General features: G+C 45.8%; 1 long non-coding RNA gene across 1 annotated transcript; it reads left to right on the top strand.

The window, feature by feature from the left end:
- Positions 1-22,870: 22,870 nt before the first annotated feature.
- On the top strand, positions 22,871-49,003 carry LOC146350676 (uncharacterized). The gene is made up of 3 exons (XR_014788870.1): positions 22,871-23,106; positions 47,347-47,475; positions 48,776-49,003. It is a non-coding gene; the product is annotated as an uncharacterized LOC146350676 (long non-coding RNA).
- Positions 49,004-72,089: the final 23,086 nt, after the last annotated feature.

The raw sequence follows: 72,089 nt of genomic DNA, 5'->3' as shown, positions 1-72,089 counted from the left end.
AGCTTCATGCAGCACACATTGTCCCCATGGGGGCATTGCATGAAAGGGTTTAGCCAGGCCTGAGAACTGGAGATAGGAGTGGGAATTCTTCCAGGGGGGAGGCCAAGTCAAGGAGGAACCCAAGGAGGCTCTGCAGGCCTGATGCACAACCTCTGGCCCACAGTGAGATTCTTCATCCCATCTTACCCTCATGCCATGTCCTGTAAAACGTGACACATTTGAGAGCATTGTGAAAGGGAAAGACAACAGTACCAATGTGGTTTTATCTTTATCTAACTAGGAAATAGCAAATTAACATGCACCAATTACTAATTAATTGGGTCTTCATAGGTACCTTTAATCACTGAATGGAATGACATTCCCATTGTATGTAACTTAGGGATGTAAGAGAAATCCGCTACGGATTCAAATGAGGCCTGTTTCTTTGGAATCCGGCCTCAGGGACCACTTACCTCCGCTCCAGGAGGACTGGAGGTGGAACGGCACTCGGCTGCTTCTTGCCAGCCAGAGCCGTTTGCCTCCTCCCTGTCCCTGCCGATTGCCATGTCTTAAGAAAAAAAAAAAGGCGATTGGCAGGATGTGCCCATAGACTTAGATGCAAATAAAGTCATGAATCTTGTGTCTAAGTCTATGTGTCCATAGGCTTATACTAAAGATTCATGGGTCTATTTTGCATATGTCTATGGGCACATCCTGCCAAATGCCGGCCGGCTGGGGAGGATTCCGGGGGGAGGGACGGATCCCCAGTGGACCCCGGAGAGGACTGGTAAGTGGGGTTTGTACATCCCTAGCAAAAGGTGCCTGACAATCCGCAAAACAAAATCTGTACAACCCTATTGACATTGCCCAGCAACAGTTAGCACCTGAACAGCAGATTGAGCAGGCACACAGGCTACCTGGTCAAAGTCTTCCCCACTATGGTGAGCTGAACTGTATTTCTAGTTGAATTATAATAATTATTTCTGACTTTTCATCTATACATCTAAATTGTGCAACTGTTATGCAAAGCTGTGTCCTCTTTTATCCCCTTTATGCAATGCATTATACATGGGGCTGCTTTTGAAAATGGTCCGGAAACTTCAGCCAGTCCAATATAGGGCAACAAGATTGCTAACAGGGACTGGTCAATGAGATCACATTACACCAGTACCGTTCCAGATGCACTGGCTGTCAGTCCATTTCTGGGCCCAATTCAAAGTGTTGGTATTAGGGTTCAGAGGAGGGCAACAAAGATGATCCACTGGACTGGAAACAAAGCCCTATGAGGAGAGACTGAAAGAACTGGGCATGTTTAGCCTTGAGAAGAGAAGACTGAGGGGTGATATGATAGCACTCTTCAAGTACCTGAAAGGTTGTCACAGAGAGGAAGGCCAGGATCTCTTCTCGATCATCCCAGAGTACAGGACAAACTGAGCTTTGAAAGGGACTTGACATTCACATTATCTGAGTGCTCATAAGTCCCATCACTGAAAGTATGCTGATCCCTTGATACTTGATGCAAGGAAAAAATATAACAAACAAATAACAAATTTGGCTTTCTGCTAAACCTTGTAGTCCAGATATAAAAAGATGTGATTTACCTATTGTCAGAATAGGTACGCATCTCGCTTAGCAACTAAAAGGATGCAATTGAGATCAGTCTTCCTACCCACAGGGATCACAATTTCCTTCACTTGGAAGATATAAGGAGGACTGGAATCAGGGGACTGAAAACAAAGCCCTGTGAAGAGAGACTGAAAGAACTGGGCATGTTTAGTCTTGAGAAGAGAAGACTGAGGGGAGATATGATAGTGCTCTTCAGGGACTTGAAAGGTTGTCACAGAGAGGAAGGCCAGCATTTCTTCTCGATCATCCCAGAGTGTAGGACACGGAATAATGGGCTCAAGTTCCAGGAAGCCAGATTCTGGCTGAACATCAGGAAAAACTTCCTGACTGTTAGAGCAATACGACAATGGAACCAATGACCTAGGGAGGTGGTGGGCTCTCCCACACTGGAGGCATTCAAGATGAGGCTGGAGAGCCACCTGTCAGGGATGCTCTGACTTAGCATCGAGCAGGGAGTTGAACTCAATGGTCTTATAGGCCCCTTCCAACCCTACTATTCTATGATTCTATGATCCTCAGTGGTCTTCCTCCATGACCCCCTGCCACAGGATGTGAGGCAGGTGGCTACCAGGAAGAGGGCCTTTTCTGCTGTGGCAACATGGCTGTAGAATGAGCTCCCTAGAGAGGTTCGCCTGGCAGCTACATTGCACGCCTTTCAGTGCCAGCTGAAGACCTTGTTGTTTTCCCAGCATTTTAGCACTCTAGTCTTTTAGCTCTGCTGCTTTAAATCTAGGGTTGGCGGAGAATTTCTCCCTGAAACTTCGGGGGGCCGAGCACCAATGTGTTCGGCCCCCCGAAGAAGTTTCGGGGAGAAATTCTCCGCACCCCCCCTAACCCCGCACACACCCCCGGGACGGGACTTACCTTTGCCGAATGTCCCTCCCGGCGGCGGGTCCCGGCGGTGGTTCGTCGGGTCTTCGTCAGGGGTGGGGGCGGCAGCCGATCTTTCGACCGCCTGCCTCCGCTGCCATTCCAATAAAACTAAAACAAACAAAAAAACGCCCCTGTGATAGGCTACGTGACAATTAACGTAGCCTATCACGGCTAGATTTGCAAAGTCAGCCATGATAGGCTACGTAAATCGTCACGTAGCCTATCACGGGTGACTTAAAAAAAAAAGCGTACGGCTAATGGCCGTACTAAAAAGTGCGTACGGCTAATGGCCTATTTGCGTTGCCCTTATTTTCGCCGTAGTCTACATAAAGATTTATGTAGACTACAGCGACCAAATAAGGAATGCAAGTGGCGGCTCCCTATGGGGGCCGCCATTTGCGTACGCACTTTTTTTTTTTTTAAGTCACCCGTGATAGGCTACGTGATGATTTACGTAGCCTATCACGGCTGACTTTGCAGATCTAGCCGTGATAGGCTACGTTAATCGTCACATAGCCTATCACGGGGGCGTGTGTTTTTTTAAAACTTCTTATTTCGCGGCCGGGCGAGGCGAGGCGCCTCCTCCCCGGCCTGAATTTCGGCCGGGCAAGGTGGGAAGCCTCCCCCCAGGCCTGAATTTCGGCCGGGCGAGGTGGGAAGCCTCCCCCCCCGGCCTGAACTTCACAGGGAGAGCAGCGAAGTGCCTCCCCCCCACCGCGAAAGCTGCGAGACCAGGTAAGTTACTTTCGTGCACCCCTATTTAAATCTGTATTTTATGTCCCTGCATTGCTGCTAGGTTGTATTCTGGTTGTGTGCTGTTATATTGTGGTGTTAAGCTTTCATATTTTATATTGCTTTATGCTGTGCTTTGTGGTTTTAATTTTTGTGAATCACCCAGAGAGCTTTGGCTATTGCGCACTAGAGAAATGAAGTGAAATAATAATTAAATTAAATTAAATTAAATTTATTGTTGATTTACTTATGTCCTCTTTTTATCAGTGTCATCTAAGAGGCTGTCCTGTCTTCAAGGCCAGTGGCTAGAGCCTGGGGCTTAAAGTGGAGGAACTACAGCCAGTACTACTTTGTTGACCAGGAAAGGGCCAAAGTTCAGGCTTCTGGTAGTTATACCAGTCCTGGCCAATCCAGAGGTTTTACACTACTGCCCAATAGCAGGGCCAGTGTCATACACACCCCTGTTACATCCTGCACATCATGAAGAGGGCTTTGAAGCACTAGCTCACTAGGGTACACCCTCGCCTGAGAATCCTGACTAAAGCAGCAGAACTGGCTCATTCCACTGCATCTGTTTGTGACCAAAATATGCCAATTCCTCTGCTGGCTTGAATCACAGCACAAAACCAAGACCAGATCCTACCTCGCAGTTGCCACAAAGATGCCATCAAAGCTCAAGTCTCCAGGGACAGTGATCTTCATGAGGCCCATCGTTTTCCACAGCTCTGCAGTCATGACTCAATTCCCCTTTCTGCTTCTAAGCATCTGGACTGAGACACGGGGGACTCACAACACAGCTGAGCTCTATGAAGTAAATTCTTCCAAACGTGGTGGGCCAGGCAGGAATAACTTGCCATGGGGGAGGAAGCATATTGGGTAACATCCCCACCATGAATGTCATATGTGCTCTTCCTCTCAGTGAGAACCAGCATGAAGGCTAGACGTGCTAATCTCATTCTCTTCCCAGCATCCGAAAAGCAGGGGCACAGGATGATTTGGAGGGGAGAACTGATGAGCAGGGGAGAGATCTTAACACTTGCCCTCTGCAATTCTTTTCTTCCAGCTCTGCAAAACCTGGCTAGGAGTGCTTAGAAGATGGGGGTGTATTGGAAGAATTAAGACACTCTCCCCTTCCTTCTCCCTTCTAAATCAACACCTTTCCCCATCATGTTTTAGATGTTTGGTCTGCTCTCTGCTGCCAAATGACTACTTTGGCCCTCAGTATGTGCATAAGTATTTAATTAGAAGACTTAGCACTTTTCACTCTTCACATAGCTTTTGAGTAAAAACAGGTGAGTAGAAAACTTTATTGTAACAAGCCTAAGGGCAACAACAACAACAAAAAAACCACTTTGGAATCACATACTTAAAAAAAAAAAGTTATCATTTCAGTTAAGGTGTGAAGCCTATAGAAGAAAGGTTTGGAGTGATATTAATGAGCTTGAAGGCATTTGGATCAAAACACGGGCTGGATAATTATTTTTTAGCAAACAATTATAATTGCTGGATTTTCCTAGCAATTTCACCCCAGTGAGTTTTACTTAATTAAGAGGCAAGGAAGAAAGAAAATCATTTATTGCTATTGATGATATTTTGTGGAGGAAAAGTTTAGGAATGCACATGTGTGACTCATTGTGTAGGAATGTACCATGTATGACTCATTACATTAGGTACCACTGCATCCCACTGGAAAACAAAATGATATGACATTGTAACCTTTATTAACTTAATAATAATAAAGGTTTAATGGGAGCTGACCTGCCATAAATATGACATGTTAAATTGAATGTGAGCGTTGACCTTCCTTTAATACACGCATTTCTTCAGAAATTATGCTTATGTCATTAAACCAAGGCCAGTGTTAAGTAAGCAGATTAATTGCTACAACTCATCCAGCTGGAATTGTTTTGATGGAGCCATAGTTCTAGATTGTTGGGAGGCAGCAACTGCAATTTTTATTATCAGATTTATAGAATGGAGTGGCACCTTGAAGGGGAAATTCCCCCCATGGAAATTGCACATGTCATTCACTGCATAAAATAAGCATGCGCTTCATAACCAATCAAAACCAGTTACCACAAAAGTAATTTTGTGAGAAGTTTTTGTTATTGACATAATTTGGGGAGAGAATGGGTCATCCTTATTAACTTCCCAGGAGCCATTGTTGCCCAAAGTTTTGTCACCTGCTAAAAGTGGGTTATTGCTAGGAGAGAGTGATGCAGGTATCTTTAAGGGATTTGATCTTTACAAATTCCGTTATGAACTGATCGGATCCATACCACCCAATGGGAACATAATTACCCATTCAATTTCCTTCTTCCTGAGTATTCTGATGCAGTGGTCTCCTCAAAAATGAAAACAGAATATATTTTAAACGTGTATTTTGAGAGAAAATGCATTTAGAAATGTATACTTTGAGAGAAAATACATTATCAATACTGCACGTGAATGCAGAAACAAGATGGAGTGGACTTGTTCATGAATGCATGGGGAAGTCTCATGGACAAGAAACAGAGTGATTCATATTATGCTTTCATTGTGCACATTGCAGTTTCAAATGTTTGGTGGATAGGGTACAATCCCCCCTTTGTTACAGAGGCGTGAATCATGTGCACAGCTTCATACTCACATACACATTACATTACAGTGGAATGATAATGGAGGATTTAGAAAATGTAGGGTGGGGGAGCCAACATATCCCATGACCAGCACAATGGACTGTGAAGTGAACTGACAGAGGTGGAATCAGGAGAAAAAGGAGGCTAATAAAGTCCTCTCCATGCAAGTCAAACTGACACTTTAAATGCACATTGAAGACTTACGTTCAGTGAACTCAGGCCATGACTGTGGACCGTTAGCTCTGCATACAAGCTAATTATGTCATCTGTTTTCTAGATTAATGGCGCAAAGGAAAGAGAAAGCAAGAAATGCCTTTGCTTAGATGGCTTTGTGCAGAACGCATTGAACACATTGGCTGTGTTAGGGATGTACGAAAGTGACTTACCTTTTGCGGATTATTTGGATGGTGGGGGGGGAGGCGTTCCGTCCATCTCCCCGGAATCCTGGACAGGGGGGAGGTGCTCCGTTCCTCCCCCCAGAATCCTTGAATGGCCGGCTGTGCTCCGCGGCAGCTCCACGGAGCAGCTGGCCAGGCCTGGCCCGGCCAGACCAGAGCCGTCTGCAGCCAGATTTCTGGTCGCGGAGGGCTCTGGGTAAAAAACAAAAACAAAAACATTTGCGTTCCTTCTTTTTGGCCATCTTAATCTACGTAAATATTTACGTAGACTATGATGGCGAAAATAAAGGGGAATGCAAATAATGTAGTGGGCACTATTTGCATCCCTTTTTCATTCACCATTTTAGCCTACGTAAATCTTTACGTAGGCTAAAACGGCGAATTTATTTTTGCCAACATAGTCTACATAAATATTTATGTAGATTAAGATGGTAAAAAGAAGGAACGCAAATGGTGGCTGCCATAGCCACCGCCATTTGTGTACGTGGGTTTGGTTTTTTTTAAACCCATCAACCATGATAGATACCTAAAGATTTACGTAGCCTATCACGTCTTTTTTTCTTTTTTTTTTAACCTATCCATGATAGGCTACATAAATCTTTCCGTAGCCTATCACATCTTTTTTTCTTTTTTTTTAAACCTAGCCATGATAGGCTACATAAATCTTTACATAGCCTATCATGTCTTTTTTTTTTTTACACAAGCCTGCCTGGAAATGGCGGCGGTGGCAGCCGGTCAGAAGACCGGCCACTGCTGCTGCCGCCCGGAAGATCTGCCCCAGGTGAGTCTCGTCCCGGGGGGATCTGTGGGGGGGTGGCAGGCCGTTCCTCCATGGAGTTCGGGGGGCCGACTGCACTGGCATTCAGCCTCACCGAGATCCGTGGCGGAATTCTCTGACATCCCTAGCTGTGCTGAATTTCAACAAACAAACACAATGTGAAATTAGTCAGAAGATCTGTTTAGAGTTTAAATCTGTCAGGTAGCTGATCCAAGCTGGTAGTTGATCCTGGAAGTGGAAAAGTAAGCAAGGACAGGCTGTCTGAGGACCCCAGCTTCATCTTGTGCCTAAGTGATGAGTTTGCTGAGAAAGAGGTGCCAGACCAGAATCAGGAACTGTGTATGGCCAAGTGTTACCTGGTGGGCACTTGAGCCAGCTGAGTTGCTAACTGTGGTGCCATCCTCTGGCCAACCTCAGTGGTGGCAGTGAAATGCAGAATACAGCAGGCCAGCAGCTGTTTCATCTAGCAAGCTAACACGGGGGCACAGACAAGACAGCCCCTGGATCCAAGGCTCAAAACCCCTGGAGCCTCATGAAATCAGATAAAAATAGTAGCGCTGAGCCAAACATTCTCTAAAAAGAACTTTCATCTTGAGAACTGGAATGGGGTGGGAGAAAGCTCACTTCTGTTGTTGGTGACAAAACTGGGGTGGGAAAGAGAACTTTGGAATAGGGATGGACGAAAGGGACTTACCTGGTCCCGCAGCTTGCTTCGCGATGGGGGGGGAGGTGCTTTGGTTCTCCCCCCGAAGTTCAGGCAAGGGGGGGAGGCACCCCACCTCGCCTGGCCGAAATTCAGGCCAGGGGGGGAGGCACCCCATCCCTCGCCACCGAAATTCAGGCCGGGGAGGAGCGCCCCGTCTACCCGGCCGCGAAAAAAAAAGGAAAGTAAAAAAACAACAACACACACCCGTGATAGGCTACGTAACGATTTACGTAGCCTATCACGGCTAGATTTCCAAAGTCAGCCATGATAGGCTATGTAAATCATCACGTAGCCTATCACGGGTGACTTTGAAAAAAAAAAGAGCGTACGCAAATGGCAGCATCTATGGGGCGCCGCCATTTGCGTTCCTTAGTTTGGCATGTCTAATCTCTGTAAAGATTTACGTAGACTACGGCGAAAATAAGGGAATGCTATTTGCGTTGCCCTTATTTTCGCCGTAGTCTACGTAAATCTTTACGTTGACTACCTGTGCCGAAATAAGGAACGCAAATGGCAGCACCCCATGGGCGCCGCCATTTGCGTACGTGCTTTTTTTTTTCAAAGTCACCCGTGATAGGCTACGTGACGATTTACGTAGCCTATCACGGCTCACTTTGAAAATCTAGCCGTGATAGGCTACGTAAATCGTCACGTAGCCTATCACGGGTGTTTTTTTTTTTTTACTTTCCTTTTTTATTTTGTAATGGCGGCGGCGGCAGCCGGTCAGAAGACCAGCCGCCACCGCCGCCACCGCCGAAATGCCACCGGGACCCGCCGCCGAGAGGGACATTTGCACGAGGTAAGTCCCATCCCGGGGGGGGGGGCGGGGGGCCGGCAGAGAATTTCACCACCAATTTCGGGGGGCCGAATGCGTTGGCATTTGGCCTCCCGGGGATTTGTGAAGAAATTCTCTGCCATCCCTACTTTGGAGCCAGGAAGTAGCTGATCAGCTCCCTTCCAAGCCACTGACATTCAACTAGGGTCCTCTAGACTCCTGCCCAGCCCCTGCCCCTGCTCACCGGTCCCCGGACTGCACTCAGACCCCTCCCATTCTCAGCAAGCAGCCTGAAGTCACCCTGGTGGACTCGTCGAGCTCCTCAGTCACCATTTCTAAAAAAATTAACAGGTGATCACAAAAATGCACGTTTTTATGCACAAAAAATGCACATTTTTGTGAATGCACATATTCTCATGTGTGAAATGTGCAATTTTGCGAAGGCACACATTATTGTGTATACAAAAACGTGCATTTTTCATAAAATATGCATTTTGGTGCATACACAAATATGCACATTTGCAAAATGAACATTTTCGTATGTGCGCAAATTTGCACATTTTTGCAATCGCCATTATATTTCTCAGAAAATGGTGACTACGAAGCTTGACAAGGCTGCCAGTGTGAGTGCAGGCTATTTGCCAAGTGCGGACAGGGGGTGAGCAGGGGCAGGGGCTCAGCGAGTAAACTCAAAGACTTATATGAATAAAGCTTTGCTGAAAGTCTCAGAAGAACCAACCAACCACTCTACTGTTCCATTTATTTATATCAAAAGACTGATTTGCCTCCCAGTTTCTGAAAAACATCTAGCTGAAAGCAGTATGATGATGGAGAGCCATGATATACTAAAGCTGGGTCAATGTGCAACAGTTGAAAGATGACAGAGCTTTAATGAGTACTGCACGCTAATTCCTATGTCTGGAGTGTTATCACACTGACAGCATTTGGACATAACGATTGACCAAGCCTAGCTTCCCCTGGGCCTGTGTGCTCTCTTCCTCTGGAGCAGACACAAGGAGGAAATTGGAAGCCTCCACTTCTGCTTTTGATTAACTGCAGCATGATGTCCAAACCTTAAACTGTAGTTTATCTTAATAGTAAGTGAAAACAAACCAGCTCCATAAACTGTACTTTGAAGCTGGCTTGTTTCCATATTTAAGATCAGCCACAGTTTGTGTGAGCTTGGAACTGGATGACAAGGCAAACTGCAGTTAATACACAAATGTAAGTGAAGGCTTCTGAATTCCTCCTTATAGTTGTGTGGGAGGAGGAAGTAATATGCATGCCTGTGGAGAGGCTAGCCTCATCCTCAGAATGCTAAACTATGGTTTAGCAGCATGTCCCAGCCAGCCCAGTCTTGCTCTACTGTGCACTCAGATTGGTATAACGAATGACTAGCTCAGTGATTGTTCTTGGTTTGAAACAACAAACTTGGCCTTGGTAAATCACAGATATGCAACCCCTAGAGTCTACTGTTGCAATTCTTAAAACTGGGAATAACACTTCACTCTTTGACAAAATGAGTGATTCAAAAAGCAGCAGCACATATGCTCAAAAAAATAGAATCAAAGAACTTGAAGAAGCCAAATGATAATCTAATCCAGCCTCATGCCACAGTGCAGAACCATCCATTCTGTCTTCAGGTTCTACAGTGCCTAAAGTAGCTTTAAAAAAAAGTTACCCAACAAGCCTAGATTGCACCCACCCACATACTCACCCACCCTTCTTCCAAAATAATCAGCCCAAGAGAGTTACCGTATGACAGTAAGACAGACCAGAGGATAAGTCTGTGAACTGGATATGTTTTTGTGAACCGCTTTGAGCACAAATGTATTTATGGTAAACGTGGGGGTGTTGGAAGAATCTGTTGGAGGGGTGAAATTCACTCAACTAGGCCCCCCAGACTTCAGCACACATACTGCGAGCTACCCCAACCCGTTGCAGATAGAGTTGGGCCAGCTCACTGATTTTCGGGTTTAGGGTTCCCCCCCCTCAAATGGCCATTTGCTCAAGTTGCAGCCACAGCTAGCATAATTTGCTATTATTACATATTTACATATTTCAGATGTAATTTCCTTAATTTGTGTGAACCCCACCCACAATTTGTGCAAATCTCCTCTATGATTTGCTCAAATCAAGCCAATTACTGCCACAATTTGCACAAATTACACCAACTGAGGTTGCAATGTATGTGAATGACAATTTAAGCATTGGAGGAACCTGAGGAAATAACCCCAGATTTCTGGGGGAAGCTCGCAGCTTGGCTCGCAAATTCAAGCTGAGCCAGGGGGTCTGGAGAAATCCGATGAGCCTAAGAAGGGCCAGATTTCCCTATGACAGCCATCCTTAGGAAAATCTAGTACAGAAATACAAAGTGTAGACTATACCTATGCCTATGTATAAGTAGGCCAGATGCAGGTTGCAGGTTTTATGCTACAGATTTCAGCTACAGAATTGAACTACAGAATTCAAACCAGTGGGCCCAAACAGAACAGCTCAGATGACTCAAGCAAATGTGTCAAGTTAAGCCATATTCTACAATGGAGAAAAAACCCACCTGATATCAATAGCTATGCTGACCAAGGGAACGTTCCTTCACAACCCAAAAGTAGCAGAGGAGGCCCCTTCTAACCGTACTATACTGTTCTATGAGTTAGACTCTGAAGGCTGATTCATAGATGTATGTCCCTTACTTGATGACTGTAACGTCAAGTGACAATGTACATTTGTTAGTAGGCCATTACAGAAAGAACTTAGACAACATCTCCATCATTGTAAACATAGTTAGTTCACACTTTCAGTTACCCAGTCGTCAAGTGTAAAGTAATCCCTTTTTTTTTTAATCAGTGAGCAACTTCTAGGGACGTGTGATGCTGGAAAGTTCATTCAGTTTAAGTGTTTCCATGCCAATAAGCAGTGGTGGAGTGCAGCGGATTCCCCCCCCTTTTCTGGAAATGGTAGTAATTTTTGGTGCACATTAAATAGATGCTTTTTTTTCTGGGTCCCATGATTTGCAAAGAACTTGATTTGCACAAATAGGATCCTTTTTTCAGTCTTTAAATTTGCCCAAGTGGGCTTGTATTCATTCATATATATATATATATATATATATATATATTAAATTTGCCCAAGTGGGCTTGTATTCATTCATATATATATATATATATATATATATATATATATACACATACACACATACACACACACACACCATCTTGCACACAAGCACATGATCGCAAGTCCACCTGTCCATTATGTAGCCTCACAAAGGCATATTCCACTTGTTAATAATATCCTTGTCAGAATCCACTAACTTCCTGCTGCACTAGCAGTGGGTCCCACTAGTACGCAGGCACTGTTGGATACTGCCCACTCTCAAAACACCACAAGACACCAGTGGTCTCTCCTCACAAAATACTGAAAGCTGCCCCTCAAACTACCAACCACTGAGGAGGCCTGACCATTCTAAACCACGCTTGCTCCCCTGTTTTTACAATAAAAATGAATAGATGATGAGAGATACCAGGTACTTGCGGCCCATGTTGAAGAATAAAAATATGTTAGCGTAATACTATCCCCCCCACTGTTTTCCAAATAATTAAAAGGTGCTCTTCCTGCCATCCATTTGGCCCGCAATTTTTCCCCCCTAGAGAAAGAAGATTGCAAAGAGCAAAAGAGGTGGCAGAAGAAAGATACTTCCTCCTGCTGTCTGAAATGGGAAATGGCTTCCTGCTGCAGGGGGAGAGAGGTGTGCTGCTGTACTAGGTAACCTTGGGTGAAGGGCAGGAGGCTGCAGAATCAATGGACACCATCTATGGCAGCCTGCCAATGATTCAGAAATGAACAATAATGTAAGATGGATGCTCTGTGTAAACCCTCATCACCTACAGGAGCCTGTTCCTAGGCACAGATAAGATACTCGATGAATTAATGCCGGCAACCCTTCTGTATCTAGCCTTTCCAACAAGGCTATTGAAAAATGAAACACTGATTGACTGGCATAGGGTTGGGGGAGGCAGGACAATTGTTCCGCTACTCGTACCCATCGAAAGCAACATTTTGTATACAGCTGATGGGAGTTTTCATTCACGTTCAAGAATGAGGCATACTGAACTTCAAAGTGGATCCCATTGACCTCGAGCCTCACTGATTTTCCCATCCCCACTTTACACATATGCTTGTCTTGGTGTTCTACAGAATTCTTGTGTACATGCTTTATTGTCCCTCCAAAGCATCACAGGACATGTAAGATGTGGAAGGTACTTATTAGTAGTAGCCAAATATGAATAGGCATATTTGTGTTAAATCAGAATTAGGGATGGCAGAGAATTCTGCCATGGACTCCGGGGGGGGGGGCGGATTCTTAGAATCCACCCCCCTGGAGTCCATGGCAGAACGAACCACCCCACCCCGCCACCCTGCAAAGTCCGACTCGGCCGGCTCCTACCTGGCACTGCCGGGTCTGGGTCCAGCTGGGTCCATCCGCGGCCAGTCTTCAGACACAAATGACATCCTGCCTAGTGGATGCCATTTGCATCCCTTCCCCTTACTGTGATAGGCTATATAAATCTTTACGTAGCCTATCATGGTAAGGGGAAGGGACGCAAATGTAGGGATGGCAGAGAATTCTGCCACGGATCACGGTGAGGCCGAATGCCAGTGCATTCGGCCCCACTAAATCTGTGGCAGAATGGCCTGCCCCCCCGCCCCCCTGCGGATCCCCCCTGGGGTGAGACTTACCTGGGGTGGATCTTCCAGGTGGCGGCGGCTCCGGCGGTGGTTCCGGCGGCGGCCGCTGGTCTTGGTCTTCCGACTGGCTGCCGCCGCCATTTACAGTTTTTTTTTTTTACAGAGACGTAATAGGCTACATAAGTTTTTACGTAGCCTAAAACGTCTGGGTGAAAAAAAAAAAAGGCGTATGCAAATGGCGTAGGGATGAACGAAAGTCACTTACCTTTCGCAGATTATGTTGATGGTGGGGGGGAGGCGTTACGCTATTTGCGTTCCCCTTATTCTGCTACACTATTTGCATTCCCCTTATTTTCACCGTCTTAGTCTACGTAAATGTTTACGTAGATTAAGACGGCAAAAATAAGGAACGCAAATGGTGGCGGCCGTAGCCGCCACCATTTGCATACATGCGTTGTTGTTGTTTTTTTCCCCAGAGCCTTCCGGAGCTGGAAATCCGGCTGCGGACGGCTCTGGCCTGGCTGGGCCTGGCTGGCTGCTCCGCGGAGCTGCCGTGGAGCACAGCTGGCCATGGAGGATTCCGGGGGGGGAGGAATGGAGCACCTCTCCCCCCATCGAGGATTCTGGGGGAAGGGACGGAACGCCTCCCCCCCACCATCAACATAATCCACAAAAGGTAAGTGACTTTTGTACATCCCTATGCAAATGGCATCCTCTAGGCAGGACGCCATTTGCGTCTGAAGACCGGCTGTGGCCGGAAGTCCGGCTGTGGCCGGCCCTGGCCGGTGGCTCCGCAGATTTGCCATGGAGTGGAGCCGGCCAAGAAGGATTCTGGGGGGGGGGAGAACTGGATCACCTCCCCCCCCCCACAGACCCCCCAGTGGACTCCCGGTAAGGGGGTTTCGTACACCCCTAATCAGAATTACCAAATTGGTCAAACAGTTTCATTATGCTTTCTGGGCTTGGTTAAATAGCCACACATTACAACGCCCCCCCCCCATTTTTTTGGTATGTGTTTCCAATTAATGGATGTGCTTTAGCATTTATGCCATCATCAGAATTTCCTCCATTATGCTCAAATGAGCTAGTCACATGGACGAAAGCACTTGGCTCTCCCACACTGGAGACATTCAAGATGAAGCTAGACAGCCATCTGTCAAGGATGCTCTGTCTTGGATTCCTGCATTGAGCAGTGGGTTGGACTCGATGGTCTTATAGGCCCCTTCCAACCCTACTATTCTATGATACAATGGATCATAGACACATTGGCTCATATCCTCGAAAAGGGCTGTTTTCCAAAGGAAGATGTTGATTGTAGTGATTTGGAAATGGCTCAGAAGTTCAAGTATGTTCTAAAAAGGACATCTGTGTGGGAGAAGCAATCAGACTTGACAGCATTAACAAAGCTACACCACATAATGTAGCTGCTGAAAATTACATTCTGGTAACAATACACACAAATCAGCCATACCTTAGCTATTGCTAAAGCCTAAAGGTTCAGCTAGGGAAAGAAATGAGACCAGGAGATGAATATAATGCCACATTTAAATAATGGGACTGAATCAAATTAGCTAGATATAAAGGGGGGGAAAGGCAATTTCTTTTCAGTGGCTGAAGTGCTAAGTGCTAGATCTGTTACTAAACGATGTTTGTAAAATAACAGCCAAGACTTTTCTGGCACAGAGACAACACAAGCAAGCCAGAGTCACATCTACCCATTCCAGCAGTTTATTTTAGAAATGAAATCCATAATTTTTCAGAACACTTGTGCAGGATTTAGCCACACACATCCATGAAAAGCAAATAAGTGGGGAAATTATCTGGCTCAAAAACTTGCTATGGAGTTTGTTTGTTTGCGGAAAAGTCTTTGCATTATTCATCCAAGAGAGCATTTATTTTTGTATTAGTAACTTGAACAAAAATGGTTTACTTGCTGTTGCCAAAGATATCACAAAACTATTCCTCTATTCTCCTGGTCCACAATAATTTCATACCATAAACCACCCAGAGGGCTGCAGCTTTTGGGCAGTATTGATATGTAACAAATAAATAAAAAAAAGAAAGAAAGAAAGAAAAATACCCAGGTTTTTGTGGGTGTGACATTTCTTTCCTTACCGTTCCGTCTTCCTTGCTTCAATCCAGGAGGTACTTACTATACTGGTATGTGTGTTGCAAGTTTCTTATCTACTCTAGTTCCAATCTTGTTACTTCCATTCAGTGTGGGAGAGTAGTGTACTCATGGGAATGATCATTTGAACATGTTCTGTTTTGGTCCAAAAATGTGGCAGAAATAGGGATGGCATGGGAGTCTGAAAAGGGGGTGGAATCCTACAGACTCCCACTCGTCCAGCCTCCTGGACCCCACTCGCTGAGCCCTGGGGCACTGCTGGACCCAGCTGCCAAGTGGCCTGGAGCTCAGCGAGTGGCTGGGAGCACCGCAGCACCCTAGTGCTCTCACCCTGGCCTCCTCAGGAAGATGCCTGGGTGAAAGCACTTGGGGCTGGCTGTGTTGGGACCCGTCCTGCCTCCATCAGCTGTCAAGAGCTTCCTTAACAGCCATCATGTGGAGGAAGGGCCTGAGTGGCACCCCAGCGCTCTCTCCCTGGCATCCTCTAGGGGAGGCCAGGAGGAGAGCGCTGGGGGCTGGCTGTGCTGAGAACTCAGTAGTCAAGCCCTTGTGCACATAAAGCATGAGGGCTTGACTGCCAAAGTCCTTGGTGCAGAGAGGCGGGCAGCTCATGTGGGTGGGCGGGGTGAGTAGGGAGGCTCATCAAGCAGGCCCAGGCTGCACAAGCTGGGGGGGATCTCATTGAGCTCCCCCTGCCCCAGACAGAGATGGGTTCATCCATCCCTAGGCAGAAAACATTCAACTACTGAATAGATTCACCAGTCAGACTCTTCTTTTGTGCTGTTCCTGTCTCCTAATGAAACGAGCTCCTTGCATGGAGCTAACCAGTATGAAACCCCCACAGTGTTAAAGAATGGCAGTGGTAAGATCTGGAGGAGGACTTCTCCCTTCCTGGTAAGTAGCATGCATGAAAGGCCTTATCAGAGTGAAGGGGAAAAGAACTGTTTAAATCCAAAGCAGAAAAATGGGAGGCAGCATGAATTGACATAATTTCACAAGTCCAACCTAACACTAGCCTAGCGCCCTTAGAACATTTGAAGTTCTCTCCTCATCTTACCCCCATTTTTCTGGCTTTGTTGATATAAGTTATAAGTTTTATGGGCAAGGACAATAGCACTTGTGGATTATGACAGTATTGCTTTCCCTATAAGAACATAAGAAGAGCCCTGCTGGATCAGACCAAGGGTTCATCTAGTTCAGCATTCTGTTCATACAGTGGACAACTAGCTGCACACAGGAAACCCACAAGCAGGACATGAGTGCAACACACCCTCTACTATATTTAATAGTGGTAGTAGCAGCAGCAGCAGCAGAAAATTATCTATAACTGTAAGTCCCACAAAACTCTCTGTCATCTGTCATTCATTTACTTACTGGTGTCAGGATTGTTATTCATTTTTTTCTGCACACACCTCTATTATGTACAAAACAGTACTAATAAAGCACAGTGTGCAGGGTGGGAGGGGGTTGCTCTAGCTCCCAGCAATAAGTGGGCTGTCACCATGCCCTTATCTCTACCTCAGCTTGGGGACTCTCGGACCTTGCAGGACACTCTTGAGGCTTGGGGAGTAGGCGGTTAAATCTACCACACTGTATTCCCAAGTCTCAAGCCTGAAACATTAAACAGTTGCAATGAACCCAGTAGAAGGCTCTGGATTTAGTTCCAAGTCTTACTTGGAAGGAAGAACAGAACACACAACTCTTGAGGTAGGTGTGAAGTTTATTTACAAAGGGGGAAAAGAGTAAAAGTCATACAAGAACCAGAGCAACATTAGGAAAGAATACTCTAAGCAAAAAACTACATTAGTTACCTACACTTGTCTCTATGTACCAAGGCATAGGTCTTCAATAGGACAGGGCCCCAAAAGGTGATGCTCAAAGTCACAAGCAAGATGAAAGACAAAGACAATGGGTGGCTAAAGCTCCCCCCACCTTTATTTATGCTCAAGCCCCTGACAACTCCAAGGAGATTTCTGTTAGCCAATCACAGGCTGGCTGGAACAGTGTCCCCGTGACCCTAGGGGTTGGGGGTGTGGTAAAAGTTCCCACAGGAACGCCGATGAGATCACTCTGCTCAATCTAGGTCTTACTCTAGCCTTGGGGCTTGAGACATCTTGAGATAACACACACAGATTGTTGTATCACTATGTGCAACTTCATCCTGCCAAGTGAAGGCTTACAGACAGAGCACAAAAAGAAAATGGGGCTCTTGACACACAGTGTTCAAGAGATCTTATTTCAGATATTTGCATTGTGATCTATTTTGCATCTGTTCTGCCCCCAAAATGGCTGCAGGGGTCAGCAGGAGTCCTTCAAAATGCAGTTAGAGAATGATGTCCTACATGTTCTGATATCTCATTCATAGAATCATAGGATAGTAGGGTTGGAAGGGGCCTACAAGACCATCAAGTCCAGCCCACTGCTCAATGCAGGAATCCAAGTCAGAGCATCCCTGACAGATGGCTGTCCAGCCTCATCTTGAATGCCTCCAGTGTGGGAAAGCCCACTACCTTCCAATATCAAAAAGCTCATTAAAGGCTATTTTATATCTTTCCTCCTGCCTCCCTTGAAAATAGGTAGCTAGCGTTTGAATGTGAAACATAAAAAATGATATCCTGACTATCCATACTAACTTTCACTCAAATATCTCAAGTCAGATATTGTACCACATCATTGGCATCCCAACTGAAAATGGGTGTGAAGTACATTTGTTCATATTTGGTGGGAAGCTGAAAAAATAATGGTTGGACATAATTCAAAGTATCAAAGGTATTATAGGTTATGAAATACAGTTAAAATAATATTGCTGGGAATAATAAAGGATTGGGTCCAGAAGGAAGCAGCATATGCATGCTAATGCCAACACAGTGTTGTTGGCAAAGGCATGGAAATCACCATCCACATGAAATGTAGGTCAGTGGGGAAGGAAGATCAAGCACATGATGCTGATGAATAAGACCACAGCTTACAAGCAAATCCGGGAAGGAAGAAACATCTTGACATAAACTTTCCAGAGTAATTGGACTCCATTTATCCAATGTGGAATCGTTATTGGTCAAATGATTTGGCACTAATGGATATTCTGACCATGTGAAAAGACCAATGCTGTGTGTGAATGTAATGTAAGTATTTTATTTTACTTTATATATGGGGGCGTGGAGGGTGTGTGTGTCAAACCTAATATATAGAATCAGATCCTGTACTTGATTCCATTATCTCAATATTCAAGTGTTTTATCATGTTAGAAACAAGCAAGCAACAAATAAATAGAATGCCAGATGGGTTAAAGCAGAGGCCTCATTTTGCCCAGTTATTATATGGAGAGAATTTCAGAAGCACAACTAGCCAAAACAAAACTTGTAAAGAGTGACTGCATTCAAATATGTTTTCAACTCAAGCTCTTTCATATACAACAGTTATTCATTCAATGTACCACAGGCCCATTCAACTCCCCCTTCCAGAAGCCATCTTTAAAAAGTTTCAAGAGGGGGGGTGATGGTAAGAAGCCCCCACTGCTGTTGTAAGACTCATCTCCTGCCCCACAGGCTTTTTGACTTTTTTAAGGAATAAGCTCTTCTGCCATCATGCAAAGGAAAAACTCTTCTGCCATCATGTAAGCTCTCTCCCCTATCCCCAGAAATGACACAAACCATCTTGTGCCTCCCTGTCTTCTCCCTATTTCAGTATTCACCTAAAATGCCCCCCCCCCAAGTCTGGCAAATTGTGAAGTGTGGAGAAAAAGGATCATCCCTAATTCAAACACACGCATTCTGTGATCCAGATCAAGTGTGTTAAATGGTACGTTAGTCATAAGGGACATGCCCCATTGCTTTGAATATGATGTGAAATCAGCTTTCTTTAAATTAGAGCCTATGGGTTGTATCCAAGATCTAATTTCCATGGACAGATGAGCTTCGTTCAAGGAAGGTGCGGCCACCAGATTTTCAGAGATTCCCCCCCACACACACCACACTCACCCTATTCAGCACCCTGACCCTCTGTGTATCATTTTCAGGGGGATGGAGGGACTACTGTTCGCCCGGTTGCACACACCTAAATCCGGATCCAACCCATTGTCTGTCAGTGGCAGAGAATAGCCTTGTATTAGGGATGGGCATTTCTGTTGGTTTCAGTTTCCCCTATATTCATTAAAAATAAATAAATCTCAAGCTCTTTCTATCCTGAATATGAAGAACTTTGAGCATCCTGGTAACTTCTTTTAAAAACTGAACTGAAATGACTTTTTCCCCATCTGCACTGGCCAAATATAACATGTGCATGTCATGTCTACCTTCGTGCCAGGACAGCCCTGGAAACTGAGGAGACTTCAGAAGCGGGGGGAGGGGGATCATGTTGCCAGTGGTTGGGAGAGTTGGGAGAATTCAAAGAGAGCCAATAGCTTTTCCAATACCACCACCAGAAGCAGTGCCCCACTTCAGGGGGCCGTGGCAATGAAGATACCTAAGCACCTAGATCAGTCCTATTCCCCTGCTTCAGGCCCACCACTTTCATTCCCAGGCAGTGGTATAGTGGGGGCAGGGCTCCAGTACTGTAGTACAGAAGCTGACCTTAGGGACATTCCAACCTTTCCACATAGAGGATTGTTCCAGCCCCTCAATCATTTCGATTGCCCTTTTCTCCACCTCTTCCAGCTCTACTATATCTTTTTTAACGTATGAACTGTACGCAGTATTAAGTGTGATGGCATCATAGATTTGTATAAGGGCTTTATGATATTGGCAGTTTAATCTAGGATTCCTTTTCATGTTATGCCCAACATATAATTTTCCTTTTTCATGGCAGCCATGCGCTAGGTCAACGTTTTCATCAAACTATTCACCATAACCTCAAAACCTCATTCTGTTTCAGTCACTACCAGCTTGGAACCCATCAGCATATATGAGGAGTTAGAAACTTTGGTCCCAATGTACATCACTTTACATTTTCATACATTGAACCATATTTGCCATTTAATGCCCACTCCCTGAGCACTTTTTCATTAGCAGGGACTCTGATGTCATCTGCCACCCCCCTCAGAATTCCCTGTTCCCTCTGAGCTTAGCTGCGATCCTCACTGTAGCTGTGGGGGGAACGAATTTTCCAAGCACCAATATATTGTTCCATGTTGGAATGCAAAGTCGTTGGGATGACTTGGTCTGGAATGGGCAATTAAGACCTATTTGCTTTGCCAAAGACGTGCTCCTGGTGGAGGTGAAAACTCCTAGAACTGGTTTGTTGACATGAACTGACAAAGTTGCCTGAAATTTTTGGACTGCCGTTGGAGACTGTCACAATGAGCTCCTGCATTTCCAAATTGACCATTACACCACTGTGTGTGTGTGTGTGTGTGTGTGTGTGTGTGGTTCAATCCAGCTAGGTGTGTGGACGTTTCTGTTGGAAGGGGAGGGTGGAGATATAGGGCATTTCTACACTAGCCAAAAATCCTGCATTTTAAACGGGGCTTTCTGCTTCTGTTTTAAATGCAGGATCACAACTGACTCCCTTTACACATGCTCCCTTCCCCCTCCTTCTCCCCATATCTGAGTCTTCCATTATCTTTCATTAATCTCACTCCTCTTCTTCCCACTTTAACTCTTTTGATGGAGGAAACTGAAGTGGAACACAATGGGGTAATGTGATAGCTTATTATCTGTGAACTATTTAGGTATGTACGAAAGTCACTTACCTTTTCGCAGAATTGATTCGCGGTGGGGGGGAGGCGCTCCGTCCCTCCCCCTGGAATCCTTGATGGGGGGGAGGCAATCCGGTCCTCCCCCCCAGAATCCTGCCCGGCCGGCTCCGCTCCACGGTGGCTCCGCAGAGCAGCCGGCCAGGCCCATCCGCAGCCGGAGTTCTGGCCGCGGACGGGCTGCTGTGGACGCAAATGGTGGCCACCATAGCGGCTGCCATTTGCATCCAGCCAGGCTGCCATGATAGGCTATGTAAGAATTTACGTAGCCTATGATGGCTGGACAAAAAAAAAAAACAGCATACGCAAATGGTGTACTGACATTCAGCCACGCGAAATCCATGGCAGAATGGCCTGCCCCCCGCCCCCCCGTGGATTCCCCCTGGGATGAAGCTTACCTGGGGCGGATGTTCCGGACGGCGATGGCTCTGGTGGTGGCAGCAGCTGGTCTTTCAACTGGCTGCCTCAGCCGCCATTTGCATCCTGGTCTTTGCTGTAATAGGCTACATAAGTATTTACGTAGCCTATCACGGCAAGCCAAGCCAAAAAAAAAATGACATACGCAAATGGTGGCTGCTATGGTGGCCACCATTTGCGTTCCCTATTTTTCACCATTTTAGCCTACATAAATATTTACGTAGGCTATTACGGCGAAAAAAAGGGGAACACAAATAGTGTAGTGGGTGCTATTTGCATTCCTTTTTTTTCGGTGTAATAGCTTATGTGATATTTACGTAGGCGAAAGCGGGGGGGGGAAGGAACGCAAATAGTGCCCACTACATTATTTGCGTTCCCCTTTTTTTCCACCATAATAGCCTACGTAAATATTTACATAGGCTAAAATGGCGAAAAATAGGCAATGCAAATGGCGGCCGCCGTAGCAGCCACCATTTGCGTATGCCATTTTTTTTTTTTTTGGCTTGGCTTGCCGTGATAGGCTATGTAAATACTTACGTAGCCTATTACAGCAAAGACCAGGATGCAAATGGCGGCTGCGGCAGCCGGTCGAAAGACCAGCCGCTGCCACCACCGGAGCCACTGCCGTCCAGAACATGCATCCCAGGTAAGCTTCATCCCAGGGGTAATCCACGGGGGGGCGGGGGGCAGGCCATTCTGCCATGGATTTCGGGGGGCTGAATGTCAGTACTTTCAACCTCACTGAAATCCATGGCGGAATTCTCCACCATCCCTAGAACTATTTAAAAACGGAACAAAGAGTATTTAGTGCAGGGGGGTCATGACAGGGTCACTGCATCATGTAAAGAGCTCACAAACTTCCATGAAGGAGCAATCTCAATCGCAGGATAAAAGCCCGGTGTGAAGGAGCCCATAATGAAGAAGCTTGGGGAAGACTAATGGGTAATGTTGGGGCACTAAGGGAGTGTGCAAGGCGGCTGTTTAAATGAGAAGGGCTCTGTCCATGAGGGCTGAGTTGAGACAGTTGAGAATTGACAGTAAGCTATTCCCAGCATGGAGAGAACCATGTTGTACCTGCTGCCTGCCAAAATGAGGTGCCTCTCAGGAAAAAAGAGGTGGCGACACTAACATGGTTGAATATACAGGGATTCAAACCCAAACTTTTATGACCAAAGCTCTCAAAGCCCTGGGCCTATATGGACAAATCTGCCAGTTTCGGTTTCTCCTACATCCAATTTTTTAAACAGCTTAAGTTCTTTTCGGTTTGGTCAGGGAAAAGTTTGCAAATTTTAGCAAGTTCTTATCAAGACCAAACCGAAACAGAATCTTTGCCCATATCTGCTCTGCACGTGTTTAGAAATGCCACAGCCAGTGGGAGTCCTGCCTACTCCCAATGTCCTCTAAGGCAGTGTTGTCTGGTGAGTAGCTCTCTGCAGAATATGTGTCCTGGCTGGAAGAATTTGATGCTTGCTGCCCTTGGATGCATCCAGGCCTCTCTGCAACTCAGCGTCCTGCTCCTAGAATTGTTTTTAATCTCTCTGTGTCGAACAAGCTCCCAGTGGCTCTTGAAGTGAAAGCACATTTGTCTGCCAGTGATTTGTTACAAAAGATCAGAGTCTGGCAGCAGGTTGCCAACACAGTACCAGCACAAGAAGCTCAGCTTAAATGTGCTAATAATTTACAAGGTGTATTGCTGGGGTGAGTAATGGCTTCTTGCAACCCGCTGATACCTTTTTTAGCTGTGCAATTAGTTCTCTGATGCTTTTTACAGTAAATGATGGGATCCCATGGAGCCCTTTGGAGGAGCTGGCAGAATATCTGGTTGGTTATGTACTGCTCTTTGGTGGCTTAATTTATAGGGAGTTTTAGGTCAGGGCCATTGAGATACAGTGAAAGAACGAATATGCTATTTCTGCTTAGTTTTCTGATGGCATTTGAAATAGGGCTGGAAGGATCAGTCTCTGCTCCAAATCAGTTTTGCATGTGTTCAATCTTAAGTCCATTCTGGCTTGCTTTCTGCAACATTAAAAAAAAATAAAAATAAAAAAAGAGCACAACAAACTTCACATTTAAATTGTATGCATTCTCCTAAAACATACATTTTTGTGCACATCTTTCCTAAAATGTTTAATTTATTTATTTACTGTTCTTTTAGAACGGCCAATACCCGAAGTTCTTTGGGCAGCGTAGAATACATTTTTGAGCCAAGAACTGTATCACACAAAAACTGGAGAAGTGCACAGTGTGAAGGATCTTCCAGTCTCTCTATCAGTCCAGGAAATGTGAATTAAGTCACTTCACTTAAAAATGTGGCCCGAACAAAATTTGTTGGCATCTTGAATTTGAAAGGATCACTGTACATGGCTTTCAAACCAGGTCTATTAAATCAAGATATGTCACCAGAGGTCATCATTATGAGCTCGTAATGCTGTATTACAGTGTGGTATTTTCCCCACGTTGTTCTTCACCTGCTCAGAATGTAAAACCAGATTCAGCAAGAGTGCATTCAGTGTTCAGGCTGACCAAGCTGCTTTGCAAGGCTGCATGCCCAAAAGGGTGTTTTTTTTGTGGGGGGTGTTTAATATGAGCCCGTTACTCTTGATGAAACACCCATTGATCATGGTGAAACTATGTAAACTTCAAAGCCAGCTGCTGCGCAGTTGCATGCACAGAAGTTCGTCAACGCTAAGGGGTTCATCTCAATGAAACTTGTACTCGTTGCTGTGATTTACACAATCAGACAAGTAGGGATGTACGGACTGTGTAAAATCTGTTCCATCTGTGTTTTGCTGATTGTCAGGTGCCTTTTGTTCCATCATCCACTAACAGGTGGATGCAAATATTTTTTTTGTCATGTAGAAAAATACATAAATAATTACGTAAGAATTTACATAAGTATTTACATAATTTACCTTAGTATACAACATTTAGCATATTGTCCCCCATTCCATTCAATGTTTCCTCAGCAGAAACGTACATATTTTCTTATGAATTTACTGTATATGCGTAAATTTAGGGAAAGTTAAAAAAAAAAATCCGAAAGTCCATGGACCCCACTTGGCCTGAAGGGGTCGCTCCACAGTGGATTCTACAGGAGAGATTCTTAGAAATCCAAGCTCATTTTAGTCCATCTCGAATTTCTTCAGCATCCCTACAGACCAGCTGACTAAGCAGCCTTCTCTTTGGCAAGTATCTTCTCTCTAGCCACATAGCTTGATTGCTCCTTGCAAATATTTTATGGGGGTGTTGTTCACTATCCAGATTTAAAAACCCCTCTGGTTCCCTGGTGTTTTTGTTTTGGTGGGGGTTGGGCAGTTGAGTTTCCAAATAGCTAATGTTCAACCATGGCTAATGCTGGGAACTACAAGTCCCAATACGGTAATATGCATCACTGAGCATGTGCCAACATTACAAGCAGGGATGGGGGAATGAGTAATGTTCCAGATCGCTAGGATTCTCTGACCTTTGGCTTGATGCTTATCTCCTGGTTCCTGTTCCCATTTGCCATTGCTGCTCGCTCTCTGTAAACAGGAAAATTGTGCAAATCGAGCAGAGATTGAACATGAAATTTGCACAACTTTCCTCCATGGTCTGACATGGGGCTGATTCAGTCTACAGGGGAACTTTGCACAAATCAGTAAATCTGCAGAAATCGAACTGGGAAAGTTGCACAAAATGAATGCAAACACATGTTCAGCAATTTGTGAACATTTTTGGTGGAGACACGCTCATGCTCGTGATCATGTTTGGGGCTTTGAGCAGGGCATGCTCGTATGTTTTGTGAGAAAAAACAAAACGATCATGCATCCCTATTTACAAGCCAAGAGAGACTTTTCATAATCATACAAGCTTTCTTTCCCTCTTAATGCCCAACAAGAAAGCTGGTAAGTACCAAAACATTTGTGAATCAAGCAGAGGAGAGTTTGTGTTCCACGATTTAAAAAAAATAAGAAAAGATGGGGGGGTGAGCAGGAAGGGATATTGCACATGTGCCTTGTGAGATATTTATCATTGCTTATATTTGATTACAGGTACTGCTACAGAGATTAAAGTAAACAAACAAATAATTTATAGATTGCTGTGGGGAGGGGAGAGGAACTAGGAATTGCCACATATGGATCAGATTGTACGGTTTTATGCTAAGTAGGACTAAGATTAAAGAATTCTCAGTCTTCCTTAGCACTCTGTTCCTTCCTTGCCATTTTACTTCATGACAGTTCTCACTGTTACATGATTGGTAATCATTGTGTATTCTGATCTGCAAGAAAATTCAGTTCTCACCTCTGGAAAGCAGAGGCTTCGAGAATGCCTGTGACCTTTTTTTCTTGTATCCCTGTGTCAGCTTGCTATGTGCCTGTCAGGGGCTTTCTTCGGAGGAGGCACTTTTGGTAAGGAGGGAGCTTTGCTTTCATGCTTCCCATTCAAGTGATTGTGAGCCTGCAGCCAAAAAAGCTGACATATTAATTCAAATCCATATGGGAAATTCACCCCTGAATCAATGTCGTGATTCTTGATGCCCTAATTAGAGTTGACAGGTCACAATACTGCAGTGACACCAGAAACCACAACTTGCAGAATTCCACTTATGTGCAACTCTTAAAGGTACAGCATCTGGATTTGGATGCTATCTGTGGCCCTTAGTCTCCAGCCCTCTGAACCTCCCTTGCCTAACCATTTCTTTCCAGCCAATAGCGCACTGCCCAGCCTACCTTTGGCTTTAAGTACATTTATATGCCATCCCTACTTTCTTGTTAATTTTTCCTTTCTTCAACACGATGTTTTCACCTCCCATTTTTTGTCAAGCCCTGCATTCCAGACCATTGTCTACTTTGCCTCATTTCCTTTACCCACCCCTTCTCTTTTAGCCTGGCCCTACTAGCATTCATGTTTTCTCTCTCACCAGAGTAGAGAGTACTTCCTAACCCTAGACAGTTGGAAGTTTCTCCAGTGCTCCCTCTCATTAACCCTTTGCTTTGCTTCCACCATTCCCTCAGATTCCTCTTTTTTTTTCCTCTCTCTCTTTTTTAGCTTGTTTGCACCCTTCTTTTAGAAACCTTGCCACTGGGCTCCCACTAGCTTCCCAATCCTCAATTTGTCCCACAAAGCTCATGTTGAACCTAGGGCAGGTGTGAAATTTTAATCCTGGCCTAACTGACAACATTCCCTACCCCCCTCAATTTGGATTGCAAACATTGATAGCTTGGTCCGCTGAGAAATTGAAATGTTTATAAATGTTCCATGCCAGCACCCCAGCTCAGTCAAACTGTGTCAGAAATTCCATGGTCACCACCACAATAAAATACAGATTATCCAGAATCTCAATACAGGTGAAACCTTGAGGACATTTCATGATAATTTTTCTCTAGATTAACTTGGACTATTTCTCTGGGAAAATGGCCTGATCTGCTGGGTTGCCTGTAACAGATCCACCCTGTGCCAACTTTGCATGCCTGATTCCCAGGCATATTTTGTTGCTCTCCTAAGATCAGCACAAAGGCATCCTAAATACACCATGCATCATTGCATCACACCAAGGTCCTGTTCTGAAATTAAAAAAAAACAATATACTGGCCTGGATTTGGAGAGCTTGCCCTCATAATTCCTTTCTATCTCTGATTGTCTGAGTCCAGTCCAAAAGGGACTAAGATCAAGCCTTTTGGACCCCCAAGCACAGGCCTCTGTGCATGGTGCATCTAATGTTTTCAATCCCTGCTGGAGCCTTCATTACTATGAATGGAGCCTTTTCATCCACCCTTCACCCTTGGTAAGTAACATGAAGTGAGGGTCATGGGAACTGGTCCCATTCATGGCATCAGAGTCCATGCCATCACTACATGCAGGGTGGCCACTCATGCATCGCCAAAAAAGAGGGCACCAATTTGCATTAAACGGGTGTGTGCTGATTTATATGTATAGACGCAGATTTAGAAATAATCCTTGTAATTTAAATAGAAGTATGGTGCATCTCACCATAGACTGTGACCAAGTGACCTGTGTGCCTTGCTCAGTCTGCTGTCCAGATGCTGTTGATGGTCAACTTCAATGCCCAGCTCTTCCTTTGGATGGTCCATTATCTTTCAACTGGACTTGGACTGTACTGCCTTCAAACAGAAGATGCCTTCAAAATAGAGGACAGTCCTCTGGCAGCCCTTCAAATAGAGGACTGTCTTCTGTGAACGAGGACTCCTGGACATGCTGGATCATACCAGGGCACAATATTTCCTCTGTTGTGTGTCACCCTGGCAGCTCTATGGAACCACATTGGCAGGATAGAATTCTAAAAGAAAAGAAAATGTGAACCCAGTCTGTACTCTGGATCATTATTATTAGATGACTAGATGATTAGAAAGTTAAATAGGTTTTTTTTTTTAAAAAAAAGTTTAGTTCAATTCTCTATGCAGAATCATGTAGCACAGCACTATATTACACTGAGCAGCAGCACTGGCATGGTCAGCAGTGTGTCAAAAACTCCGGAACAGGCACAGTGATCGCCAAGTGAAGGAGTTAAGAGCAGTGCGGGATATTTATTGTTCACATCAAAAGGGGACAAGACATATACGGTGTGTTATATTTACATTTCAGCAAGTCAGAGCCACATCAACAACCTCTGGATAACCCCTCTGGTAAAATTTACTCATGCCCCCATCTTCAGAGCACTGACTGCACCCATAAATTACATTTTGGTTGGCATTAGGAAGTCGGCTGTTTGGGGGAAAGAAAAAAAAAAACATGTTTCCATGGCCTTCTTCCTCTTCCTCCCCATTCCCTAAACACACCCAACCCATCAAGGAGTTCAAGTGATAGATGAGCTCCTTTAGGAGTCTGCTCCACATGACTTAAGCCATATAATGAATTGCAGGATGGAATTCTGCAATTCATTAACACCCCCCCCCCAAAAGACCAGCGTACGCAAATGGCAGCGGCTATGGTGGCCTCCATTTGTGTTCCCTATTTTTTGCCGTTCTAGCCAACATAAATATTTACATAGGCTATTACAGCGAAAAAACGGGGACGCAAATAGCGCAGTGAGTTCTCTGAGTGGCTCATGGAACAAAGAATAAAACACAATATTACATACAAAATACAATTATTACAATTCAATGATAATAATAAAATGCAGCATAGGAACATTCTTTTCTAGCAGAGGAAAATAAAAACAAATCTGCCACATAGATGACTAAAATAAAGCATAAGCCAGCCATCGAGAGTGCAGGTTTGTTTGTTTTTTTAATGCAAGAAGTTTAAAAGGCCTGGGTGACTGAAGATGTGTCCACCTAGCACCAAAAAGAGCATGAAGAGGGCACCAGGCAAGCATATCTGGAGAGGCTATTCCACAGCCAGGGTGCCACTGCTTAGAAGACCCTTTCCTAGGGATGTCAGAGAATTTCGCCATGAATCTCAGGGAGGCCGAATGCCAGCGCATTCGGCCCCCCGAAATCAGTGGCGAAATGGTCTGCCACCCCCTGCCCCCCTCGGGACGGGACTTACCTTGGGCGAATCTCCCTGGCGGCGGCGGCTCCTACGCTACGCTATTTGTGTTCCCCTTATTTTCGCCGTAGTCTACGTAAATGTTTATGTAGACTAGACGTGCCAAAATAAGGAACGCAAATGGCGGCGCCCATGGGCGCCGCCATTTGCTTACACGTGGTTGTTGTTGTTTTTTACTCAGCCGTGATAGGCTATGTAAACATTTACGTAGCCTATCATGGTATTTTTTAAAAATCTAGCCGTGATAGGCTACGTAAATCTTTACGTAGCCTATCACATTTTTTTGGTTTTTTGTGTTTTTTTACTGGAAATGGCAGCGGCGGCAGCCGGTTGGAAGACCGGCCGCTGCAGCCGCCGCCGCCAAACCACCACCGAACCGCAGCCGCAGCCGCCAGGGAGATTCGCCCAAAAGGCGCCTGACAATCCACAAAACACATCTAGCTTAAATAATAATAATAATAATAATCTTGTGAATTTTTACAAAACAAAACAAACTGAAAACATTAAAAAAACCTTTAAAAAAGAGAACAAAATAAAAATACAACAACATGTTCAAAATCCTCAGTTTCTAACATTACAGTATTAGAGAAAAAAGTGGGGGAAGGGTTGCACATAAACGTCAGTAAAAGCAGACCAAATATCTGCATATAAGTCCATTTGCATGTTATGCCTATATACTGCTCTTTCAAATGTTGCTAGTGTTGTTAAGTCTTCGGCCCACTGTGTTATAGGCAGTGAGCTTTTATCCTTCCAATATCATAGTATCGGTCTTTTGGCAACCAAAAGGGTGCAAAAAATCCATTTACGCTGACCATGTGTTACATTCCAAGAAGCAGGTAAGTAATTTAAAAGAACACTTACATCAGTAAATGTTAAAGAGCTTTCCAATACAAAATTTATCCATACAATAACTTCCTCCCAAAAGGAGGGGACCATTGAGCATTTCCAAAACATATGAATAAAAGAAGTATTGACTGCATTACACTTCCAACAATTAGCCGAATTTGACAAGCCTTTACTAAAAAGACATGGCATCCAATAGACCCGAAACAAGAGCTTTTCTGAATAAGGCGTAACCGAAGATCCATTGAAATGTCCGATACAGACGCCAAAATGGCAGTCCATTGATTGAGCATGCTACATCTGACATGACCAGATCCTGTGCAGCAGCCAGGACTCTGACACTGAGGAGGAGAAATCAGCTGATCAGGATCACTTGATCTCCAGAAGGGCTGAACGTGGAAGCAGGCCCCAGCACTAAGCCTGAGCCAGAGGTTGTCTGTCCAGAGTGATACAGAGACCTTAATGGTGGCACCCCATGAATCAGCCCCCTTTACACCTTGGATCTCACACTTTCCAGTCCCAGTGCATCAGTGCAACCAGTATGCAAAATGGGAGCGGACTGAGAGGCAACAGAGTTCTAGGCATCCATTGGGAGGACTACTCCTTTAGGGCTCTCCACCCTTCAGAAAGTAGGCATCACCTGGAGGGCTAGTCTTCCCAAGGAGCTGAAAAAGCCTCAGCCTGAGCTCCAGATTTTGTGAGAGCAAATTGTATGCTTGGAGATCTCCAGTGTCCTGAAATCCCAGCCTGATGCTGCCAGCCCCCTGCCTGACTAAGCTGTCCTCTGGTGGATTCCCACTCAAGGTCAGGAACAGCGGAGGCTGGTGGCTCTGATTTCTGCAGGGCTGTGAGTCCATTCTGGGTTTCAATCAGAACCAGCCAGAACTCTAAAGGAGCTATCCAAAGTGTGGAACCTATCCCCAAAATAGGTTCAGCACCTTGCACAGCTCCTTTAGAGTTCTGACTGGCTCTGGCTGAAACCCAGAATGGACTCACTGACCCACTGAGATTGGAGCCACCAGCCTCCATTGGATTTTCCCAAATGAGAAGGCTAATACAGGAGGAGGGGTTCCCCGAAGCATTTAAGGCGGGGTGCAGGGGCCAAATCCAGCCATCCTGGAGCCCTAATCTTGCCCTCCAGGGTTCCCCAGAGGACCATGATGCCCCTTCCCTTTCCCCAACCGCTGTTTATTTGGTGATTTCTGACTTTTGCAGTTTTTCCCCATCCCAAAAGGTTAAAATGCCTCCTCCAAAGCTTTGTTACTGTCAGCAAGAGCTTTAAGCTAAAATATGATGGCATTTCTTGCACTTTGGCTCCACCCCTTTTGCCTTCAGCTGCACCCACTATTGGAATTTGCTCCCTGAAAGCTTCTCTGAAATGGAATTTGGCCCATGGGTTGAGAGAGGTTCTGCACCTCAGATTGAAGGTTACAAAAAAAAAAAAAATATGACTGTTAAGTTGTGCTCAGTAACTAATAGGGAGCCAGCACACTTTCCTCAGCACAGGTGAAATATAGAGCTCTGAGCAAATTGCCTCTTGAAATTATCCACCTTCCTTGTGGGCAGAGAAATTTGGGAGACAATTTCATCAAATTTCTACAGCGGGAGGAGAAATTCTCCATAGTTTCTCCCACGTAGGGCTCCCCATTGGCAGGGCTTGTAGCACAGCATCTTTCTTTTTTGGTAAGGGGGGGGGTGTGCTGTAACAGCATCAGCTGTCTTGGTAGGCTGGCCCCCAGTATGCAATGCATCCACCTCTATGCAGGTGGGGACAGTGTTGTGTCCTGCTCCAGGGATGAGGTGGAGTTAGTGCTCTGCCAAAATCTGTCCTCCAATTTCCCTAAAGTCTCCCCCCACCCTGCCCATGAAAGAGGTTTCCATTGTTCTGCCTCACTCTCAGGGTGTTTTATAATTTATTTCTGTGGTGTTTTTGAGCTCACCTAATCACAACTAGCCTCCCCAGGTCACCTGCACATCCTGATTTGAAAAAGCCCTGAGGCACCATGAATTACCTCATGGTGCCTTAAACTGGGCTTTCATTAAAGGGTAGGAAGCTGAGGAGGCCACAGGCAGTCAGAGACATGATTGTAGAATGAAAAACAGGACACCTGTGCTCCCTCCTCAGACGCCTCCTAAGTAAGGTAAGCCCAAGAAACCCAGACCCAACCCATGAGAATTTCTCCAAAATTTCTTCACCACTGAATTTCTTTTCAAAAGCAATTTCTCTTCTATACAATTGAATAAGAATGGTCAAAGAAAATATGGGAGAAATTTTCGGCACAGGACTAGTGAAGTATGATCCCTAGGGATGTATGAAAGTCACTTACCTTTTCACGGATTGTGTTCGCAGTGGGGGGGGAGGCGCTCTGTCCCTCCCCCTGGAATCCTCAACAGGGGGGAGGTGATCTGGTCCTCCCCCCTGGAATCCTGCCTGGCTGGCTCTGCTCTGCAGCCGGCCAGGCCCGTCCGTAGCCGGCCAGGCCCGTCCACAGCTGGAGTTCCGGCCGCGGATGGGCTGCTGTGTACACAAATGGTGGCCGCCGTAGCGGCCGCCATTTGCATCCAGACAGGCATCTGTGATAGGCTACGTAAGTATTTACGTAGCCTATCACAGCTGGGCAAAAAAACAACAACGGCGTACACAAATGGTGACGGCTATGGTGGCCGCCATTTGCGTTCCCTATTTTTCGCCGTTTTAGTCTACATAAATATTTATGTAGGCTATTACGGTGAAAAAAAGGGGAACGCAAATAGCATAGTGGGAGCTATTTGCGTTCCTTTTTTTCGCTGTAATAGCTTACATAAATATTTACGTAGGCTGAAATGGCAAAAAAAATGGAACGCAAACAGCGCCCAGTACGCTATTTGCATTCCCCCCCTTTTTTTCTATAATAGCCTATGTAAATATTTACGTAGACTAAAATGGCGAAAAATAGGGAACACAAATGGCGGCCGTCATAGCCGCTGCCATTTGCGTATGTTTTTTTTTTTTTGCCTGGCTTGCCATGATAGGCTACATAAATACTTACATAGCCTATCACAGCAAAGACCAGGATGACAATGGTGGCCATGGCAGTGGGTCGAAAGACCAGTTGCCACCGCCGCCGGACCCGCCGCCAGACCCGCCGCCGGACCCACTGCCGTCTGGAACATCCGCCCCAGGTAAGCCTCATCCTGGGGAGAATCCATGGGGGGGGCATGGGGGGCAGGCCATTCCACCACAGATTTTTGGGGGCCGAATGCCAGTGCATTTGGCCTCACTGAAATCCGTGGCGGAATTCTCTGCCATCCCTAATGATCCCTAAAGGTAATTCACACTAAACACTGGGTCATGAGATTCTGAACCAAACCGCTGTTTCCAGTATCCTTTCAATGGCAGCCCAATGCAGAATGTATCACCGTAGTTCATATGAGTGGCGTTTCTGAACCAGATGGTGGATGTTAAAAGAGACCAAGGAAGCACCATAGAATCATAGAATAGTAGGGTTGGAAGGGGCCTACAAGACCATCGAGTCCAACCCCCAAGTCAAAAGGATACATCAGAGAAGGTGGGGTTGCTAGCTTGCCCCATCTGAGGTAAAGAAAGGGCAAACAAAGGCAAGAACAATTCAAATTCACTGGGTACAAAATTTGGACAATATAATTTGAAGTTAGTATCTCCACCATACGTCTTTGATAAGCTAGTGAATTAACCCCCACCTGCTGCCGCCGCCCCCTTTTGTTGTTAAGGAACAAAGCCAGAAGACCACTCATGATAGCACCAGAAGGATGAGCAATGCTGCTGGATAGAGACTGGATTATGCATAATACTGTAAGCTGTCTCTGTTTTCAAGATGTCATAAAGGCATTTGGAAAATCAGAATATGAAGCAGTCCTTCTCCTGAAGAGAAGGAACATCGCACAATCTAAAAGTATCTAATTCTCATCCTCATAACAACGTCCCAAACAATATGCAGCTGAGTGAATCGATTTCCTAAGCTCAAGAGTTGGCAGAAGGACTTCCTGTTCATACTACTTCATTATTAACCATTTATCCTATCTCCTCCAACATCCTTTTATCTAGAGGTTATTCATGCCTCCATCTCTTTCAGAACAATGGCATGTTATTTTTCATTTTCTGATTAATCAACTGTCACTGTAAATTGATGTCTCTTGAGGGCTTCATGACCTTCACTGAAGGGCCCCCTTGTCTGCAAATAGGGTTCATACCAATGCCTGTGCAGATTTGTCTTGCTGTTTTTGACAGGGAGTCATGATGTAAGTTAGGGTACAGGGAGCACAGATCCAATTTAAATGCATTACTAAACACAAGAACTTTCAAACTTCTCTCTTTCTCTCTCTCTCTCTCTCTCTCTCACACACACACACACACACACACACAAAGTTTGATGACGATAACAATGATTATGATGATTTAAATGCAAATTAATAGAACTAGCCATACAACTCTTGAAATTCTTCAGGAACCACTAAAAATAATCTTGGCCACTGGCTCTCTTCTTCTTCTTCTTCTTCTTCTTCTTCTTCTTCTTCTTCTTCTTCTTCTTCTTCTGTTATAGGCTAGGGATGTCAGAGGATTCTGCCACGGACTGAAATGGGATCGAATTCCCTTCAGTCCGTGCCACGGGATCCTCTGCGGAATGGCACCATGAGGTCCTGTGGAGCCAGCAGTCATGCAGCTTTTTTTTTGTCATCTGCAAAGTGTCGTGGAATTTTCATAAATAAAAACACAGTGTAGTATGTTCCGATAATAAATATGTAAGTTTTTTTTAAAAAAAATGAACTGTGCTCACTGCCTTGTTTGTGGGTGTTCTTTTTAAATTCAAATCCTCCATCTCCGTTTACTTTCAGCCAAAACACTTCCTCTTCCTCGGGGCTTCCCAAAAGATGACTGTCTTAGGTGTGCCTGAATGATAAACTCTTTGTTTAAAGCAATGCTGTTTTAAAGAAAGAAAAAACCTCTTAACGTGACCATGCCAATCCTGGAGTGGCATGGTCATTTTAAAAGTTTTTTTCTTTCTTTAAAACAATGTTGCTTTAAAAGAGTTTATTGCTCAGGCACACCTAAGACAGCCTTCTTTCGGGAAGCTGCTAGGAAGAGGAAGTGTTTTGGCTGAAACTAAATGGAGATGGAGGATTTCAATTTTTTAAAAAAATACGTAAATATTTCCAAAAAATAGCGATTCTTCTTACGGAAGTTATGCAGACTCACAGGGACAGCTGGGCACTGAAATTATGGTTTTTTGGTATGGATTTATCTTCATAATTTTCAGAGCAGGAAAAAAAGAGGAGAATTCCGGGGGCTTGTGAATGGCGTAACAGAGCACTGGCCACAAACTGCGGAAGTCAAGCGGCACCGAAGGTACACAATTCGTACATCCCTATTATAGGCAAATAGTAATTTCCTGGTTCTGAATTCTTTAAAGTTGCTGGTTGCAGTTCAATGCAGAGTTACTTCAGACACTCCAGAGAATCATGGAAAGAAAAGGCACATGTCGTCTTCTTCTTTTTTTAACACTGGAAATGGCGGCGGCGGCAGCAGGTCAGAAGACCAGCTGCCGCAGCTGCTGCCACCAGAGCCGCTGCTGCCCGGAAGATCCACCCCAGGTGAGTCTTGTCCCCGGGGGGATCCGCAGGGTGGCGGGGGGGTGGCAGGCCGTTCCGCCATGGAGTTCGGGGGGCCGAATGCACTGGCATTCGGCCTCACCGAGATCCGTGGCAGAATTCTCTGCCATCCCTACAAGTGACATGGACTTCCTGTCTGCTTGCTTTTGGTTCTTTTCTGAAAGGGAGGAGGGGGAGATGCACTTATTTTTCACTTAAAAATACATGTCAGGGCAGCTTACCGTAAAACATGAAGAACACCATAAAAATAACCAATCCATAAAATAAGCTAAAACCAGCAACTTTCTACAAGTAGTGTGATGAACCCAAACTCCCCCCATTTTTTCCCTAGAAATGCATCTGAAGAAAGGGCATGCCCAAGCATCAATAGGCACCCAAATTTTGCAGTACTGCACACAGTGCTGATTCCAGGTTTCTGAGGTCACTTGGGTAGGGTTGGCAGAGAATTTCTCCACGAATCTTCGGGAGGCTGAGTGCCAATGCATTCGGCCCCCCAAAAGTGTTGGGGAAATTCTCCACCAGCCCCCCGCCCCCCTGGGATGGGACTTAACCTTCGGCGAATGTCCCTCTCGGCGGCGGGTCCCAGTGGCGGTTCAGCGCCATTTCATCGGGGGCGGGGGCGGCGGCTGGTCTCCCGACCAGCTGCCGCCACCGCCATTACAAAAAAAAAAAGTAAAGTAAAAAAACACACACACACACCCGTGATAGGCTATGTAACGATTTATGTAGCCTATCACGGCTAGATTTCCAAAGTCAGCCGTGACAGGCTACGTAAATCGTCACGTAGCCTATCACGGGTGACTTTGGGGGAAAAAAAAGCGCGTACGCAAATGGCGGCACCCATGGGGCGCCGACATTTGCGTTCCTTATTTTGGCACGTCTAGTCTACGTAAAGATTTACGTAGACTACGTGAAAATAAGGGAACGCTATTTGCATTGCCCTTATTTTCGCCGTAGTCTACATAAATCTTTACGTAGACTAGACGTGCCAAAATAAGGAACGCAAGTGGCGGTCCCCATGGGAGCCGCCATTTGCGTACGCACTTTTTTTTTTTCAAAGTCACCCGTGATAGGCTACGTGACAATTTACGTAGCCTATCATGGCTGACTTTGGAAATCTAGCCGTGATAGGCTACGTAAATCGTTACGTAGCCTATCACGTGTGTGTGTGTTTTACTTTTTTTTTCGCGGCCGGGTAGACGGGGCGCTCCTACCCGGCCTGAATTTCACCGGCGAGGGATGGGGCGCCTCCCACCCAGCCTGAATTTCGTCCGGGCAAGGCGGGGCACCTCCCCCCCTCTCCTGAACTTTGGGGGGAGAACCGAAGCGCCTCCCCCCCACCGCGAAACAAGCTGCGGGACCAGGTAAGTCCCTTTCGTCCATCCCTACACTTGGGCAGAACACCCTCGATGGGCCCCTTCTGTAAGTAAGTCTACTTCTTGACCACCATTGGCACCAGATGCTTTTCCTCTCCCTTCTCTTTGTCATCACTGCTACTTCTTGTTTGCTTGATAGGAAGAGAGCCAGTGAGTAAGTAGGCAGTGGCATCTACTGCTCCTCCTTCTCACTACCTCCATTATCTGGGCCAGAGGGAGAGACAGGTGAACAAGCAGGTTACAATGTTGAAGAGGAGGAGCAAGTCCAAGGGGCACTTTTCAGTGGGCCTATGCTGGGATGTTGGCCCTTGGCAGATGCCCAACCATACTTACTCTTAACACTGGTCCTGACTACACATCCCAAGCTAACTCTCACCATTCACCCCCTCTTATGACTCAGCTTTTAAATAGGTACATGCAGGAATGACCTGGAGGACACATGATCAGGTCATCCTTGGCACTGATTGGTCAATTTGAATTCGCCCACCCAGGCATTGCCCAACCCTCATAGCACTACCTTTGTTTATGAAATCTTCCCATATCTTCGAGCAACTGGCAATGAGTCACGACAAGTCCCCTCCTCACCCCAGCACATGTAAGCTACTTTGGTGAATGATTCTTAGGATTTCAGCTTCCTGAGAGTGCAGTTTTAGTTAGCTAATTCAGTTGCAGTTTCATCTTATTTTAATGCAACTTGTCATTTCTGAACATCTCTCTGCTTTTTTCTTGAATAAATGTACTCAATCGGAAACTAGAGTTGATTTAGTTCTTTTGCTTTGCCTGATGTGGGGCTCACTCAGCCAGCCTACACTACCTGGTGCATCCTGCCACAATTTTAAAGAGCTTAAAGGAAGCTGGAAAAGATGCCTCTACATCTCCACAGATACAAGCTGTAAGCCTGTATTTATATTTTCAACTGGTTAGCCTTCCTAATGTAAATGCCAAGGCAAATGCAGTTTATTTGCAGTTTCCAAGCAAAATATAAAGTGCTGGTTCTTACCTTTAAGGCCTTACATGCTTTAGGTTCACGGCACCTTAGGGAGCACCTTCTCCCTTATGTCCCGGTCCACCACCTAAGTAAGGGCTCTCTGCTGTGGCTGCCTAATTTGAGACTGGCAGCCACATGCAAGAGGACCTTTTCCTTCGTTGCTCCTCAGGTATGGAATGACCTGCCGGTTGAAATGTGTCTGCTGACCTTGTTGAAGGATATTAAGCAGGAAGGCCTTCCCTTTTCAGAACTCTTGTTCCTCTTGCTGAATCTTGTATACTGTTTTAAAGCTGTGTTGTTTATCTTGTTCAAGAGAGAGAGGAACATTGAATCATGTTGAGCCTCATACACAGTCTGAAGTAGTGTACAAAATGAAGCAGGACAAAAGCTAATAGAGTTTTGCCTAGAGAACACGCTGATCATAGCGAACACTCTTTTCCAACAGCACAAGAGGCGACTCTACACATGGACGTCACCAGATGGTCAATATAGAAATCAGATTGATTATGTCCTTTGCAGCCAAAGATGGAGAAGCTCCATACAGTCAGTAAAAACAAGACCTGGAGCTGACTGTGGCTCAGATCATGAGCTGCTTCTTGCAAAATTTCGGCTTAAATTGAAGAACGTCGGGAAAACCACTAAACCGTTCAGGTATGACCTAAATCATATCCCTGATGATTATACAGTGGAGGTGAGGAATAGATTTCAGGGATTAGACCTGATAGACAGAGTGCCTGAGGAACTATGGACGGAGGTCCGTAACATTGTTCAGGAGGCAGCAACGAAATCCGTCCCAAAGAAAAAGAAATGCAAGAAAGCCAAGTGGCTGTCTGATGAGGCTTTACAAGTAGCTGAGGAAAGAAGGGAAGTGAAAAGCAAGGGAGAAAGGGGAAGATATACCCAACTGAATGCAGAGTTCCAGAGAATAGCAAGGAGAGACAAGCAGGCCTTCTTAAATGAACAATGCTAAGAAATCGAGGAAAACAACAGAATGGGAAAGACTAGAGATCTCTTCAAGAAAATTGGAGATCTCAAGGGAACGTTTTGTGCAAAGACGGGCATGATCAAGGACAAAGAAGGCAGGGACCTAACAGAAGCAGATGAGATTAAGAAGAGGTGGCAAGAATACACAGAAGAACTATACAGGAAAGATCTGAATGTCCCTGATAGCCATGATAGTGCGGTCACTGAACTTGAGCCGGACATCCTAGAGAGTGAAGTCAAGTGGGCCTTAGGAAGCATTAGTAACAACAAAGCTAGCGGAGATGACAGTATTCCAGCCGAGCTATTTAAAATCCTAAAAGATGATGCTGTTAAAGTGCTGCATTCAATATGCCAACAAATCTGGAACACTCAACAGTGGCCACAAGACTGGAAAAGGTCAGTTTACGTTCCAATTCCAAAGAAGGGCAACGCCAAAGAGTGTTCAAACTACCGCACAATTGCGCTCATTTCACATGCCAGCAAGGTGATGCTCAAAATCCTACAAGCTAGGCTTCAGCAGTATGCGAACCGAGAACTACCGGAAGTACAAGCTGGGTTTAGAAGAGGCAAAGGAACTAGAGATCAAATCGCCAACATTCGCTGGATCATGGAGAAAGCAAGAGAATTCCAGAAAAACGTCTATTTCTGCTTCATTGACTATGCTAAAGCCTTTGATTGTGTGGATCACAACAAACTGTGGCAAATTCTGAAAGTGATGGGAGTACCACGCCACCTTACCTGTCTCCTGAGAAACCTGTACGAGGGTCAAGAAGCAACAGTAAGAACCAGACATGGAACAACCGATTGGTTCCAAATTGGGAAAGGAGTACGACAAGGCTGCATATTGTCACCCTGCTTATTTAACTTATATGCAGAGTACATCATGAGAAATGCCGGGTTGGATGAATCAGAGGTCGGAATTAAGATTGCTGGGAGAATTATCAACAACCTCCGATATGCAGACGATACCACCCTCATGGCAGAAAGCGAAGAGGATCTAAAGAGCCTCTTGTTGAGGGTGAAAGAGGAGAGTGCAAAAGCTGGTTTGAAACTCAACATTAAAAAAACGAAGATCATGGCATCTGGCCCCATCACTTCCTGGCATATAGAAGGGGAAGAAATGGAAGCAGTGACAGATTTTACTTTCTTGGGTTCCAAGATCACCGCAGACGGTGACTGTAGCCATGAAATTAAAAGATGCTTGCTCCTTGGGAGGAAAGCTATGGCCAACCTAGACAGCATAGTAAGAAGCAGAGACATCACCTTGCCGACAAAGGTCCGTCTAATCAAAGCTATGGTTTTCCCAGTAGTAATGTATGGCTGTGAGAGCTGGGGTCACGAAGAGTCGGACACGACTGAACGACTGAACAACAACAACAATATATATATATATATATATATATATACACACACATACACACACACACACACACACACACATATATATATATATATATATATATATATATTTATCACAAGGAAAGTTAGATATGATGGGAAGTCTATACCACTAGAACCCTTCTCCCTGACATGGTAGTTTTATATGTGGAATGGATTTTTTGTATTTAGGTTTCATTATTAAGTTCATTTTTTGTTAGGCTATTTGAGACAGGACTCCTTGGCAAACCTTATTTAAAAATCGAAATATTTCAGAAGAGTTCCCTGCCTCTGTTCATTTTAGGTGAACATAATCGATTTCTGGCATTCAAATTTTATTCATAGAATGGGATCTTCTGCTCTCCTTTGAAGTGCCTTTTTCCCCCATGTTGTGCTTTGTGTTTGTTTGAATAAAATCAATAATGCCAGACATTATAAAGCTATTCTTCTCTCAAAGCATCATAACTATCAGCATGAAGGACTTATAAACTACCCAAACTGTCTGTAACAAGTCTGTTTTTTCCTAGCGTATGAAAGGCAGACATCGCATGGGAAATGGTAGAGGAAAATCAAGTGTTGTGTTTCCAGGTGTCTTTTTTGCATGATGCGAGACCTTTACCCAGTAATTAAAATGATCACAGTGGGATGGCTTTGTTCATTTGATGAGAAAGCTTTCTGAAATCTCAAGTTGACTAATGCCTGACACAAGTCTTCCTTGGTAGAATTCTGTCTCACCACAATTCACAATGCCAACCTATACGTGCTCACTGGGTAGTAAGTAAGTTCCATTGCGTTCAATGGGGCTTACTCCCACAGAAGTGGGTATAGGATTATAGCCTCAATATTTGTATGATTTCAAATATTCAGAGTATACATTGGAATATGTGAAGCTGCCATATACGAAATCAGACCACCTCTCCCTCTCACTGATAGCCGTTTGCCTGGGTCTAGGCACCTGTCTCTCCTTGCTAGGGATGTCAGAGAAATCTGCAGTGGATTCAAATGAGTTTGGATTTCTATGAATCTAACCCATGGACTCTGCAGCAGACTGGCTTTTCCTTAGTCACATGGATTCCACAGACTTGAGGACCAGTTGTTTTGCTGCTGTTGTTGTTTGTTTTACTTTCTGGAATTTTATGCAAATTTAGCCATAGAAAAAAAAATACATAAAATAAAAAAACACCAACCAAAAATGTGCATTTCCCCCATAGGTTAAAGTATGAACATGCACATTTGAGGGGAATTTGCACATTTGGGCAAATGCATGTTTGTGCAAATTCAAGTAACTTGAAAAATCCAGTTCTGCCAATGATTCCAATGCCAATTCTGCCAATGCCAATTCTGCCAGTGATGGAAAACCAAGGCACCTGACAATCTGCAAAATGCAGACTGAATGGATTTTACAAAATCCGTACATCCCTATTAAACCTGGGGTTGTCTGCATGTAAAGCAAGTGTTCTACCACTGAGCTATGCCTTGCCTCCCTATGATTTCTCTATTCATTTGTTTGTTTATATGTTACATTTATAACCTGCCTTTTCCTCCAAGGAACCCAAGGTGGCATATATAATCCTCCTGTCTTTTTTATTCTTGGAACACCCTGCAAGTTAGGTTAGGCTGAGAGTCAGTGACTGGCCCAAAGTCACCCAGTCAGCTTCATGGGGACTAGAACTCGGGTCTCCCAAATCCCAGTCCAGCATTCTAACTGCTATGCCACACTGTATCCATCTATCTATCTATCTATCTATCTATCTATCTATCTATCTATCTATCTATCTATCTGCCTATCTACTTACTTACTTACTACATTTCTAATCTGCCCCAGTAACCATTGTTTTTTGACTAGAGAATTTGGAGAGGTGCAAAAGTTGAAGAATAACCAGGTTTCAGTTCATGTATTGGTTCAAAAGTGAAATTAGGTGAATTCACATTCAAATGTGAACTGAACTAATTTCTTCCCCATCTCTTGTTGAAGACCACTGATAGTTTTACAACCCAGGTATTTGGGGGGGGGGGCGGTAAAGGTGAGCTGTACTAAAAATAGCAAAGCTAGTCATACTGGTCATGAGAAAAATACAAAACTAAAGCTGGGACTATTCCCTGAGGGTTCATCCCCTCCAACTACTAGGTAAAGCTACCCAGTTTGGCTTCTATTGGCTTAAAAAAAAAAAACCTAGGACACCATTGTCTCCATTTGGTTAATATAAAAGCATTTAGTTTTTCTCTACATCTGCTTTCTATCTACCAAGGGACCTGTGTGTTTTGCTTAAGGATGGAGGCAGTTCTGAGCAGTGGAGGCTGGTGGCTCCAATGTCATAGAATGGTGAATCTGCTCTGGGTTTCAGTCAGAACCAGACAGAACTCTAAAGGAGTGATCCAAGGTGCTGAACCCCATCCCCCCAAATAGCTCAGCACCTTGGATATCTCCTTTAGAGTTCTGACTTGTTCTGACTGAAACCCAGAGCAGATTTAATGCCCCACTGACATCAGAATCACCAGCCTCCACTGGTTCTGAGTAACAACTGGATTTTGTATTTTCAGAACTGGAGGATCAACCATTGTTTGTTTGGTTCTTCATCCCAGCAGTTCTAGGTGGAGCCTGAAACCATCACATCACCTGATAGAGCCTAACTTGAATGCCTGCAGCCCCCGCATCCCGTATTTTAGCCATGCAGGCTTTATCACTTCAGCATCAAGTCAGCCTTTTCTCTCTCTGTTATCCCCCCCCCCTGCCCCATGCTTTGTGTAACATCTTCCCTGATGAAGAGATCTGGAAATTGCAAAAGCTTGCACATTTTTTGTGTTCTTTGTGTTTGCCTAATAAAGGTATTACCTTAATATGAATTTCTGGAATTGTAAGAAAACTGTCATGCCCATTCAGGTGTAATCCTACTTTGAACAACTCTCAACAGCAGCATGTGCAGGAGCTTCATCAGATGACAAAACAGTCCTCAGCATGCCACCTAGACATAGCTGCTCTTGGCACATACTGCATCACACCCTGTCACTACGAATGTGTGAGCCTACCCCCATCCAGGTTCTCTGGGTGCCCACTCAGCCTCTGCCCCGCTCGCAGGTCCCCAGACTGCACTCAAGCCCCTCCCATTCTTGGCAGCCTCATCAAGTTCTGCAGTCACCTTTTTTTTTTTTTAAAGGCAATTGCAAAATTGTGCATATATGCATATGTGCGTATTTGTGTATGCACAAAAATGAGCATCTTTGCAAAATGCGCATTTTCGCGCATACACAAATAGGTGTATTTTCACGTTAGCCATTTTATTTTTCAAAAAGTGATGACCATGGAGCTTAATGAGGCCACTGAGGTGAGTGTGGGCTACTCAGCAAGCGCAGGCAGGGGATCCGTGAACAGGGCTCAGGGGTGCAGGTGGGGAGTGGGGGTGGTTCTACCGGATTCCTGGATAGACTCAGGCACCCATGCCATCCTTTCCTGTCACTTCAAGGCAAAGTAAACATGCACCTCACTTTGAAATCCACAGCAGCTGCTTCCTTTCCAGTTCTCATGCATGCCAGAAATATAAGAAGCATGATGTGTAGGGAACTGGGGAGAAGGCAGGTGCTGGAGACTTCAATGTGAGGCAGATAAAGTAGTAATTACGTATTTGTGTATTATTTGTGTATTTTTCCGCACAACAACAAAAAAAATATTCACATCCATCTGTGGGTGGACAACGGAACAAAAGGCACCTGACAATCTGCAAAACACAGACAGAGCGGATATTACACTGTTCGTTAGGGATGTCATAGAATTCTGCCACGGATCTCAGTGAGGCCGAATGCCAGTGCATTCAGCCCCCTGAAATCCATGGCGGAACGGCCTGCCACGCCCCCTGCAGATCCCCCCCAGGACAAGACTTACCTGGGGTGGATGTTCTGGACGGCAGCGGCTCCAGCAGCGGCTTCGGTGGTGGCGGTGGCGGCTGGTGTTCCAACCGGCTGCCCCCGCCATTTGCAGTCTGGTCACTTCTGTTTTTTGTGTGTTTTTTGTACATAGATGTGATAAGCTACGTAAAGACGTAAAGTCTGGGTTAAAAAAAAAAGCGTATGCAAATGGCGGCGGCTACAGCCGCCGCCATTTGCGTTCCTTATTTTTGGCCATCTTAGTCTATGTAAATATTTTCTTAGACTAAGATGGCCAAAAATAAGGAACACAAATGGCGGCGGCCATAGCCGCCATTTGCGTACTCGTTTGTTTTTTTTAAAACCCAGATGTGATAGGCTACATAAGTCTTTACGTAGCCTATCACGGCTGAATACAGGGACGCAAACGGCAGCAGCTATGGCAGCCACCATTTGTGTCCCTGTTAGCCAGCGGCCAGATGTCCGGCTGCTGGCGGAGCCGGCCGGCGGCTCCGTGGAATTCCCGCGGAACGGAGCCGGCTGTCGAGGATTCCTGGGGGGAGGGATGGAGCACCTCCCCCCCCCCAGCAGATGCCCCGACCGGAACAGGTAAGTGATTTGTACATCCCTACTGTTTGTACATCCCTACCTATGGTCACTGCCCCACAGCTCAACCTGACTTCCTCCTCCACCCTGGAAGGGAAGCAGTGCCAACTTGTCTGCTCTGTCTGTCCATCTATCCATCCTTTTCCCCTCATAGGCTGGGCCTTCTCTGTCCTGTAATGTTGCATAAATGTCCCCTTTATGGCTGCCATTTACACAACATTAGATTTATGGAAATCTGCTGAACTATCATTTTTTATGCAAAATGGTGGCTCATGGAGAGGATGGGCAGCTCCCCAGCACTCACCAGACACATGGCCACTTGACAAGCAGGTTTGAGTAAGCACAGAGGCTCGGCAAGCGGATCTCAGGGGAAGCGAGTGGGGTAACTCCACTGGACTCCACCCCCTTCCCAGACTCCTGCAACATCCCTACTTTCAGGTCTGCTATTTCCCATTGTGTCCTATGACTACTATTTGAACTCTCTAGGCCTATGTGCCAAGCTAATGATATGCTTTGCAGAAACCCTTGTTGCACTCACTAAGGATCTGTATTCATTTCAGCCTTCACTTTTTATGGGGTTTTTAAAATCTTTAATCTGGACTTGGACTGGACAGACTTCAAATACAGGAGGCCTTTGAAGAGACAACAGTCCTCTATAAAGTAGAACACATGGCCATGCTACTGTAGAGCCTTTGGGGAAAATCCAATGTAAGCCTTACTTAGAGCAAACCCATTGAAACAAATGGGACTTAAGTTAGTCTGTTTCAATGGGTCTATGTTAAGTAGGACTTACTTTGGTTTTTACCCTCAGAGAAACCATTGACTCTTGTAGGCTTTTGGTAATACTTTGACAGCTGGTGAATGCACAACATTTTTCTAATCTAAAAGGTTAGCAAAATGTCTGGTTTTGCCAAGAGATGATCACAAAAGAAAACCTGAAGGTTCCACAACATCCAACATCAGATAGAAGCAATTAACCTTTCGACTAACTCTCTCTAGTATGAATGCTTTAGGTATTATGTTTCAAAAAAAACCCACCAGAGCTGCAAAACACAGGATTTGTAGCTTTGCTTGATTGATCTCTTATGCTCAAAACCTGAGAAGTATTCAGCTTGCTGGGAATCTAAATTACTTTTCAGCAACATAGTGCATTTCAACTCACTCATAAAAACCATCCATAATTGTATCCTTATGGATTTATCCTCCCTCCAAAGGCAACCTCAATAGCCCTTGTCTGATGCTCCAACATGCAGCAACTTACTGTAATCATGAGTTTTGCTACGCTTGACTACTGGAAGCAGCAGAAAATAACTGATGGCACATTGATAATAGAAAACTAAATCTATATGCTATGACAGTGGGGCACTTAAAATGTTGCCAGCCCCTTTGCAAGGCAAACCCATGTGAACAGAGATGGGCTGGTCAGGTGCTGTATGCTTTGTACTCAAAGTAAGTTTACATAATAGATCTCCAAGCCAACTGCAAAGGCCCCTCTCTGCATGCAACAGAACTGAATAATGTTGGGCAATCTAATTCCTAAACCAATTCAGACAGAGCACATGAATGCAAGACAATTTAGCCTTACTGAAATCAATCCAAGTATTTCAAACTGAGTTGTAGGTTAGACAGTTACTCTTTCCCCAAACATCATTAGTGACTGCATTTCTGTTCTAAAGTAAATCAATGTAACAGCGGCATCACATATTACATAGAAGCGGGAGAAGTAAATTGCAGTGCTTCTATTTATATTCCAGGGAATATGCCGAAGGCAATGTTGTGCCTCTTTAATCCTGATGCAGATAGGGTTCACACCTCTCTCCAGCAGGGGATATGCGCTAGTTCATCTTTAGGGACGGGTGAGAAATTGGGTGATCTGAATTTCAACGACAGCTTACCAAATTCACACTTCCCAAGTTTGTGATGGAGTTTGGAAGTGAAGTTTGTGATGGTGGTGGTAGGGAGACATACAAACATGGGTGCATTTCAAACAATGTGGACAAAAATGTGCATTTTCTAATGAAAAAATAGCACCGAGAATGTATTTATTTCAATAACGGTGCACAAAACACTGTATTCAATGGGGGGAAATGTGTGCATTTGCAAAACTGCACATAAGAAAGCATACATTTGTTTTTAAAAATGCATACTAAAATGTAGGTTTCTAAAGAAATCCAACAAAAATGCATGCCGTTTTCTGGGCAAGCTATTTAAAAAATTGCAGTTTGACATGGAGCTGACATGCAATGAACTTAGCATTGGAAAAATGAGAACCTGAGTGAAATCACGCTTGATAGATTCACCCATCCCTATTCCTTCATATATTCCACTGGAGGTACAAAGAGCAGGCTGTTGTAAAGCCTCCCTGGATCCAGTACGATCCCTGCCCTAGTTCCTAGCCGTGTCTATTAGTGCAGGGTCGCCCTGTCCCAGGAATATCAGTAGGACACTAAGGAAATCCAAACAATCTTAGAATCATAGCAATCCAAAGATAGAGATGGATCAGTATGTTGTCCAGTTTGTTCAAATCCTCCTATACTCAACTATGTTTGTTTCAATTACTGTTTCTAAATCTCAGTTAAAAACTTTTCTCTTTTCCACCGCTTTTGGAACCTTAATTTAGATTTTATTCACTATTTGGTAAGGTTGATTATTTATTTTTGTAGTGTTCCCCGTGCCTGGTTGGTGCATTCCTTTTCCTTCCTTTTGGTTTTATTTTGTGATTTTATTGTGATTTTATCAGAACGTAAGCCTTTCGGGCAGGGATTCATTGTTCTATTATTTTATTCTGTACAGTGCCATGTGCATTGATGGCACTATGCTGATAATGATGATGACGACGACGATGACAGCGATGATGTTTGTGGCGCTGCCTCTCTGTTTTTGTGATGGGCTCCTCATCTTTAGCAACTACATGGCAGACAGGTATTGCATGGTCCTCTCCATGCTGGAAATAGCTGTATCTATTGAATGTGAGTGGCGCAGATGGGTGAGAATTGTGTGTTGGGTTGTTTTTCATAAGAATCTATCAAAATTTGCAAGGTTCTTCATATACTGGATGGAGAGAACTTGAGATAGTAAAACAAAATACAAAAATTGATCGTGGGAGAAATCAAAACTGACATATTCGTCTGTCCCCATCCAAAGATCTTTGGAACCAAAAACCTGGCCAGCCATATTCTACCATTCCCATGCCACAGATGAACATATGTAATTTTGATCATATTGGGCTTACAGAGCAAATATGCGCATATGTAAGCCAATTTACACATTATCAGGGGGGGGTCATGCTTCAGAATCTCTGCCAGGTGGATCTGGTTGGGGGAAAGAAAAAGAAAAATCTTCTCCAAACCACAATGGGCCTAGTAAGGCCATAATCAGGAGTGAAACCCAGGAGACATCCCAGGAGACATTTAATAGTATGCACCTCTGTGATATTAAGGGAGCAATCCTGTGGCCCTAGACCAAGTCTGCAGAGGGTGAGGGGATAGGATGGTTTGGATTCCTGGATCCAAGGTTGGAGTCAGAGTTTCAACTTTGTACCCAGGAAGCTGAGCTTCTTGCCCCTCCCCCTCTCCCTTGCAGCTGGCGTGGAGAGAACTGCATTGGCTGCCTCTCCGAGGTTGCAAAAGTGACCTCAGAGAGGAGAGAAAGGGGGCGTGCCAGTAGGTGGGCAGGGGAGGGGACTAGGGAGGCTGGCTTATGCCATACTCAGCCAACTCAGCCCCCTTCCCTCCTGTTCTGCAGAGCCCCAGCTAGACTGGCAAGAAAAGTAGGGATGGCAGAGAATTCCGCCATGGATTTCAGTGAGGCCGAATGCACTGGCATTCGGCCCCCCGAAATCTGTGGCAGAATGGCCTGCCCCCCCTGCCCCCCCCCCGCGGATTCCCGCTGGGACGAGGCTTACCTGGGGCAGATGTTCCAGATGGCGGCGGCTGGTCTTTCGACCGGCTGCTGCAGCCATCATTTGCATCCTGGTCTTTGCCGTGATAGGCTACGTAAGTATTTACGTAGCCTATCACGGCAAGCTGAGCAAAAAAAAAAAAAATGGCGTACGCAAATGGCGGTGGCCAGGGCGGCTGCCATTTGCGTTCTCTATTTTTCGCCGTTTTAGTCTACATAAATATTTACGTAGGCTATTATGGTGAAAAAAAAGGGGAACGTAAATAATGTAGTGGGCTATCCCATAGGACTGCACTCTAAATATCCTATCCCTGGCATTCAGGAACAGAAAATGGTGAAAAAAGAAGACTGAAGACCGATGGCAGGGAAGACAATCAACATGACCCAAACACACCGCAACTGAAGTGTTAATCCATTGTTGTTGTTGTTGTGTTCAGAAACCTGGGGATATTAATTTAATTCACCAATTGTTTAAAAAGCCTCACATATGAGAATAAAATTATCATCAAAGAGATCATGTATTAAAAGTGACTGTTCATGTACAATCCTCATTTTTCAATAAGTGTTTAATAATTTAGCTAATTTAGTTCATTTAGCTGTTATAATCATACAGCACATGACTTATTTTGAAATCTAGAGTGTTTGAAATTCTTGCCTCTGGAATGGCTCAAAAGCATCCTTTGTGATTGAATAAAATGCTTCAGTACATCCATCTAGGGACACACCGACATCCGAGAGAAATCAGACTTTGATCCAGAGAAAATATAACACTGTCCTCGTTCCTCCCTGGGATGTTCCATGAGGGCATATTTTAAAATTCATTGTCTAAAAACATTATCCTGGCCTAATTGTGCCAAGTGGTAATCCTGCTCAAAATAGGAAGTGCTTGAATTTATTTTCAAGTATAAAATAGTCATGTGTATTATCACAGTGGCAAATGATTCCTTGCATAGTATCGGAGTCTCCAGACAAAATAATGCCAACCCCAAGTTTAGGAACAGAGAAACATAGAAAGTAGGGCTATGCACCGCTTTGGCCCAAAGCCTGACATCCGAGCTGAAGGGGGGCACTTTAGGCTGCTTTGGGCCACTTCTGAGGTGAGGCGGGGGGCACAAAGCAGCATGAAGCAGGTCGGGTCACTCTAAAGTGCTCCAGTGCACATCGGAGTGATCCAAAAGCTCAACCATGTTGCCACCGCCCAGCCCCCAGCCAGCCCCTTACCTGGGCCCTCCAGATGCACGCTGGCAGCTGTCTTCTTCTTCCAGGGAGTAGCCATTTTTAAAATGGTGACACTCTGTATTTCTGGGAAAAAATCCTGCACAAATGGCTTCATGAATATAACATATTTGACAGCTTGATGGCCACTGTTTGTTCAGGATCTATTTCCAGAAATACAGGGAGTCGCCATTTTAAAAATGGCGACTCCCTGGAACAACAAGACAGGTGATGGTGGGCATCCCAAGGGCAGCGATGGTGGTGGTAGCAGCAGCAGCTGGAACAAGAAGATGGCTGCCCGTGCACGTCCTGGGCACCCAGTTAAGTTGCTGGGGGCTAGTGCGGGGGGGAGTGGGATTTGGCCATCTGAATCCTGTTTCAGCTCCAGAGGATGAAGCAGGTCGGGGGGGGGTCTGAATCAGCCCAAAGCAAATTGGGCCCACCTTGGAATCCCTGAAGCAGCCTCTGAGGCAGATCAAGGGATCCCTGCACAGCCCTATAGGAAGCTACTTTATTCTGAGTCAGCCCATTGGTCCATCTAGCCCTGGACTGTGAACAGTGACTAGGGATGGGGGAGAATTTCTCCCTGAAACTTCGGGGGGCCAAGTGCCAACGCATTCGGCCCCCCGAAATCGGTGGTGAAATTCTCTGCCCCCTGCCCCCCCCGGGATGGGACTTACCTTTCACGAATGTCCCTCCCGGCGGCGGGTCCCGACAGCAGTTCGTCGGGTCTTCATCAGGGGCGGGGGCGGCAGCTGGTAGTTCGACCGGCTGCCGCTGCCGCCATTACAAGGAAAGTTAAAAAAAAAAAAACACCCTCGTGATAGGCTACGTAACGATTAACATGGCCTATCACGGCTAGATTTGCAAAGTCAGCAAAGTTAATCGTCACATAGCCTATCACGGGTGACTTTGAAAAAAAAAAAAAAAAGCACGTACGCAAATGGCAGCCCCCATAGGGAGCCGCCATTTGCGTTCCTTATTTGGTCCCTGTAGTCTACGTAAAGATTTACATAGACTACGGTGAAAATAAGGGCAACGCTATTTGCAAATAGCTGACTTTGGAAATCTAGCTGTGATAGGCCACATTAATCATTACATAGCCTATCACGGGGGTGGTTTTTTGTGTGTGTTTTTTTCGTGGCCGGGTAGACCGGGCTAGGGATGGCGGAGAATTTCTCCCCGAAACTTCGGGGTGCCGAGCGCCAACGTGTTCGGCCCCCCGAACAAGTTTCGGGGAGAAATCCTCTGCACCCCCCTGCCCCCCGCCCCCCCGGGACGGGACTTACCTTCCCTGAACGTCCCTCCCGGCGGCGGGTCCGGCTGGCGGTTCGTCGTGTGTTCGAGTGGGGCGGGAGTGGCAGCCGGTCTTTCAACCGGCTGCCGCCACCGCCGCCATTGCAATAAAAGAAAAAAAAAAAAGTCCCCTGATAGGCTACGTGACGATTCACGTAGCCTATCACGGCTAGATTTGCAAAGTCAGCCGTGACAGGCTACATGAATCATCACGTAGCCTATCACGGGTGACTTAAAAAAAAAAAAAAAAGAAGTGTGTACGGATAATGGCGGCCCCCATAGGGAGCCGCCATTCCCGTTCCTTATTTGGTCGCTGTAGTCTACGTAGACATTTACGTAGACTACAGCAACTAAATAAGGAACGCGAATGGCGGCTCCCTATGGGGGCCGCCATTCGCGTACGCGCTTTTTTTTTTTTTTAAGTCACCCGTGATAGGCTACGTGACGATTCACGTAGCCTATCACGGCTGACTTTGCAGATCTAGCCATGATAGGCTACGTGAATCATCACGTAGCCTATCAGGGGGCGTTTTTGTTTTTGTTTTTAACTTTCGCGTTCGCGGCCGGGCGAGGCGGCAAGCCTCCTCCCCGGCCTGAATTTCAGCCGGGCGAGGCAGGAAGCCTCCCCCCGGCCTGTATTTCGGCCGGGCGAGGCGGGAAGCCTCCCCCCCCGGCCTGAACTTCGTGGGGGGAGCAGCGAAGCGCTCCCCCCCACCGCGAACAAGCTGCGAGAAAAGGTAAGTGACTTTCGTCCACCCCTAGACGGGGCGCTTCTACGGGGCGCTTCCCGGCCTGACTTTCGCCGGCGAGGGATGGGGCACCTCCTGCCTGGCCTGAATTTTGGCCGGGTGAGGCGGGAAGCCTCCCCCCCCTCGCATGAACTTTGGGGAGAGAAGCGAAGTGCCTCCCCCCCACTGCGAAAAAAGCTGCGGGACGAGGTAAGTCCCTTTCGTACATCCCTAACAGTGACCCAGCAGGAGTTTCTGGCAGGAGTTTTTCCAGTCCTGCCTGGAGATGCCAGAGATTGAACCTGGGACCTTTTGCATGCAAAGCAGGTGCTCTACCACTGAGCTACATGCCATCACCTCCCCAGTGAGCTATGGCCTCTTCTCTATCCTAGTACTGCTATATGGTGGTTTATGGTTCCATCTTGCTTCACTAAATTTGAGAGCACAGGGAGTGAGAGGGAGGAGCAACAGGAATGTACCGGAGACTTACGTTAGCTCTGAGTTGTAGTAACCCACTGCAATAGCTTCAGGGTTGGACAAATGTCTATGCCCATGCTGCCCTACTGGAAATGCAGTAATGGACTCACCCATGGAACAGAAGAAAAAAAAGTACCCTGAAAATATATTTCATAGTAAGGAACAAAGAAGTATCAAATATACACCACAGCATGAAATAGATACATCTGAAAAGTCATAAAATTGAGTCAAATGTCAGGATCCAAAGAACTACTAATGTTTATACAAGAGACTTGCATTACCACAGTGAATCCCAGCCCACTTCGAACAGTCAGCCACCATTCTTTATAACTACTTTGGAACTCCCCACAGTTTTTTTTTTTAAAGTTTTCATGAGGCAATGGGGTTGCTGTTTGAGAGAAGAAAACAAGTCCAAAGCCCCCTTCAGCTTACAGAATCACTCTCACAAATCTTTGAATCCTGGCCAACATCTCCTAGTGTGCTTGGATGTCTATAGCCCAGTCCTTACACTAGCTACACAATGGCATGATAGGTTTATCACACTGTAAATCAATTTCAGGGGCTCAGTAGGAGGCTGATCCACTATGGGTGCAAACCTGTGAAGATAGTCGGCAGCCTCTGAACTCGGAGTATCCAATGCAGAGTGGCTGGAGCACAGAGGGAATCTTCACCTCTGCTCTCCAGCCACCCTGAATACCTGCTAGACAGGTGATTTCACCTGTCTAGCAGTGACACTTCAGAGGGGAAAGGAAGAAGGCTGGGGTAACCATAGGAAATGTCATATGGCCGATGCCCCAGTCTCCTCCCCTCTCCGGGAGGAATGCTCCCCATTCCCATCTCGCACTCCATTCCTAAGCACAGAGACATAGCCAGAACCACACTGGCTATGAGGGGGAGGGGGCAAGGAGCATGGTTTCTGGACTCCAAGGTCAGGGCCCTGTTTCCAACCTCAGAGCCCAGAAACTGAACAATCCTATGTTGCTCCAGATGCTGTCTAGGGGACATAGGATTTCTCCCTAAACCTGTTTTGTGCAGAGAAGCCAGTCATGAGTATATGATTTCTGATAATGTGCCTCACATATCAACCCAAACAGACATCTTCATAAAGTAGCAAACTTTCCATATATTAGATCACTAATAGGTGTTCAGTTCCCTGTTGAGTGATAGCCCTAAAATCCTGATCTTGATGGAGGCTGTTGAAGAAAAACTTAAAATGCTGAAGAATCTTCACAAACTTTGAACTCCGAATATTGAGAAAATTCTGAGTATACTTAGGTCATATAACAGGGGTTGACGACGTCTCTGTTAAACCGTTTCCCCATGAATCTGGAAAAAGAAAACAAAAGAAAAAAAGCCAGACACATTCTTAGTGAAAATGTATTCCCTTCACATGAATCCATCTGTTTGTACCATAACACTTTAAAACAAATGCCAACAATTACATCTAAGATGCTCAGGCAGGACCCAAGATTCATGGAAATATAACAGGATCTCCCTCCAAAGGTTTAGCTCACAACAGTCTAATTGGATAAATAAAAACATGTCATTAGCCAAATGGCTTTTTATAGAAAATAATTATTTTTATAAAAATATATATAGGGCTGGGGAGGGGTCACTCATGCTGCTGTCTGACATTTTATAGAGCAGCATTTTTCATTTCTTCCCCTGACTTGAAGATTCAGACCACACTGATTCTCACTGCAGAGAAGGGAAATACCTTTATAGAGTATGTGCCCATGTTCATGTAGTTATTTACAGTATAGTGTAATATACATACTGGGCAGTGTCCAATGCTGTCCCCATGCTAACGGGACCCACCACTAGTACCATGGAAACCAGTGGAAACACTCATTTCTGGAATGGCACATATCAGTGGAGCTCACAGAATGGAGCTCTGTCGACCTGTTCAATTCTGAAAACAAGCATTTCCACTCATTTCTGGGGTTCCTTTAGGAAGTGCTATTTCCTGTTGTACTCATGGTGGGTCCTAAGAGCTCAATAGAACCAGCAGAAATGCAGTAGCATGATTGAATACTGCCCTTAGTAAGTACATACTACACAGCATAGTTGAAACAAATGGTGATCTGACTTCCCACTGGAAAAGTAAACTTAACAACAACCACTGGGGGAGGGGGGACTGGATTGGGACCACTGAACTGGGAGAGAACAAGTTAACTCTTCACAATACCCTTTTCCCCAGTCTAAATCCCCCCACCAACAGGGAGAAACACACAAGTACCATATGAGTACCAGCCTAATTCACTCCCTTCTCATGTTGGCCATTGCTAAATTTTCAAAAGAAGTGGGAGATTCGATTATGATCTCACACCATCCCATCTAGCAGTGCTTTTATATGACTATAACGGAGAAACAAACATCACTACAATAATTAAGAATAAAAATATAGTATGCATGGAAAGGACATGGTCAGAAAGAAAACTGTGCAGATACTTGACTCTTCTCATATAAACTAGAGCTGAGTGCAAATGGCCTCTCAAAATTCTCCAGCCTATTTGTGGGCAGAGAAATTGAGGGGGGGGGGGCAATTTCATCGAATTTCTCCTAGTTGACAAGAAATTCCCCAACAGTTTCTCACAGATAGGGCTCACTATTGGCAGGGGTTGTAGCACAGGTTCTTTCTATGCCACTATGCCACTATAATGCAAATAGCGTTGCCCTTATTTTCGCCGTAGTCTACGTAAATCTTTACGTAGACTACAGGGACCAAATAAGGAACGCGAATGGAGGCTCCCTATGGGGGCCGCCATTTGCGTACGCGCTTTTTTTTTTTTTTTCAAAGTCACCCATGATAGGCTACGTGATGATTAGCATAGCCTATCACGGCTAACTTTGCAGATCTAGCCGTGATAGGCTACGTTAATCGTTACGTAGCCTATCACAGGGGCGTTTTTTTTTTCTTTTGAAGTTCGCGGCCGGGGAGACGGGGCGCTTCTCCCCGGCCTGAATTTCGGCCGGGCGAGGCGGGAAGCCTCCCCCCCCGGCCTGAACTTCGGGGGGAGCAGCGAAGCGCTTCCCCCCTACCGCAAAGCAAGCTGCGAGACCAGGTAAGTGACTTTCGTGCACCCCTAGTATCTACGTAGCCTATCACGGCTTGGCAGGGATGCAAATGGTGGCTGGCATAGTGGCTGCCATTTGCAGCTGCAGCCGGGTAGCATCCGGAAGTCCAGCTGTAGCCAGCCCCAGCCAGCAGCTCTGTGGCCTTGCCACAAAGCGGAGCTGGCTGGGCAGGATTCCGGGGGGAGGGACGGATCACCTCCCCCCCCCCACAGATGCCCCTGAGCGGAGCAAGGTAAGGGATTCATACATCCCTAAAAATAAGCAAACTCTTCAAAGTATCTGAAGGAAAGAAATTGGCTCTCTGCAAATATACACCCTTACTAAATCAGTCTTTATAACAACCCAATGAAAAGGAACCCTTTCTGCTGGATGAGCTCCCCCCTTGCCATCTTTTGACCAAGGAACGCTTTTACATTACCCTGCCAATACTGGTGGCAGTATGCTGGGATTGCATGTTGAGTTCTACCACACCCTATGCCCTGTCATGGCAATGTGGGTGTGGCAATTGTCAGTGCAGAGATGACTATTCTCTCCCCTTCCATTGAAGTGAATGGGAGGGAAATTATTTGCACCAGGTCCTGGTCTGGTATGAAATTGCAGTGTCAATGGGGCATGGCTAGAAAAGGCCCAGAAGCCCCAGAAAAAAAGAAAGCTCAGAAAATTCTGAAAAAAGTGGGGTTCCCCCCCTTTTCCCAGTTTTGTTCCCCCCGCAAGGAAAAATTGAACAGCTTTGTAATATGAAATATTTTCTTTTAGAATTTAAGACAACGTGTTGATATGTTGTTACCAAGCCTTTGCTGCCTCCGAAATGATTTCTAAAACTATGTAATAAGAAGATTTTACAGAAAGACTAGAGATGTAAATGTCTGGAAATAATGAAGCCATGGGGGGAAATGTTTTTAATCCTCTCTGTAAAATTCTCAGCATAGTTATTTCTTCCATTTATTATTGACATTATTGATCCAGTGTATCTATTACTGATAGACATTTTGGGATGCTCCAAGTCATGCTCAGTTTCCCAGATGTGAATAGAGTCACCATATCATAATATGGAAGAAAATATACATTCTTGACAGTTTGGGTTTTGTTCTACAGATAGGGATGTACGAAAGTGACTTACCTTTAATGAAATTTGATTTGAGGTGGGGGGGAGGCACTCCGTCCCTCCCCCTGAAATTCTGGCCGGGGGGGAGGCGCTCCATCCCTCCCCCCTGAAATTCTGGCAGGGGGGAGGCGCTCCGTCCCTCCCCCCCCGATTCCTGGCCAGCCGGGTGTGCAAATGGCGGCGGCTGTAGCCGCCACTGTTTGCGTCCCTGCAGTCAGCCGTGATAGGCTACGTTTTGTTCTACAGATAGGGATGTACGAAAGTGACTTACCTTTAATGAAATTTGATTTGAGGTGGGGGGGAGGCACTCCGTCCCTCCCCCTGAAATTCTGGCCGGGGGGGAGGCGCTCCATACCTCCCCCCTGAAATTCTGGCAGGGGGGAGGTGCTCCATCCCTCCCCCCCGATTCCTGGCCGGCCGGGTGTGCAAATGGCGGTGGCTGTAGCCGCCACCATTTGCGTCCCTGCAGTCAGCTGTGATAGGCTACGTAAATGTTTACGTGGCCTATCACGGCTGATTTTTTTTTAAAAAAAACGTGCGTACGCAAATGGTGGCGTCCATGGGCGTCCATCTACGCTATTTGTGTTCCCCTTATCTCCACCGTCTTAGTCTACGTAAATGTTTACGTAGACTAAGACGTGTCAAAATAAGGAATGCAAATGGCGTCACCCATGGGCGCCGCCATTTGCGTACGCACATTTTTTTTCTTTTAAATCAGCCGTGATAGGCTACATAAACATTTACGTAGCCCATCATGGTATTTTTTTAAAAATCTAGCCATGCTACAGAGTCATGTGTAGACTGGTCTTTCTCTGCTTCTTCCTGCTTCTTCTGGCTGCTAGGATGACAGATATTTCAGGGACTACTCACTGAAGTTCCCTCTGGTCAGACATAAACTAGGAACATAAAATATCTTATGTATAACTTGGTTTGCTCATAAAATTATTCATGTTTGGTATATTAAATTTTAAAAGTATCATTTATTCAGATGAAAATTACACATTTACTAAGTTCAGTTTTTAAAGTTTTCAAATATAATGATAATTTTATGAGCAAACGAAGTTATACATAAAATAACTTTAGGAATAGAAAGGCTGCTTTATGTTCCTAAAGCAGCCCTCCCCAACCTGGTGCCCAATGATCTTTTGGACTACAGTGCCCAGCATTCGTGACCATTGGCCATCCTGCTTGAGGCTGATAGGAGCTGAAGTCCAAAATATCTGTAGGGCACCAGTTTGGGGAAAGTTGTCCTAAAGAAACAAAGTGACTTTAGATCTGTATAGGGTGCTAAAAAATTGTATTGCTTATCTTTCATTTTTTCCAAAAATTTCAATTTTTTTCTAGGGAAAAAAACCCTCAAAAAAATGGTTTGCAGAAATTTTACATCTCTAGGCATGGCCATGGATTGAAGGGGTATAGGATATGGTGGGTGTCTGCTCCTTCCCTGTGCTGTTCATAGCTCGGCCCCATTTCAGCTGTTCTGATAGCCTAGCATTGCCAATGAAATAGCTCTGCTGGTGACATGTTCTATCAGCATATCTGGGATCTTCTGCCAACATATTTGTCATTACAGCAGTAAATCTGGCCTTCTTCTGGCATAGCAGGCCTTCTGCCAAATTCTATTGTCTCTCAGTCAGTGGCTCTCAAGTACAGGATTGCACACTAAATAACCTTTTGCCTTTTAGTTTAAATGACAACCTGGAGTTTATATTAGTGCTGCGCCAAAAATTTAGAGACGCAAAGCTAAGAGGGAAACATCAGGGGCGGAGCTTAGACGTTCAAACCGTTTAGAAATGTGTGATGGCTACACAGGGAAGCAGCAGGCAAGGGGCAGAACCTCCCTCTCTAAGTTAGCCTAGTCAGACAGCCGCCCTTTCAAACTGCGGGCAGCTCTCATTTATTCCCATTTGAATCCCCTGGAGGCATTCCTTTGTAGCCAGAGTGTCTTTGAGGATTTGCATCTGTAATGAACCTGTGAATAATATTAAAGGCATGAGACTGAAGCCTCTCTTTTTGTGTGCTTGTGAGTGCTTGAGGAAGGAGAGAGTCAAGGGAACCCTGACAAATATTGTAAATAAATAAGCAGGCATTAACTACTCTAAATTGATGTGGTTCTCAGAAAAGTTATTTATTTATTTATTTATTTGTTTGTTTATTTATAGCATTTGTATCCCACCCTATATCATTAAGATCTCAGGGCAGCATACAGATAAAATCAGTTTAAACACTATAAAACAATAAATAATTTAAACACCTAAAAACTCCGGCTGTGGACGGCCCTTGCCAGTGGCTCCGCGGAGCTGGCCCAGGGAGGATTCTGGGGGGAGGGACGGAGCACGAATCCAAGCTGCGAAAAGGTAAGTGACTTTCGCACATCCCTAATGCTCAACTGCTTGTAAGGCAAATCCATGGCACACTTAAACTTCTTGTATTTGGCTCCAGTGGCAAAATGGCCGGGGGGTGGGGCAGGCAGAGTATATAAACTTGGTCTATTAGCTAATTCCCTTACCAAGAAGAGAACATGCCATGCTTCCACTTTCACATGATAACACAGATCAATTCAAAGAAGCATACGTTTTTCTCCTACTAGAAAAAAGGGCTGCGTGTCTCCCATTAGATGGGTCATCAGACTCCTAACATTGTGCGCTGCTGACAATGTGGAGTGAGATATGATTACCTGATAAAGGGATGACACTGAATCAAAGCAAGATTTCAGTGGCCTATTTTCTGAGTAAGAAGTTTGAAAGACTTCACTCTAAAATGAATGCACACAGTGTAGAACTTCCTCTACATTAACAAGCTGTGAATAACTTTGCATATGAGTTAATTGCTGAAAAGAGAGACATATTGCTCTGTTAGGACCTTAGTGCCAAGGAGTGCATAATCACCATTAGAAGAAAAGCATTAATTACTATTTCTCAAACAGTATTATGCCTAAGAGCCACATATTTATTTAAATATGTTTTTCACTAGGCCCTATGGTTTCCCATTCTTTGGTCTCAGCTGTAAATTGCCATGTTCAATATTATGCACAGTTTTTCTCCATCACACCTGGCAGTACAGGTAGGTTTCACAATGCAGCCAGGAGGTGAACAAATCTACACATGGACAAAGACAATAATAAAGTGTGCTCCTCTCAGAAGTCCTTTCCAAATCAGGGCTATACATGCTTACAGGAGAGTAGGGAATACAACCCCCATAGCTCTACCATGCGCGTGATTAGGAGAATGTTGAGTTTGTCCCTAAGAAGAACTACCACAGCGGGAGGTGGAAAAGCAACAGTAATAGTCTTACATGCAAAAGAGTGGCCGTCAATGTGCACTGCAGTGTTCAGGGCTTAGGGTGGGCTATAAATTGTAATAAACTATTTCTACCTGTGAATGCCCTCTTTCTATCCTCGCCCCTCACCCCCACCCCACCCAGTGCCAATCTGGTTTAGAGAGAGAAGAATCAAGATGTGCCTGGCAGGGAAATAATTCTGGCTGGATTTAAACCCAGCGCAGCTGTTTGGCTGGCAGTCAGAGTTCTGCAAGTTGGAATTGTGACTCAAAATGGCTTTCTAACATTTCTGCTTCAGACTGCACACACGGAGAACAAACGAGACTAGAGGAATACATTATCCTACATCTGTACACTTTTTGCATCTCTCCCCAACTAGGAAATTATCCTCTGCAGGAGTCCAAAGTACTATCGACTACGCCGGAAAATGTAGAGACTGTTTACTTTGGAAAGAAAATAAAGTCATTCCCACTGATTGTTGTTCACTTACGACGTTTAATGCAATATACATGAAGAGCCACGCAGATATACCTCCAAAAACCTCCCATTTTATTAGTGCCACAGAACTAATGTCAAATATCTCAAGCTAAATGGAAGATGCTCATATGGATGTGTTGTTGTTCTGAAACATCAAAGAGATGTTTGCCTTCCCCCTCAAGCACACATTTCTGGGCTCAAATGATGCCACCTGCCAAGTTAAATGTATGCACATCATGAAAGGAGAATGTTGGATTTTACAGTGAAAGTTCAGCACAGAAAGTTTGACTTCAGATAGCAGCTGTGAAGCAGGGATTGACAAATCAGTTTATTTCAGTTTCTCTTAGTTTCTCTCTGTCTCTCTTTCCCAATCTTAACTTCCATTCATCCCAGACTTTCAGAATTTCTCCACTCTTCTTAACTTGGGCTCATCCCAGACTTTGAGCATTTTTGTGCACATTTCTCTTAATGTATGTATTTTTGTATGCATTTTTACCTAACTAACGTACACATTTTGTGCAAGCAATCTTTGAAATCCAATGCATTTGGGAATGTTGTCCCTAACATATGCACCTTCATACACCTTTTTTGGATGGAGGACTCCACGGCAAACTTTGGGGAAGTGTGAGCTTCAAAAGACAGCTGAGGTTCAGTTTACATATTGGTGTGAAATTAGGTAAGTTATTACAACGTGAATTAATGTGAATTAATTTCTGCCCCATCAATACTGTGGAGTAGACTTTACTCTTTGACAATGCCTTGGGAGCTATTATAATTTAGGGAATGGCAAACTCATTATCTGCACTATTGCTATCAAATAAAGGCCCACACAGACAGGAACTATATCACAGTCAGGTGTAGCTGGCAAAAGCCAGTGAGTGCCCAAAGCCCAGCAGGATCCATGGTTAAACTATGGGATGGAATGAAATATATACCCAGCCAATAGTTGGCATCAAAGGCATAATCCTATCCTATGCAAGCTTATCTGCATTTCTCAAGCCACCTGCTCAGGCATAAGGTTCCACTAATTTCAGTGTCTCTGTGGCTGTTCAGGATACAGAAAACAAGGAGCTAGGGTGGTGATGTGTTCTCTTTTACATAAGACAGTCCTCTATTTGAAGGGCTGCCAGAGGACTGTCCTCTACTTTGAAGAGGTCCTGAAGGGCTGCCAAGTTTATTGATCTAGTCAATAGACCTCACAATACAACTTATATGTCCATTAATGTATAAGAATAAATAATAGATCAAACAACTTAAAGGACAAAAGTCCCAAAAGATAGATCAAATATCTCTATTAATACACAAAACCAAAACTGCTCTTATTAGGCACCATTTTAGTTCATATCCTTTTTGCTCTTGGCAAAATATTAGCTGCAGGTTCTGTAACAGACTCCTGTGTATCATAAATAAGAAGAACATAGATGATCTTCCAGGATGCAAAGTGATCAATGGATTGATGAACTCATTATAAAGATACCAATACAATTTACAGAAGAGTAACAAGGATTACTCTTCCAATTTCTTCTGAACCACAAGGACTTCCAAGTAGGGATGTCAGAGAATTTCTCCACAAATCTCTGGGGGGCCGAATGCCAACGCATTTGGTCCCCCGAAATTGGTGGAGAAACGGTCCGCCACCCCCCCCACCACCCCAGGATGGGACATACCTTCGGTGAATGTCCCTCGCGGCAGAGGCTCCAAGCAGCGTTTTGGCAACGTTTTGGCAGTGGCGGTGGCCAGTCTTCTGACCGGCTGCCGCCGCCGCCATTTCCAAGTGAAAAAAACACAAACCCAACAAACGTGATAGGCTAGGTAAAGATTTACGTAGCCTATCATGGCTAGATTTTCAAAAAACACCATGATAGGCTACGTAAAAGTTTACGTAGCCTATCACGGCTGCCTTTGGAAAAAAAACAAAGAAAGCGTGTACGCAAATGGTGGCGCCCATGGGCGCCGCCATTTGCATTCCTTATTTTGTCACATCTAGTCTATGCAAATATTTACGTAGACTATGGCGAAAATAAGGGAAACACTATTTGCGTTGCCCTTATTTTTGCCGTAGTCTACGTAAATATTTACGTAGACTAGACATGCCAAAATAAGGAATGCAAATGGCGGCGCCCATGGGCACCGCCATTTGCGTACGCGTTTGTTTTTTTTTTTCGAAGTCAGCCGTGATAGGCTATGTAAAATTTTACGTAGCCTATCACGGAGTTTTTTGAAAATCTAGCTGTGATAGGCTATGTAAATCTTTACGTAGCCTATCACGTTTGTTGGTTTTTGTTTTTTTTCCCACTTCTTCCCAGCAGAAGAACTTTCGCAGCCGGAGAGGCGGGGCTCTCCCCCCAGGCCAGAATTTCGAGGGGAGGAACGGAGCGCCTCCCCCCCACCACGAAGCAAGCATCGGGATCAGGTAAGTGGCTTTTGTCCATCCCTGCTTCCAAGAGAACTGAAGATTTCACACTGAAACATGCAAGGGTCAATGCACTCCCATACTTAAAATACTTCATTTCTTCTAATATTTGCCTTGAAATGATCAGAATGACGAAGGAGAAGAGGTCTTATTTGCTGCTGAGAGTAAACTTTGAAAAGTCATGTTTTTAATAGATTTGATAATACAAGATTTAGCCTTATCAATGTCATATGAAGAGAGAGAAAAGAATCAGAGAAGTTTCTATTTTATCATTTAATGTCTTTGTCCATAAGCTTACATACTAATCTGAATCAACTGATGATAAACCAGTTGGTTACCCACAAACATACTTCGTGGAGAAAATCAAATCTAATGAAAGGTTTATTATTTATTTATTGTATTTGTATACTGCTCCACATCCAAAGACCTCGGAGTGGTGAACAGCAAAAGTATAACTTAACTAACTGTTTTGATTGAAACATTCAAAGTGTTACATGTTTTATCATTACAAAACTTCCCAAAGGCCCCAAAGATTGAAAACAAAAAACAAAAAAATCCAGCCCATTGTAGCTGGAGGGAGCAATCCTATGTCGATCAATGGTCACCTCCAACCCCCTATCCAGTGCAGGCTGGGAGGAGTGGTGAGGAGCAGCTCTCCTCCTCATTCCCCCTCTCTGCTTTCATGGCTAGACTAGGGATGTACGAAAGTTCCGCCACAGATCTCAGTGAGGCTGAATGCCAGCACATTCAGCCCCCCGAAATCGGTGGCGGAACGGCCCGCCCCCCCACCCCCCTGGGACGAGACTTACCTTGGGTGGATCTTCCTGGTGGCGGCGGCTCTGGCAGCGGCTCCGGCAGCGGTTCGGCGGTGTCGGTGGCAGTGGCCTGTTTTCCGACCGGCTGCCACCACCGCCATTTCCAGTTTAAAAAAAAAAAAGTGATAGGCTACTTAAAGATTTACATAGCCTATCACAGCTAGGTTTTTTTTTAAAAAAATGTGCGTACGCAAATGGCGGCGGCCATGGCCGCTGCCATTTGCATTCCTTATTTTGGCACGTCTTAGTCTACGTAAACATTTACATAGGCTAGAACGGCTAAAAATAGTGAATGCAAATGGCGGCCACCATAGCCGCTGCCATTTGTGTACGCTGCGCCCAGCTGTGGCCAGCCAGGAGACCAGCAGCCCCCGCCGCCGCCCCCACTGCCCCACTGCCCCCACCACCACTGCAACTGCCACCCCCGCCACCGCCCCTGCTGCCCCCGCTGTCGCTCCCGCTGCCCCTGCACCTGGTGCGCCTACTGCCTCACCTTCTGTTGCCACTGCCGCTGCAACTTCTGCCACCGCTGTCACCCCCACTGCCACCATACCTGCCGCCCCCGCTGCCACACCTGCCACCCCGCCGCTGCCGCCCCTGCTGCCCCTGCCGCCGCCCGTGCCGCCACACCTTCCGCTGCTGCCGCACCTTCCGCCGCTGCCACCCCTGCCACCACCACACTTTCCGCCCCTGCCACTGCCCCTGCTGCCCCCGCCGCTGCCCCCGCCACCGCTACCACACCTGCCGCCGCATCTGCCGCATCCGCTGCATCAGCGGATCCGCCTGCATCCGCCCCAGGTAAGTGCCATCCCAGGAGGTTCTGTGGGGCGGGTGGGGGGGCAGGAGGCTGTTCTGCCATGGAGTCCTGGGGGCCAAATACCAGTGCATTCGGCCTCACTGGAATGTGTGGCGGAATTCTCTGCCATCCCTATTCACAATGCAGTGCAGACGGCAGCAGGTAGGTGCTCCGTTCCGTTCCCATTTCGTGGGGTGGGGGGCAGGGGGTCTTTGTTCCACCATGGATTTTGGGGGGCCGAGTGCACTGGCATTCAGCCTCACTGAGATCCATGGCAGGATTCTCCACCATGCCTACTTACAGTCCCACCAATGAATGCCCACAGCCAAGTCACAAATGGAGACTTTCTAGTTTTTGTAAATTAGATCTTGTGCACAATTTCCAGCACTTTCCAGCCAGCCATTGTGCATGAGATTTAATAATTTTTTTAAAGTTTTTAAAAAATAAAAAATGGCAATCAGCAGGATGTGTCCATAGACATAAATGCAAAATAGAGCTGTGAATCTTGTGTATAAGCCTATGGACACATAGACTTATATGCAAGATTCATGACTTTATTTCCATATAAGTCTATGGGCACATCCTCCTGATCACCATTTTGTTTTTTTTTAAGACATGGCAATCGTCAGGGACAGGGAGGAGGCAAATGGCTCTGGCTGGCAGGAGGGAAGGTAAGCGCCCACCAGCCAGTTCCCCCGGAATCCGAGCAGAGTGGAGCTGCTTTGGAGGATTCTTGGGGGGAGGAATGGATCACTGGGTGATCCTGAGCCTGAGCCTGCTTCTGCCCCCGCCCACAGGTACTTAAGGCGGGGCTGCCAGAGGCTGCTCGGGAAGGAGCCTGGGGAAGGAGGACCAGCCAGCAGCTGCACCAGGTGGATCCTGAGCCTGAGCCTGCTTCTGCCCCCGCCCACAGGTACTTAAGGCGGGGCTGCCAGAGGCAGCGCCTCGGCGTGCGCCTCGATGTCGCGCCAAGTGCGACGCTAAGTGCGCACTTAGCGTCACACTTGGAGTCGCATAGGACCTGAGGATCTACCCACCTGCCTCTCCAGAGACACCAGCAGCCACAATACCAGCAGCAAATATCAGCAGCAGCAGAGGGCAGCAGCTTTAAAGACAAGGGGAAGGGGCAAACGTGGACTATCTGCTCCTTCTTAGCTGCTGTTCTCTTTTATCTTTTTTATATTCTTTTAAACTGTTGTGTATTTTATATCTTAATATTTTAATATGTGCCTGGGAGGACTATTGGGCAACTCAGGGGGTGGGGGAGGTGCCACCATAACTGTGGTCACGGGCAGGGGGAGGTATGGCGTTGGGGGATTAACAGGCCAGCTGAGGAGAAGAGGGGCTAGACACCTTACAGCTGTCCCCTCTTCTGGTTCTTCCTCCAACCTGATGGTTCCTGGCAGCCTTACCAGTCTGCCCTCGGGTCTGGTGGTGCTGCTGCTGAATGTCAGGTCGGCCCATAATAAGACCTCCCTCATCCATGATTTGATTGTGGATGAGGGGGCTGACCTGGCATGTATTACTGAGACCTGGGTGGGGGAACTGGGAGGGGTCACTCTCTCCCAGCTGTGCCCTCCTGGGTACTCGGTGCAGCACCAACACCGACTTGAGGGTCGGGGAGGGGGGGTTGCCGTGGTCTATAGGAATTCAATCTCCCTCTCCAGGCTTCCTGCTCATTCGAGTGCAGATCTTGAGTGTCTGTACCTTGTGTTGGGTACCTGGGACAGATTAGGGATTCTGTTGGTGTACCGCCCACCCCGCTGCCCATCAGACTCCCTGCCTGAGCTGACAGAGGTGGTCTCGGACTTGGTGTTGAGGACCCCCAGGATGATGGTCCTGGGGGATCTCAACTTCCATGCCGAGGCCGCTGTATCCGGAGCGGCTCAGCACTTCATGGCCGCCATGACAACCATGGGGCTGTCCCAACATGTCATCAGCCCAACGCATATAAAAGGATACACACTTGATCTGGTTTTCTCGACTGGGCAGGTGGATGGTGATCTGAAAGTGGAGGAATTAACATCTGTCCCTTTGTCATGGTCAGATCACTTCCTGCTGAGGTTTAGACTTCTGGAGGCCTTTCCCCTCTGCAAGGGTGGGGGACCTATTAAAATGGTCCACCCCCGGAGATTAATGGATTCCGATGGATTCCAGAGGGCTCTGGGGGATTTTCCTGCTGGTATGGCTGGTGCTCCTGTCGAAGCCGAGGTCGCACTGTGGAATGCAGAGATGACTCGGGCGGTTGACACGATCGCGCCCAAGCGCCCTCTCCCTCTGAGCAGAGCCTGGCCAGCTCCTTGGTATACACCTGAGCTGAGGGCAATGAAGCAAGAGGGGAGACGGCTAGAACGCAGGTGGAGGAAAACTTGTGCTGAGTCTGACCAAACACAGGTAAGAGCCCACTATCGAGCCTACTCTGTGGTGGTGAGGGTGGCAAAGAGGCAGTTCTTTTCCACCAGCATTGCATCTCCTCAGTGTCGTCCAGCAGAGCTTTTCCGAGTGGTTTGCGGCCTGTTACATTCTGGGCCAGGGAGAGAGATGGTGGAACCCTCGGTAGCATGCTGTGACAAGTTTGCGCGGCACTTTGAGGATAAAGTCGCTCAGATTCGTCATGAATTGGACACCACCATTAATGCAGTTCCATTGGTAGAGGCGTTCAGAGCACCGTCTGGTCCAGTTTTATTGGATGAGTTTCAGTTACTGAGGCCTGAGGATGTGGACAAGGTGCTTGGCCAAGTCCGATCAGCCACTTGTGTGCTTGACCCTTGCCCTTCATGGCTTATTAAATCAAACAAGGAGGGGTTGTCCGGCTGGGTCCAGGAGGTTGTAAATTCCTCCTTGAGAGAGGGAGTGGTGCCTGCTGCTTTAAAAGAGGCAGTAATTAGACCACTCCTGAAAAAGCCTAACCTGGACCCAGAGGATGTTAACAATTATAGGCCAGTGGCCAACATCCCCTTCCTGGGCAAGGTGCTTGAGCGGGTGGTTGTAGGACAGCTCCAGGCACTCTTGAATGAAACGGATTATCTAGATCCACTTCAATCGGGCTTCAGGCCTGGTTTTGGAATGGAAACTGCCTTGGTCGCCCTGTTGGATGACCTCTGCCAGGAGAGGGACAGGGGGAGCGCAACCCTGTTGATTCTCCTGGACCTCTCAGCGGCTTTCGACCCAGGTTGTCTGGGTTGGGAGTTGGAGGCACTGCACTACAGTGGTTCCGCTCCTACTTGGATGGCCGATTCCAGAAGGTGGTGCTGGGGGATTATTGCTCTGTGCCATGGCAATTGTGCCATGGGGTTCCACAGGGCTCTATTTTATCCCCCATGCTGTTTAACATCTACATGAAACCGCTGGGGGAGGTTATCCGGAGGTGTGGGCTGAGGTGCCATCAATATGCAGATGACACCCAGCTCTACCTCTCTTTTTCATCAAACCCAGGTGAGGCAGTGGCTGTTCTGAACCAGTGCCTGGGCACGGTAATGGACTGGATGAGGGCTAATAAACTGAAACTCAATCCAGACAAGACGGAGGTACTGTTAGTGGGTGGTTCGTCTGCCCGGCTAGGTGATATTCAACCTGTTCTGGAGGGGGTTGCACTCCCCCTAAAGGATCAGGTTCGTAGATTGGGGGTGCTCTTGGATCCAGAACTGTCACTTGAGGCACAGGTGAACTCAGTGGCACGGAGCACTTTTTATCAGCTTAGGCTGGTATACCAACTACGCCCTTATCTGGACAGAGATAGCCTAGCTACAGTTATCCATGCTCTGATAACTTCTCGTCTGGATTACTGCAATGCGTTATACGTGGGCCTGCCTTTGAAAACGGTCCAGAAACTTCAGCTGGTCCAAAATAGGGCAGCAAGATTGTTAACAGGGACTGGCCTGAGAGCTCATATTACGCCAGTACTTTTCCAGCTGCACTGGCTGCCAGTCCATTTCCGGGCCCGATTCAAAGTGCTGGTGTTAACATTCAAAGCCCTTAACGGCTTGGGGCCAGGTTACCTGAAGGATCGCCTCCTCCCATATGTGCCTGCCTGGACCTTAAGATCATCAGCAGCAGCCCTTCTCCGTGAGCCCCTGCCAAAGGAAGTGAGGCGGGTGGCTACTCGGAGGAGGGCTTTTTCTGCTGTGGCACCCCGGCTCTGGAATGAGCTCCCTAGTGAGGTTCGCCTGGCACCTACATTGTATTCCTTTCAGTGCCAGGTGAAGACCTTTTTATTTTCCCAGGCATTTTAGCATTTTAGCTTTCTAAACTTTTAGCTTTGCTGTTTTAAATCTGTATTTTAAATTCCTGTACTGCTGCTAGGTTTTATTGTGGTTGTATTGTTATATTGTGGTTTTAATGTTCTATATATTTTAATTGTTTTATTGTGTGTTGTTTGGTTTTAATTTTTGTGAACCGCCCAGAGAGCTTCGGCTATTGGGCGGTATAGAAATGAAATAAATAAAAATAGATAAATAAATAAATAAAATCACCTCTCCCCACCACAGATTCCCCACCGGAACAGATGGTGGGGAATCCGTACACCCCTATGCCCAGCCCTAGACAGCCAGTGAGAGGAACTAGGGAACTGGAGGCACCCCCCAGCACTCTCACCTTGGCATCTTCTAGAGTAGGCCAGGGGAAGAGCACTGGCTGTGCTGAGCCCCTTCTTCCCCATGCCAGCTGTCAAGGAAACCTCACTTGTCTGCATGTCAAGAGCTTTCCAATGAAGTGTGTTTCATGAGAATCGGTCAATGAGAAGGCAGTCAAAAAGGGACCAACTAACTCCTGATGTTGAAGTCTATATATAAGTGGATGAGAAAACAGGAAACATTAAACTAATCCAAAACTTCAGAGATTGAGACTAAGCCCTGCTAAATCCAAGCCTGCCTCTCGTCTCAAAACAGCAGCTACCACACATTTGGAGCCACCAAAAATTGTCCTTCAAAAACTTGATTGAACATTTTCAACATTTGAACTGAGAATATAATTCCTAAGTATGATAGCATCCACTGGATCACACTCCTCACAGCCCTGGAGCTGGTCTAAATCAATTCCCTCCATTGCTTCCAATGGGGTTTTGTTTTGTTTTTTATGCCCAGAAAACCCTATGGAGGGGGGAGGAAAAAATACTCCCTGCTCCCTTCTGCCCAAGAGGCTGGCAGAACTTAGGATGGGTGAGAGGCTCCGATATTGGAGCACTCCATCTGAGAGTTTAGGATTACTCTCTTACTTGCCATTAATATTTCTGTCAATTTTAGTTTTAGCTGTACCATCGAGTCAGGACCTTTTTTGTCTGTGTCATTTCTCAGATTTTAAAATGAAGGTAAGGGGAGACTTCCTTCTTATCAGTTTTCTAGTCTGAAAATTACATTTGCCATCTCAAGAGAAACCAGGATAAAACAGGGGGGATAGAACCTGATCATTGTTTGTAAAAAAGGAACAAGAAAGAAAGAAAAAGTGACCGCTGTTGCAAGTTTTGCTTTGAAGAGGTGACTCTAAAGCATATGCAGCACTATGTGACTTCAGAGTAATTAGTATTTTAATGAAAACCCTTGCCATAATCTTCTATTGAATGCTAAAGAGAGTGTGATTAAAAGTTGTGAAATTTTCCCAGTGTGTAAAATTGTTATATATCCAGGGCAAAATAGCACCAATAACAGAAAACAGTAATTGACTGACAAAAAAAAGCCAAATGTCAAATTGGCTAAATTAAAATGATAGTTAAATTTAACACACTAATTAAATAAAAGCTGCAAAGCCTGCAAAGATTTATGGACTGCAAACACTTTAACCAGTCTCTTGATTATACTGGAGGGAGGGGGGAGAAAAGAACTTTTGAGTATGTGAGTTACAAAAGATTGAAAATGGGCTGATGCTCTGAAAAGTTGGCTTTAGAGTGAAAAACCAGCAAATTCATTGCTAGAACCAAAATGTATCAAGGTGGAAGTACTAGTGCTGTGCAAAAAATTTCTCCCACATATTTCTCAACCATGCTTGCTCAATTTGATCGAAAAGAAATTGCCTTTGAAAATACATTCAAAGGAGGAGAAATTTCAGAGAAATCTCCAGTGGTTTGGTTCAGGGTTCTTGTGCTTATTTTACTTATGAGGTGGTGGCTCAGGAGTGTGAGAGAGTGTCCTGTCTTTCATTGTACAATCATCTCTCTGGCAACCTGTAGCCTCCTTGGCTTCCCACACGTCCCACTAGGGATGTACGAAAGCCACTTACCTTTTTGCGGATTGTGTTTGTGGGGGGGGAGGCGCTCCGTCCCTCCCACCGGAATCCTTGACGTGGGGGAGGTGATCCTGACCTCCCCCCCAGAATCCTGCCTGGCTGGCTCTGCATCTTTATGTAGCCTATCACGGCTGGGCAAAAAAAAAAGGCGATCGCAAATGGCGGCGGCTACAGCAGCCACCATTTGCATTCCTTATTTTTCACTGTTTTAGTCTATGCAAATATTTATGTAGAGTATTACGGCGGAAAAAAAGGGGAACGCAAATAGCGTAGTGGGCGCTATTTGCGTTCCTTTGTTATTCGCCATTTTAGCCTATGTAAATATTTACGTAGGCTAAAATGGCGAAGGAAAATAAGGAATGCAAATGGTGGCCTCCATAGCCACCATTTGCATACACCATTTTTTTTTATGGCTTGCCACGATAGGCTATGTAAATAGCCTAACACGGCAAAGACCAGGATGTAAATGGCGGCCACGGCAGCCGGTCGAAAGACCAGCCGCCGCCACCGTCTGGAACCTCCACCCCAGGTAAGCCTCATCCTGGGGGGAATCCACAGGGGGTGGGGGGGAAGGCCGTTCCACCATGGATTTCAGGGGGCCAAATGCCAGTGCATTCGGCCTCACTGAAATCCATGGCGGAATTCTCTGCCATCCCTACGTCCCACCTTGGGGAAGACATCATGAGGTAATTCATCTCATAGGGCTTTTTCTAGGGATGTATGAAAGTTCCGCCATGGATCTCGGGGAGGCCGAATGCCAGAGCATTCGGCCCCCCAAAATCGGTGGCGGAAAGACCCGCCACCCCCCCGCCACCCCCCCGGGACGAGACTTACCTTGGGCAGATCTTCCTGGCGGCAGCGGCTCCGGCGGCAGCTCCAGCGGCGGTTTGGCAGCAGCGGTGGCAGCCGGTCTTCCGACTGGCTGCCGCCGCAGCCATTTCCAGTTTAAAAAAAACAAAAACATGATAGGCTACGTAAAGATTTACGTAGCCTATCACGGCTAGGTTTTTTTTAAAAAACGTGATAGGCGATAAATAAATAAAATAAATTTATTTTATTTTTATTTTAGTCTACGTAAATGTTTATGTAGACTAAGACGTGCCAAAATAACGAACACAAATGGTGGCGGCCATGGCCGCCGCCATTTTTCGTACACGTGTTTTTTTTGTTTTTTTTTAAGTCAGCCGTGATAGGCTACGTAAACATTTATGTAGCCTATCACAGCTGACTGCAGGGACGCAAACAGTGGCGGCTATGGCCGCCGCCATTTGCGTCCCTGCTAGCCAGTGGCCGGATGTCCGGCTGCTGGCGGAGCCAGCCGGCGGCTCCGCAGAATCACTGCGGAGCACAGCCAGCTGGCCAGGATTCTGGGGGGGAGGAACGGAGCGCCTCCTCCCCCGTCCAGGATTCCGGGGGGAGGGACGGAGCGCCTCCCCCCCCACCATCAGCATAATCCCCGAAAGGTAAGTGATTTTTGTACATCCCTAGCTTTTTCAGATCCAGAACTGCAGGCAGCCTGAGAGACTGCAGAGCAATGGACAGATGTGCAGTAGAAAGAAAACATGCACATAGCACCCTTGGCCACCTCACAGTGGTTAGGTAAGCTCAAAAACACCACAGAAATAAATTATAATATACCCTGCAAATGAGGCAGACAAATGGAAGCCTCTTTCATGGGGGAGGAAAGCTTTCAGGGAATTGTAGAAGGATTTTGGCACAGGGCTCCACCTCTTCCCTGGAG

This window comes from Heloderma suspectum, chromosome 3 (genome assembly GCF_057233095.1).
Source record: "Heloderma suspectum isolate Gila_16-S chromosome 3, 16-S_ref, whole genome shotgun sequence".
Taxonomy (NCBI): domain Eukaryota; kingdom Metazoa; phylum Chordata; class Lepidosauria; order Squamata; family Helodermatidae; genus Heloderma; species Heloderma suspectum.
This window is presented reverse-complemented; position numbering and strand designations above follow the sequence as displayed.